This window comes from Vombatus ursinus, unplaced genomic scaffold (assembly GCF_900497805.2).
Source record: "Vombatus ursinus unplaced genomic scaffold, bare-nosed wombat genome assembly UNPS02014794.1, whole genome shotgun sequence".
Taxonomy (NCBI): domain Eukaryota; kingdom Metazoa; phylum Chordata; class Mammalia; order Diprotodontia; family Vombatidae; genus Vombatus; species Vombatus ursinus.
In genome coordinates this window covers 18,081,799-18,150,599 of record NW_020954572.1, presented here as the reverse complement: position 1 = coordinate 18,150,599, position 68,801 = coordinate 18,081,799, and the positions used below count along the sequence as shown (strand labels likewise).

At 44.0% G+C, this 68,801-nt stretch overlaps 4 protein-coding genes across 13 annotated transcripts in view; 1 reads left to right on the top strand and 3 right to left on the bottom strand.

Annotated features, from left to right (window-relative positions):
* Positions 1–12,440, bottom strand: part of PPIP5K1 (diphosphoinositol pentakisphosphate kinase 1) — a 43,166-nt gene extending 30,726 nt beyond the window's left edge. For 5 of the 6 annotated variants that reach the window (XM_027869960.1, XM_027869962.1, XM_027869961.1 and 2 more), the window contains exons 1-22: positions 12,402–12,440; positions 8,537–8,711; positions 7,855–8,050; positions 7,387–7,477; positions 7,088–7,173; positions 6,666–6,820; positions 6,420–6,521; positions 5,631–5,792; positions 5,360–5,481; positions 5,094–5,195; positions 4,625–4,711; positions 4,454–4,529; positions 4,199–4,308; positions 4,017–4,099; positions 3,666–3,797; positions 3,363–3,484; positions 2,868–3,050; positions 1,684–1,825; positions 1,261–1,484; positions 799–926; positions 479–593; positions 181–288 (exon numbers count right to left, since the gene is read on the bottom strand). In XM_027869960.1, coding sequence (XP_027725761.1) covers positions 181–288; positions 479–593; positions 799–926; positions 1,261–1,484; positions 1,684–1,825; positions 2,868–3,050; positions 3,363–3,484; positions 3,666–3,797; positions 4,017–4,099; positions 4,199–4,308; positions 4,454–4,529; positions 4,625–4,711; positions 5,094–5,195; positions 5,360–5,481; positions 5,631–5,792; positions 6,420–6,521; positions 6,666–6,820; positions 7,088–7,173; positions 7,387–7,477; positions 7,855–8,050; positions 8,537–8,683 — 2,673 coding nt within the window. In that variant the 5' untranslated portion in view covers positions 8,684–8,711; positions 12,402–12,440. Of the gene's footprint in view, positions 1–180; positions 289–478; positions 594–798; positions 927–1,260; positions 1,485–1,683; positions 1,826–2,867; positions 3,051–3,362; positions 3,485–3,665; positions 3,798–4,016; positions 4,100–4,198; positions 4,309–4,453; positions 4,530–4,624; positions 4,712–5,093; positions 5,196–5,359; positions 5,482–5,630; positions 5,793–6,419; positions 6,522–6,665; positions 6,821–7,087; positions 7,174–7,386; positions 7,478–7,854; positions 8,051–8,536; positions 8,712–12,401 lie in introns of those variants that run through there. The other variant, XM_027869964.1, reaches the window with a different exon arrangement.
* Positions 12,441–15,861: 3,421 nt separating this feature from the next.
* LOC114048959 (creatine kinase U-type, mitochondrial) lies at positions 15,862–21,624 on the top strand. 2 transcript variants are annotated; one of them, XM_027870146.1, is made up of 10 exons: positions 15,862–16,161; positions 17,033–17,374; positions 18,012–18,210; positions 18,454–18,549; positions 19,003–19,224; positions 19,389–19,474; positions 19,596–19,719; positions 20,657–20,791; positions 20,986–21,111; positions 21,393–21,624. In XM_027870146.1, exons 2-10 carry the CDS (start codon positions 17,226–17,228, stop codon positions 21,507–21,509), a joined length of 1,254 nt encoding a protein of 417 aa, XP_027725947.1. In that variant the 5' UTR covers positions 15,862–16,161; positions 17,033–17,225; the 3' UTR covers positions 21,510–21,624. The 2 variants fall into 2 exon arrangements, with proteins under 2 accessions (XP_027725947.1, XP_027725948.1); XM_027870147.1 differs by lacking the exon at positions 17,033–17,374 and having other exon boundaries at positions 15,864–16,161.
* Positions 21,625–21,850: 226 nt separating this feature from the next.
* STRC (stereocilin) lies at positions 21,851–45,330 on the bottom strand. 4 transcript variants are annotated; one of them, XM_027870141.1, is made up of 30 exons: positions 44,804–45,330; positions 38,282–38,463; positions 37,154–37,936; positions 37,036–37,060; positions 35,294–36,548; positions 33,915–33,977; positions 33,633–33,743; positions 33,277–33,443; positions 32,610–32,796; positions 32,201–32,316; positions 30,968–31,100; positions 30,395–30,577; positions 29,947–29,985; positions 29,648–29,815; positions 29,423–29,488; positions 28,809–28,934; positions 28,461–28,519; positions 27,884–28,007; positions 27,643–27,755; positions 26,247–26,382; positions 25,646–25,842; positions 25,308–25,398; positions 24,921–25,077; positions 24,084–24,253; positions 23,707–23,862; positions 23,145–23,287; positions 22,819–22,967; positions 22,482–22,579; positions 22,229–22,376; positions 21,851–22,008 (listed from the first exon to the last, which is right to left on the bottom strand). In XM_027870141.1, the coding sequence occupies exons 2-30, from the start codon at positions 38,340–38,342 to the stop codon at positions 21,920–21,922; spliced, it is 5,313 nt and encodes a 1,770-aa protein (XP_027725942.1). In that variant the 5' UTR covers positions 38,343–38,463; positions 44,804–45,330; the 3' UTR covers positions 21,851–21,919. The 4 variants fall into 4 exon arrangements, with proteins under 4 accessions (XP_027725942.1, XP_027725943.1, XP_027725945.1 ...); XM_027870142.1 differs by lacking the exon at positions 44,804–45,330 and adding an exon at positions 40,036–40,098; XM_027870144.1 differs by lacking the exons at positions 33,915–33,977; positions 38,282–38,463; positions 44,804–45,330 and having other exon boundaries at positions 37,154–37,236.
* Positions 45,331–61,502: 16,172 nt separating this feature from the next.
* The window catches only part of CATSPER2 (cation channel sperm associated 2), a 15,525-nt gene continuing 8,226 nt past the window's right edge, over positions 61,503–68,801 (bottom strand). Inside the window, exons 5-13 of the mRNA XM_027869929.1 lie at positions 67,087–67,259; positions 66,609–66,764; positions 66,231–66,355; positions 64,212–64,390; positions 63,867–63,966; positions 63,459–63,506; positions 62,850–62,974; positions 62,448–62,633; positions 61,503–61,534 (exon numbers count right to left, since the gene is read on the bottom strand). Coding sequence (XP_027725730.1) covers positions 61,503–61,534; positions 62,448–62,633; positions 62,850–62,974; positions 63,459–63,506; positions 63,867–63,966; positions 64,212–64,390; positions 66,231–66,355; positions 66,609–66,764; positions 67,087–67,259 — 1,124 coding nt within the window. The remainder of the gene's footprint in view (positions 61,535–62,447; positions 62,634–62,849; positions 62,975–63,458; positions 63,507–63,866; positions 63,967–64,211; positions 64,391–66,230; positions 66,356–66,608; positions 66,765–67,086; positions 67,260–68,801) is intronic.

Sequence of the window (68,801 nt, the reverse complement as noted above, 5' to 3'; positions counted from 1 at the left end):
TTTTTCTGTTTACCAAGAAGCTCCTAACTAGCCTAGCTGATGCAGTACTCTGTAATCCAAATGATTTCCCACATTGTGGTCCACAAATCATGGGGATGGGCAAGGACTTCCTTCTCCGAGCAATGGCTGGGAGCAGAGAGGGTAGATCTTAACCCTGATCCTACCCTGACATCTCCTCACCTGGGTGTTGTCTTCATATAACATGATGACAATCTGAGTCATGTAGTTGAGCTCGGAGATGGCGCTGAGATAAGCCAGAGCCCTCTGCCACTGTGCATCCTGAGATTCCTACCAAATGGGAGGAAAAGCATCTTAGGGCTTGAGATAAGAGAGGTCAGAGAATGAACGGGGTGGTGGGCCTGAGGTTGGGACTGGGGGAGGGCCAAGAAACACAAAGAAAGGCTTGCTTGGAGACCAAGGAGAACTAAAGAAAGGAGCTTCCCAGGAGGACAGGCAGGTGGAAACAGAGGGTCCTTACATCAAGAAGCCCTCCATAGCGGAAGACACTGAGCAGGGAATGGACGTGGCTCTCACTGGTGAAGTAGAGACGGGTGCGGACATGGCGACCTGGGGAGAGCACTCCTCTGGAGTACCTGAGAAAGTTGCCTTGTCATTCATAAGTCTATAGTCATAACACCACCCCTCCACCATCTCTTTCTTTCATCCCTAAAGAGGACTTCTCCCTCATATTCAGTAGTCCTCCTGTGGCCAAGCCTCTCTAACTGTTCCAGTTCTGACCTCCCCAAGAGCCCTTTACATGCCCTATCCCCATTCAATACCCCCTTAACCCTCCCTCACAGGGGGTGCAGCTTGTTGACAGATTCATCCTCATGGGTTCGCTGTAGGTCAAGCTGAATCTTCCTCAGCAATGGGAGACAAAAGCCCACAGCAATCTCCAGTTTCTCCTCCCGGCTGATCCCATACTCCTAGAGAACCAGAGGCTAAGTAAGCACTCAGTGGAGCCTGTGTTCCTTTTGCCTCTGCCTACTCCCACTGCCCCCCCAAACCTGACACTATCCTCTTGTCTTTCTATCATTCCCAGGTCTCTCTTCAAACCCACTATTACTCCCACTCCACGTGTTACCAGGATTCTCTACTTAGGTCAGTGACCTTTGCTCTTACTCACAGTCCAAGGGCACCTATCAAGCGTAGTTGGTCATCAGAAGAGAGTTAGAGCAGTTCAACTAATCCCACTCTGCCTCTATGCTTCCTGTCTCCTGCCCTTCCAGACTCCAGCCATGAACCATTTCCAAAACCAACCTGAGGAATGACCACATCGGCCAGTGCCTTGGAGAGTCGTAGCAGTTCTGCTGTCCCCTGAAGCCCCAGGCTCCCATTGTGCTGCACATCATACTTGACACAATCGTAGATGTCAGGGATTTTGCTGATATCAAAGCGTCCATTTTTTTGCCTAAAGTCACGTTCCAGCTTGCTCCAGCGCTGCAGCATCAACTCCAGAGTCTCACTGTGGTACAACTGTAGGTCTGAAGGTAACAGGGAAAAGTCATATTAGGCAGAGCCCTAACATGAGTTAAGGACCACTATCACTATCCTAGAGAGGAAACAGATTCCAAATATGCAGGGTCTGAGAGGGAAGATAAGGATCCCCCCCAGTCACCCAGAGGAAGAGACAATAGAACCTTGATAATACCCTGGGGGAGAGATGGCAGTGCTCTTACCCACCTGTCAACTTGGGGTCCTGCAGCCGTTGCCGGATCTGGTGAGTGAGGTTCTCAATCAGGGCAAATACCTGGTTACAGATCTCCACAGGATTCTGAATTATGGCCATTGAGTTGAGCAAGGAGAGACTGCCAGTAGGGGCCAACTGGGAGAAACAAAGAGAGAAAGAATATCATAAGCTCAGGGCCCCTCACCAGATCCCTGGATCTGGATAATCACAAAGCAAATGCATGCTAGCTCCCTATGATGAACACGTTATATCTATTAATGTCTATAGATAACTTGTATCTAGAGACACTAGCCTGAGTTCTCCATCACCTGAGACAATTCTGGACAGTAAAGGGGGCAGGGGATGAAGGGAAGGGCCTTAGGTCAGCATAAGTGAAGAAGGATTTGTCAGTGAAGTCGACTGTTCTTGGTCATGTAAATGAGCCCTACAAGGGTATGGAGATAATTCACACAACCTAGAATCTTACATGTCCACCTTATAATAAGTGGTAGAGGATGGAAAAAGAGATAAAGGGTCAACTCCATCCAACTGGGTACTTAGCAAGGTGCAGAGAAGTGGGTGGGGCCTCATTACATCCTGACCAAGAGAAGAGGAAGTGGAGTCACTGATCCCTCCTTACACCAACCCAGAAAAAGTATCCAGCTATCCAGTCCATTCAAGTTCCCCAAAGAATGACAAAAACAGGAATAGTAAGGGGAAATGGAGAGATGTTGTTAAACCTCAATTTGGCAAATGGTCTCCTTCTTACCAAGGCCTACGCTAACCCTGGAAATCAGATTGTCTCAGGGAAAGAGTGACTCTAAACTAACCCTGAATTTCAGAATGAAACTCAGATAGGAAACTCCTTTAAGAGGCTGGGTTTAGAATAGCTCCTTACACGTAACACCAAGGCAAAGCAGGTCTCCTGCCTTGGTTCCAATCTATAACACAAATGTAATCTGAGTCCACCAGAATGGGTTCCATTTCAAGACCCTGAGGCATCCACGCAGGGCCACTGGGGAAGGGGAAGCAGTGCCTTAAGGAATCCCGAGGATTCCACAAATACCCAAAGATGAGGAGAGGACACCTAACCATCTAAAGGCAGTTACTGTGTGATTAGCAGAAAGGGGTGTGCACAGTACTATTTATGGGATCCAGAATGAGATATTTGAAGTGAAGGGCACAAAGAAGCTCAGACCTGCTCATAGTCTCCAGGGCCAAAGGGTGTATCCTGTTGTAGAATGTGATGTAGTCGTGCCTTCACACGGTGTTGGCAGCTGCTCAATGAGTCACCATCACTGTCCAGAAGCCCATTCATGTTGGCACTCTTCACCATTTGCACCAGGATGGGTGTCAGCTCCCCCTCCAGTGCCAGTAATCCCTATGACAGGAGCCATGGGGAGTGGGGACGTTGTTAATCCCCTTTCTGGGCCAGCAGCCCTGGTGGTGGAGGGGTGGAATGGGCCTAAGGGGCTATGGAGAAGACACAGAGCTGGCTTGGTGGGGGCAGGGGTGCCCCTACCTCCCACCTCCTATTCCCAGAAGAGCAGAAAGGGGTCAGATACAGTCATCCAGCCACCAACCTATCCTTTTGAGATGAGCACCCAAAATCCCTGCATTGCATTAACCCTCCATCTAAATTAGCAGCTTTTCCAACTGCCAATGTCCATGAATTTGGGGTTAGGGTGGACACCTTGGCAAAGGCTGCAGCCGTCATCTGTACACGACCCTCATCTGAAGCATAGATCTTGAGGTCATGGCGGTAAGTGCTATGGAGACGTAGAAGCCCACAACCAGGGAAGCCAGCATAGTCCCCTGGGAGTGAAGAGGACCACAAACAGACACCTGTCAGGATCCTAGGGCAGGGAAGAAGGAATTTATTTCTCCCCTACTTCAACTTTTCCTTGCCATAGTGATTTTTTTCCTTTATTCCCCCACTCACCCCATATTTATCTTGTTCCAAACCCATAATACATTTACTCCTCAACACACTCACCCTGGCCCCCTGGGTACATGCAGCGGAAAGCTCGTCCCAGCTCCTCAGCCTGGACCCGGCCATCAGGAGTCAGCTCCCCACCCCACTTTAACACCAGCAGCAGAGATGGGGCCAGGGTCTCCCGCTGTTGATCTAAGGATAGTAGAAAGCTGTGAATTGGGCCTGGGTAACATTCTGAGAACATCTACGCAGTACAGAGTGGAGGTCTGGATGTTATCCTCAACAATTCTGAAAGGGAAGAAGCTGGGGGATGAAACTAGAAAAGCAGGAAGAAGGTAGGGCAAAGAATGGGTGTTCTATAGGTCTAGGGGGCTAGAGATTCAGAGAGCTAGAGTGAGTTGTGTATCTCACCTTGCTCCTCATTAGAGACCCTGGTTCCATGGGGGTAGTAAGTCAGCTGTACCTTTCTATTGATGCCTGAGAAATGACCATACCTGCCAAGAACAGAGTCCACTGTCCATTCCAACCCCAAGACACAGACTCCATGGTTGACAGCCCATATTAGGCTCCCTTATTCTCACCCCACTCCTTACATCTCCAACACAGTCTTTAGCTGCTCCAGCTTTCCTGTTTTCTCTTCAATCTCACCACCAGGGTCCTTCTCCAGTTCTCCCAACAACAGCCGAGTGATGTCCAGCACCTCCTGAGGAGAGGGGAATAATGGGATGTATTCACAACTCTTGACCAGTCATCTATCTTAGGATCACTTTACATTTTTCCCAGACAGATTTCCCAAACTCATATCCTTTCCTCCTACAGTGACTGTTCTCCCCAATCAGGTTACCCACCTGCAGCTGCTCTGGCCTTTTCAGTTTCAGTTTCCCAGTTTTGTAGCCACCATGTTTCTCAAACAGTGCAAAAAACCTGGGTAGGAGGGGGTGAAGGAAAACACAAGTGGGAGAGTCAAGAACTGTGAGAGCAATTTACTTCTTCATTCAGTATATGGACCCTCTCCTTACCTGGGGTGTGTAACTTCCATCTTCATTTTCTGTTTGGGAGTACGGTCCCCATGACGGATGATGGCAATGACACAACGGAGTTCCATCCTGGGAAGAAGGCATATGTTAGAGCAACCTTAGTCAGCAAACCTTTTCATGAGTGCCTTAGACGGAAAAGAGTACTATCTGAAATAAGGAAAGGGGGTGTGCCTAAGAAAACTTGATGAAAGGGATCCCCTTGTCAGTCTAGGGAGAGGTGGTAGGTGCTTATCAGTCAGTCCTGGGAAGCCCAAGCCCCAGATATCTCTGTGGGTAAATAACTACTGCCTCTGGGACAGCTAGGTGGCGCACCAGCCGTGGAGTCAGGAGGATCTGAGTTCAAATCTGGCTTCAGACACGTGACACTTACTAGCTGTGTGACCCTGGACAAGTCACTTAACCCCACTGACTAGTCAAAAAAAAAATTAACTACAGCTTCACTCTCTCTTACATGGTGCCAGATGTGGTAGGGACAATGGGAATGTCTTCAGCTTCTGTGGGAATGGACCATGGAATCTGAAACTGGGGGGCAAGCTCCCGCATTATGGTATTCCTAGAAAGAAGAAGACATAGAAAAATAATAGAATAATCTTCCTCGTAATGGTTAAAAAAAAAAAAAACTGCAAAAGAGAAGACCTCTGTTAAACAGGAAAAAAAGGATAACCTCATTCCTAGACTGGCTTCCCCTCACCCAAACCAATGTCTCCCATACCATACCCCAAGATCTTGGCACAGTCGTCATAGTATTTCATTGAGTTCTTGACAAAGCTGAAGCCATTGACATCGCAGACAAAAGAGTGACCATTGGCACGGAGAAGGTCAAACCCACAGACCGTTTGCTGTGGGACAGAAAGTGAAGGATAAAACCAGGTTGGAGAAATAATTTCTTCCCAAATTCCTCATGCCTTTTCCTCTTCCCCACCATCCCATTTATCCTATATTTCCCCTCACCAAAAGCACCATCCCACCAACTTGGATCTTCCTCTACCTTGAAAGCAACACAGACTTTCCTGGCCACTAGCTTCTCCATGGCAGTCAGCATGACTGGGTATCGAATCTCCTTCCCTTCACTGTCCCTTTCCACCTTTCCATCTAATGCTGGAGACTTTCGGGCTTCAGCATGGGCATAATCTGGCCCCACTGTATACACCTACAAAAATATATCATTCCTGAGAGAATCCATGTCACACAGTTCCCTCAGGCCAATCACGACACATATACTTGAAGAGATTATGGAAAATAAATCATTTTAAAAGGAGAGATTTTGGGCATTATGTTTAGGCTTGTTTAGAATAAAGATCCTGGGCCTGAGAAAATCAACATTCATCCAACTAAGACTATAGAAGCATAAGTATGAAGACTGCTCCACCAGTACCCCAAATTTATCCTCCATTTTCTATTTAAACCCCCCCCCACCGCAGTATATCAAATGCCTTCATAGCCCTACTTTACAAATGTCATAAATGTTTCAAATCCAATATCTCTACTCCTTACCGTGTAATTTCAGTACATTACCAAATCCACACTCAGCTTTTACCTTGTATGCCCCCTCCTTATACTTCCAAACTCCCCCACCCCCCACAATAACATCTTAACTGTGTGACTTTGGACAATTCATTTAAATTCTCAAAGCCTCATTTTCCCCATATATAAAGAAAAGGAAATGGATCTCTAAAATGAGAGGACCGAACTACATGACCTCCAAGGTCCCTTCTGCCTCTAAAATGGTATGATTTGTGTAACCTGTATACCCACACCCCCTTCCCTTCCCTGAAACCTTGACATCAGTGCCATCTGTGGGCATGAATTCCTCATAAATGTAAGATCCAGTCTTTCGGACACTGCTCTCAGGGGAGTACACACTGCTTCGGCTGCCAATCTACAAAATGGAGAGAGATTAAAAAACATGTGAGTCCATCCTCCCTCGCCATTTTGTTCCTGAATCCTTCAGCTTTTACCCCACAACTCCATCCCTATCCTTCCATCTCTCTGCCCCTCCCCATATCCCTGACTGCCCCCACACCTTACGAAAGAGGCGCTGGCTCCCCCCACCAGCTGTGCTGGGATAGTAGATGTAGACGTTGTGATCCTCAGCACTCACTGGCTTCTCCACAAATGGTTTGGGAAACACAGCTCCATTCACCTCCACCTGGTCCTCACCCTCTATCAGGTTGCACTCTGAGAGGTAGAATATGGTCAGTTCTGGGGGCCTTGGGCACACCTCTTCTACCACTGGAATCCCCCAGCGCCTCAGTCTCTGTAACCTTCAAATTCACAAGCCTTGCATCCTAGGAACCACCCCAGAAGACCTATCCCAAGATTCCTAACCCTCCCATCTACACAACAACCAAAGCCCTACTTAGATGGTAATAGCAGAAAATCTGAAGGACACTGAACTAGGTTGAAGCCCAGGGGGCTGGGCAAAGGATAGGGCTGGATACTCACCGTCTGGCCGGGCAGGGTCACGATTAAGCACAGCATATCGAGGCAGATCAATGCCCTCCTCTTGCAGGATTCGGTATACTTCCCGCCTGCAACCCCAAAACTATTAGCTAGAGGAAGCCTGAGGGGAAGGGTGGGGGTGGGGTGAAGATGAGGGTATCAGGATCAGTGTGAGAGACAACCAAGTTTCTGGTTTTGTCCTTCCCCTAAATGGGCTCCCCAAATACTGGAGGCTAAGTCTGTGGGCAAGAATGAAGGGAGACTCAGTCCCACATATTTAACTGGCCAGTAGGAAGCCATACCTGTCCTGGATATAATACTGCATTGTCAGATCATTGATGAGGAAGGGATTTCGAAGCTTGGCATAAGCAACAGCTTTGTCCAGGGGGAAGCCTAGCAGAAAGAAAGAATCCAAGACATAAACATCATAAAAATGAGAATTGTCAGTTTCCACTGAACTCTTCAACATACTAACCCGCCACTACCCCTCACTCATTTCCCAAACATCTAAAAGATCCCTTGGAATTATTTCCAAGATCCCAGACCTTCTGATGGTTGCAAAAGCTGTGGAACTGTCCTAAGATCTGGAGTGTATAGCCCCTGCACCCAAAGATGGCATTTGTTTTTTCAAATGTGTCAAGAGGAAGGAATAAGCAGCCCCATTCACTGTTACTCTCCCAATGAGATGAAATGGTGAAGGACAAATCTAAACTCCTAAGCCCCACAATTCCCAATCCCATTCTACTCTCTTTTCTCCCCGAGGTCCTCACCTTTGGAGTGGAAAGAGATGAGGCAGTGGCAAGATGGCCAGTTCTCCACAGGCTCATTAAGGATAACATCCTCACCCAGAATAATCACAGTTAGGTAGTCAAAGCGGCATAGTCGTTCTAGGATCTGGGTCATTGGCTTGGACTTGGACTTCTTGGTCATGGCACAAATGCCAACAATAATCTGCCGTTCAAGGGGCTAGAGTGCGGAAGATGTCGTCAGAAAGCTTCCATACAAGGTAACAGGACTTCCAAGGGACACAAAGCCTCCCCTTTTGCCAGGACATTGGATTCCCCTATATACAAGCTACAGGATACAGTCAAACAGTACTCCTATTCATAGGCATACCCCTCCTCCCACCCCAAGACAAATTTAGGAACTCCTGCTACCCATGGAATAATGTCTTCTCCATAGGAGCGCAACAGGGTAATTTTGTGACCAGGCATCAGGTTCCCCAGATGGCTACCAACCCCTCAGATTCTAATGAGTTCACTGAAGCAAAGGTTCTACAAATGAAGTAGTTTGTTTTATTACTCTGCCATCTCTTACATCAGAAAAGAGCCAGGTGCCAATAGAAGGCAAGTAGATCAGGCCTTTCTAGAGGGTGGAGAAGTGGCCACCACTGAATACTGCTCTTAGTAATAGTGGCTTCACCATTATACCTTTTATACCTCATGTACTCACCACTTCATCTTCTTCATCTTCAAGAAGCTCACTCTCACTCTCTTCCACACTCATGCCTGCTCCCTGGGTGCCCAGCCCCTCATCCCCAGCTCCAACAAAGAAGCGGGGTGTGGCACTCTCAATCTCACTGGCCGTCAGCGACCACATTCCCACCAGGAGACCCACTCATCCCGATCTGCAGAAGACAGCACTCCATCAGCCCCAATGATGGATGGAGGATATAGAATATAGCCAATACAGAATATTGCAGAGAGAACCACATGGAGCACGAGGGGAAGCAGGGAAACTAGACTGAAGAGATTACACTGAGACTATAGTGAATCAGTAGGTGCAAAATGATGAGAAGTAGGGAAGAAAGAAGGAAGATGCCAGGTGAAAGAAATGGAAACACTTAAAGGTCAGAAAAGTGGACAAAAGGGAACAGCCAAAGGTTATCCAGGAATGAAACTATTTCCAGAGTCAGGGAGTTAACCCTTAGGAGGCTGACATTTCCTCAGTTCTTCCAGTGGAAAAGAGTCTTCAGCAAAAAGTGGGAGGAGCAGCTCCTCATAAGAAGGGCTATGGGGGGAGGGGTTCTTTGCTGAGAGAGAGGGCTGACACTGACATTCTAGACTTAGAATTTAATTTGGAATTTTCTTAGTCCTCTCTCATTCTCCTCACAGTGCTAAGCTTGGGGATCCTAACAAAAGTTGAATGATGCCAGTTGTCATTGCCTGAGATAATTATCCTCAATTCAACCCAGAAGTATACTGCAGTGTCAACTGCCCCAAAGCCTCTCACAACCTAGCCTCCATCTAACCCACAGTTTTTCCAACTCAAAGACATGTACAAAAGACTAGATGTCAAAACAAAGACCATAAAACTATTAGGAAGATTGGACTAAAGGAAGTCACATTTCTACCAATATACTATCAGACTGAGAGCTGAGTGCTCCACAAACATTTCTCTCATCAAGGATCCTAAGCTTCAGGTATCACAGGACAGGATTCTACCTTGGACAACAGCAAGCAAAAACTCTCAAAAATAACCACTTGAAAGTTCTACATAATGACATAATGGAAAAGAATACCAAACTTAGGATCAGAAGACCTGGGTTCAAATCCAGACTCTGCCACTTTCTAATGTGACCCTAAGCAAGCCACTTATTTCATCTGAGACTCAGTTTCTTCATTGCAAAATAAGAATACTCCTACTTGCACTCCCTGTCCCACAGGGTTATCATAAATAAAGAGCTTTGGAAAATACTATATAAGTGTTTACTTTAGCTTGGGAAAAAAGGTATGTATTTAAATTCATCCAACCTTTTAAAAATATTCTTCAGTCATTTGTTTTGATTTTATACCTTCCCAGTATAGGTGGTATTTTCTCTAATGATGTAATTATAACTACTTGTTCCCACAGAGACCTCTATCTTTTCAGTCTTCCATGTCCTTTTCCTATCCCCCAATCATTATTCAAGGAACTGCATTTTCCTTGGTCCCTTTCTAGGCCTTAAAAACATTTTCCTTTTTACTTCTGTGTATCTTGTAGAATGCCTCTGTGCCTATATCATTTTGTTATGACTGTGGACTCAATGACCTGGCCTGATTTTCATGCCTTACAAGCACTCCCAAGTCTCTGTACAGTTCTGAGTTTAAGCAGCTTAGATTTTTTTCTGTCCTCCCTATTCTTCCTCTGCAACAGACTTTCCTCTCATGTTTAGGATTCTTCTGATCCTGTGCACTTCCACCCATGGAGTTCCTTCTGGTTTTGCTCTAAGTTCACAACAGTTGTCTTCTTCACTTCACATTTCACCCCAATAACAGACAATGGCTGTTGGGTTAAAGTATTCAGAATAAGAAGCTCCATAAACATCAATAAGGCTGGGTTTGCTATTGATAAGGCTTGTGTGAGGGGATAAGCATACACCTTGATTATGTCAGGGTTTACTTAACAAATGAGAAAAGGTTTTTTATAACCATGGTTAAAGAAGAGTTGATGGGTATTAACTCTCAAACAGCTAGCCCAAAGAGAAGCCTGAGAAGAACAGGCAAAGAAGAGGACCCCTTACACTCTCAAATGTGTCTGTAAAAAGCAAGATGCTCTTATTTAAGGTATAGAAAAAGGGTAAACAAGGTAACAAAACCAGGTAAATGACAGGTGGAGTCATTATTAATTAAGGGAAACGACTTCTTAAGATCAGGAAAGAATTACCACAGGCTAGTGCTCTGAAATTTTAGAGCAAGGGTTCTTAATCTGGTCCATGGATAGATTTCAGGAGGTATGCAAACTTGGATAGGAAAAGTAACAAATTTGTATTCAACTAACATCTAATTGAAGTTTAGCATTTCTTTCGATTATGAATGTAAGCAAACTTTATTCTGAGGAGTTCACAGGTTTCACCAGACTGTCAAAAATCGGTCCATGATACAAAAAAAAAGGTTAAGAACCCTTGCCTTAGATGACATCAAGAAGGGTAGAAGAGAAAATGTCCACAGCAATGATATGCCTAGGCTTACTACGAAGGAGGCTTGTGTGAGAGAACAGGCATATACTTTGATTACAGTAAGACTTACTTCTATGTATCTTTTCAAGAAGCTGGGGTCAGTTTCCATTCTCTCCCTCCTCCTCCCCCCAATATATAATGGTAACAAAGACTAGATCCTCAGATTCTGCTCTAAGCTAAATGGTAGCCACTATGGACTGAATCAACAGAGAAAAAGGAAAGCAGTCTCCTCTCTAGGGACTTCTGCTTTGGATCAGGAATGGAGGGGGGGAAGAGCAGAGGGTGAAGCAGCAGGAAAAAACCTTGAGATGAAGGCAAAACTGGGGCAAGGCGAAGCAAAGTTACAAATATATTGAGGATCACAACGAAGGGTACTTTTAATATTGATTTTTATAAATGCACACATTTTTTTTTGCCAGAAAGTTCCATTCTCCATGGTACACAAGTATTTATTTTGTGATAAGATGCATTGCTACAAGGAAGGTTCAAAGCCTCCCATTGAAAGTGGGAGTAGGAGGAAGGAGGGTTTGGGAAGGAAAGGGAGTACGGGGGTAGGGGAGAGTGATAGAAGGAAGGGAGGTAGTGGGGGGGGTCGAGGGGAGTAGAATGGAAAGGCTAACAAAGGGCAGAGGGAATGCAACGGGGTGGGGGGGTTTAGTCAAGATGAGGGAAGCAACATTTTCAAAACCTTGCCTAAGGCACCCAAATTCCTTATCGCATCCCTGAATCAAAAGCATTTCGGGATCCCTCTACATGCAACAGTTCCTGGTTAAAACATTTCATGGGGGTTTTCGTGGATGGGAAGGAGAAGAACGAGTTTAGGCTCCAGGCAGAATTCTCCCCGCCCCCAAAACAAGAAGCATCCCACGTCTTCCAACACTCTTTTCACCCCTAAGAGGGATTCCCCCCACCCCCTTCCCGACCCTAACCTTCCCCAGTTCCTTGCCTGTCTCCAGAACGCTCCTCACACTCACCCCCCCAACCTTCTTTCCCTCCCTCCCTCAACCCCCCCTTCCCTTCTCTTCCACCTCTCCCTCCCCCCCCCCGTTCCAGAGAACAAGCAGTGATTTGCACCCGCGGGGCTCCAAACTAACCCCTGACAATGACCCTCGGATGACCCCGCCCCCTAAGGACTCCCCCCTCTCCAGAGAGCTCTCCCCCTCCCCCATTGCCCCCAACATTGACCGCCCCCCCACTGCGCCCGGGTCACACAGACTACGCTGACACGGACGGGTCTCCCCAGAGCCCCTTCCAACCCCGGAGGTCGCACCTATTGACCGCGACCCCCCAGCCCAGGCGGCCTGGGGCTTGCGACCCCCTTAGATACCGCCCCCGACCCCAGCCCCCAGCCACTCCCCCATTGCCGGGGCCCTCACTCACCCGCCTCTCTCAGCCGGCGCAGCCGAACCTGCCGGCAGCGGGCACCTGACAGGGACCCAATCAGAGCGCGACTTCCCCTCCCCCGCGCCGCCAATCAGAGGCGGGCGCGCTCCGGGACGAGCGTCAGGCTGCGTTGGCCGGTGCTCTAGGAGGAAGCGCGCCCCCTGGTGTCGGGTTGGGGGAAAGGGCAGCCTAGCTCTCTCCTTGTGGTGGTCACTGCCACCACTACGAAGATTCTTAAATCCTTTGCACCTCGTCGCATTCTGCAACTCTTAACACCCGGATTAAAGACAAAGACAGAGACCAGATAAAGAGAATGTGACTGGCAGATGGACACTTAAAGGAGATTTAAAGGAGAGAGGAGAGAAAAACAACAACAACACAACATATGGAGCTATGTATCCCCTGAAGAGCAAAGGCCATATCTTCCAGTGTTTTGTAACTGCTAATAATTCAGTTTGAAGTACTGTACATTGCACACGTGGATACAGAATAAGTGACTGAAAATGTTTACAAAAAAAATAGGTCACAGACAAAGACAGAGAGAATGTAGAGACTGGAGAGTACCAAAATAAAGCAAAGACAGAAATAGAACAAAAAGACAAAAAGGTGGAAGTGCAAACAATCAACAAGCACTTATTAAGCATCTACTGCATACCAAGCATGGTGATAGTCTCAGGGAATACAAAGACCAAAATGAAAGACTTCATTTGATAGTACATAAGCATAGACATAAGCATACCTATTCACAAAAATAAATTCAAAGTTGTTTTTTGTGTGTGTGTGTGGAATTTTGGTAGCAACTAAGCTGAGCTTTGAAAGGAAACTAGGGATTCTAAGAAGCAGAAGTAAAAAAGGTGGGCATTCTAGGAATGCATAAGAGCAGTTGCAAAAGAATGGAGATAGGAAATGGAATGTTTTTATGTGATGAACAGCAAGAAGCCCACTTTAACTAAAATGAAGAGAGACTGAAGGTTAAAACAGTGCTTGGTTGTGAAGGCTGTTAAATATCAAATGGAGAAGTTCATATTCAATCCTAGAGATAAAAAGGAGTTTATTAATCAGGGAAGTGACACGGCCAGGTCGTTGCTTTAAGAAAATCACTTTGACATTTGTATAACATATTGGTTTGGGGAAAGATTTGAGTCTGGGAGACCAATTAGCTTATTGTTGTTGTTCAGTCTTGTCGACTATTTGTGACCCCATTTGGCATTTTCTTGGCAAAAATACAGGAGTGGTTTGCCATTTAATTTTCCAGCTAATTTTAGAGATGAGGAAACTGAGGCAAATAGGGTTAAGTGACTTGCCCAGGGTCACACAGGTCATATTTGAATTTAGGAAAATGAGTTTTCCTGACTCCAGGCTGGGTGTTCTATCTACTGTGCCCCAAAGGACCTGAACTAAAGTGACCTTGTGAGCAGAAGTGATGCAAGCCTTTAAATGTTCAGCAGGAGCATTTGTCCCTCAGAAATCCTTCAATTTCTACAAATTAAGGCTTGATTTATTGTTTTGTTGTTTGTCTAGACACTTAAGATTGTCTAAACACTTAAGAAAATACTTATAATGCAGATTGAACTTAAGCATGAGTGAATACATTATTTCTGGCCCCCTCCCAGCCCAGTTGTCAAATATTTACCTGAACATTTCCATATTGCTCTATAAACATTACTTGAGCTCAGTGGACGTGCAGTAGAAGACTCAGAGAATGAAGTCACCAGACTAGAGGTGTGGTGACTATAGGTTGGTAATAATACCATAATACTTATTATTACTATTGACATCAATATAGTGCTTTAAGGTTTGCAAAATGCTTTACATCTATTATCTCATTTGAGCCCTCACAACATCCTAGGATCCAAGAGATGTCCTGGAGGTAGATTTCACAAGACTTGACAGCAAATTTGTAATTTAGAGTGAGGAAGAACAACAAATAGAGGGTGATTCCCAGATTGTGAAACTGGATGACTAGAAAGATGATGAGTCCCTTGACAGAAAAAGAAAAGTTAAGAAGAAGGTAAATTTTAGGGAAAGATAATGATTTCAGGTTTGGATGTATTGATTTAATTTGCCTATGGAACATACAGGTGGAAATGTCCAGTAAGCAGCTGGTGATTCAGGACTGGAGTTCAAGGGAGAAACTAGAACTGCATATATGCATAGGTCAGGGACACTACAGAGAAAATTAATGCAAGTTGAAGACCAGAGAGGTGGAAAGATGTCTAAGTGGAAAGGTTTTTAGAGAGGAAAAATGCCAGTGTTCCCCCTACTTCACTCAACCTAATCTCTACCAACCCATTCTCTATTGGAGGTTTCCATAAGGGCAGTCCCCTCTTTCCCCCCCACCCCCATTCTTGGCTTCCTCTCCTTTCTTCTGGAACTACTGGGAAGTTGATCTCTTCCTCAGAAGTTGTTGGATTCCTGACACTTTATTACACCATTTTTATCAGACTCCACACTCTGCTAACCTAAAGGCCTAAAGAATGATGGCAATGACTCCAAAGACTGACCCCATAGACATTCTAGGCACTTTCCCTACAATCTCTTTATTTGAGTAAATACCCCTCTGACTGCATATTGTGCCCTCATCCTGATAATTATATTCCTTTGACCATGTATACTCCAAATGGGGTAATTATCCTAATTTGAGTAACTACCCTGTTAATCTAGGCAATTTCTCTGCTCCCCAGGCAAGTCCCTACCCTCCCACACATGTAGTCCTTCCTTCCACCCTTTACTTTCACCCCCTAATTCTCATAACTACCCACACTCTGACGTAAAACTCTCTTGCTACACTTGATTAACTCCTCCCTCCCTTACCTGAGCAATTATATTCACTTCCAGGGAACTTTATCCCTCTCCCCTTCTATCTGAATTACAATCCCACAAACACAAGTCATATTCATCCTCTTCAGAGGAGTAATTTCACCTACATTTTAGCCATTACTTCACCTCAGGAAGGATTGTTAAGATCACTGGAACTGGAAAGAGGTATTTATCTTGTGGTTTCTGAAGGTATCTCACTTTAAGGGAAGTTTTGCCCAATGGGGAGAGGAAGACAATAGGATCCTGAAGAGAATGAAAGTGTTAAGATTTTAGCAGTAGGAAAGAAAGTTATTACGGGGTGGGAACACTTCTTTCTCAATTAATTCTCCCCAAAGATTTCCATACAGACATGCAAATGTGGTTTTCTGGTAAGGAAAAGAAATCACTGGACTGCTTCTCTTGCTAATCTGCCCCACCCTTTCCTTTCTCTACACTCCTCCCTTTTGGTTTCTCTCGATCTTTCCTGATACAACAGGCTAGGTTTGAAGGTCAAGACACACCTGGGGCCACACCTATAACTCCTGGGGCCAAGCCAGCTATTCATTCAATGTCACTCAAGAGAAGAGGGAGGAGAAAAGACAGGGTTGGATGATGTTGTGTTGAAGGCGGACCAGATCCCCTGATGACCCTATGCCCTTGTGCCTGAGTAGACCTTAAAAGCAGGATTAATTAGCATTAAAGATCCAAGAGAGGAAACGATTATGTTGGGTTGAAAGGCCAAGAGTTCTATGCCTGCCAGTCCTATCCCCATATACCCAATCTCCTAACCACACCTCTACTCTTTACTCCACCCTTCATTCACTCCCCTCCAGCCCCCAGACTGGGGAAAAGGAAGAGCCGAGAGAGGAAGAGAATTCCCTGGCAAACCAACTTCCACGATCCACAAAGTCAGACAGAGAAGCTGACCGGAAGCCTGTGACTCCAGCCAAGTGATCAGGTTCAGGGTTGAGAAAAGGAAAAATGGGAGGCAGTAGGGTGGAGGGAAAGATGGGCTGAGGAGTGGGGACTGGGAGATTCTGGGAGACCAGGGCATCAGCTTTGTACCATGGGGCAGGTGTCTGGGTGCACAGTGTAATTGGAGGCAGAAGTTGAATCCCTTTTCCCATTGGGGTGAAAAAGGCCCTTCTGAATCTCCCCTAACCTTGTGAAAAGCACGCACAGGGCTGGTAGCCAGACACCTGAATCTTCTTCCTGTTTCTAAGGAAAGGGTGACCTTGAACAAGTGGATGCCTCGCCCAGGCTCCACTTGCCTCTTTCTGTCTCTCTGTGTATCCATATGGCTGTTTGTTTGCATGAGTCTATGTCGACCTCAGTCTCTGAACCTTTTCTTCTCCTTTTGGTGTCTGAATGGGTTCCCCCTTTTCTCTCGGTTTCTAAGGCGCCGCCTCTCCCAAAGAGATGGTGGTAAGGCAAACTCAGTAAAGAGGAAAAGTCGGGGGTGTCAGGCAATGTCACCCTTTCACATCCACGTCGTAGACTTCTCCGGTTACAAATTAAACTGGGCGTTCCAGGGGCTGGCAGGTATCCGGGTGTCGCACCTCCCATGAGCGCTGTCCGCTATTTGGTGCTGAAATTGGGAAGAAGAGAGCCCCAGGATTGCTGTGGGCGTTGCTTAGACTAAGGGGCCCCTCCTTCTTCCCTCTCAATTGCCTGCTCCTAGATGACACAACACCCTCCCCCCTTACAGCGGGGTAGGGGTAGAAGGCGGGGCCTCCGTGAAACCCTCCCCTAGGGACTGCGGCTCCAGCCTCTCCCCCCACCCTTTCTGTGCCGCATATCCCTCTAGCACACTGCGCTTCTCCACGCAGCTCGAGTGCCAGCCCTTGCTCTGGCTCCAATTTCCAGCCGGTCTCCAACCACTTCGCCTTCTGCTCCAGCATCGGTTCTGGCCCAGCTCCGGCCCCCTTCCAGCTCCAGATCTAGCTTTCGGCCTCTGGTTCGGTTCGCTTTGGGCCCCTGCTCCAGCTCTAACTCCCAGATCGAGTAACCGGCCCCCACGCCATGGCTAGTTCCTTCTCCCGATTACTCTCTGCCCGCCCGGGACTCAGACTTCTGGCTGTGGCCGGCACAGGGTCTCTGGTTGCTGGGTACCTGCTCCGTCCCGACCCACTACGAGCCGCTGGCGAGCGAAGAAGGCTGTACCCACCCAGGTATCAGTGCCTGAGGAATGGGGTGCCTAGGGCGATGATGGGAAGAGGATGGAGATTGGGAACCAGGGTTCGAATAGCGACTATATTAATATTGACACTAGAGCAGGGAGGCTGTCACTGGAAGGTCAGGGATGGGAATGCTAGCTGGAGCCATGGGACACATTCCTGGAGACCTGTTAACAAATGCCCCGCCCCCAAAGCCCCATACTGGCCTTGAGAATTCTGGTCACTCTCGATCTGCTCAGGCAGGTTGAGGGCTCTCTGATCTATTCCTGCCATTTATAATCCTTTCGCCAAGCATCCTCTGCTATCTCATTCAGATTCCTCTCTTCCTTCAGTCTTACTTTTGTATTCCTGGGAGAATAGCACGGAGCAGGTTTGGGAAAACTGAACTGTCTAGGCTAAGGATTGTGTATGACTGACGTAGGGAGGACAGGCCAGAAGGATCCCAAAATTGATTACTACAGCACCTCTCTCAAATCCCTCTCTTCTCCACACTGCATATTTTCCCATTGTGGGGGGGGGGGGGGGAAGACAACAGGAGGTCACACAAATGAGCTTAAGTTTCTGGGCAGATCCCAATATTTGGTTCCTATCCCCTAGTCTCCCCTATGGTCACTCCTGTACCCCTCCTCAGTGCAGAGTACCCTGACCTTCGAAAACATAACAACTGCATGGCTAGTCACCTGACTCCAGCTGTTTATGCCCGGCTCTGCGACAAGACCACGCCTAGAGGGTGGACACTAGACCAGTGTATCCAGACTGGTGTGGACAATCCTGGTCATCCTTTCATCAAGACTGTGGGCATGGTAGCCGGAGATGAAGAGACCTATGAGGTGGGTGGACCCCTGAGCTTCTCCAAATGACCCTCACTCCTCTTTCCCAGTGTTCTCCGCCCCTTCTCACAGAATCCTAGCTCTTTCTTTCCAGTGACCTTAAACCTTTCCCTCTGACCCTATATTCTCCTGTTCTCAAGTTTTCTGTCTCAATGAAATCAATTTAAGACTGAATTCTTGGAAGAAAACATAGAGAAATTTGTCTTTCTTCATTGGTGACCCTTCTGCCCATAATTTCCCCAGGTATTTGCTGAGCTTTTTGACCCTGTGATCCAAGAAAGACATAATGGCTATGATCCCCGAACAATGAAGCATACCACAGACTTGGATGCCAGCAAGGTGAACATTGAATACCCAAAATCAGATTCTAAGCCATTTAAATTGTGCCATTTTTGTCTCATGATCCCCCTGAATTTTTGGTGTTCAATTCCCTTGACTTTTCTGATTTCTTGACCTCCACAACCTCATATGAGAATTTGGTCTCTGGATCCTCATCTTGATGTGAGGAATGAAGCATCTTAAAGGAAAGAAAATTCAGGAAGAACAAGATAGCTCCTGTGGTAGAGTTAACCATGTCACATAGAGGGATGTTTCAAAGGAATTTCCATATTTGGAGAAATGACTTATGGGGCATCCTACATGCATCTTACTTCCTCATGCATATATAGGATAGAGCTACTAGGATGCCCCTAGTCCCTAGACTTTCTCTCCCCACCCCCACCCCCAGGACCTCCTAGGTCCACCTAATGTATCATGCTTTGGTGTCCTTAACTAATTTTCCAAATTCTCTAGATCCGGGCTGGCCACTTTGATGAGAGGTATGTATTATCCTCAAGAGTCCGAACTGGCCGAAGCATCAGGGGACTCAGTCTACCCCCTGCGTGTACAAGGGCTGAGCGACGGGAGGTGGAACGAGTTGTGGTGGATGCACTGAGTGGCCTTCAGGGTGACCTGGCTGGACGATATTACCGGCTCAGTGAGATGACTGAGGCTGAGCAACAGCAGCTTATTGATGTGAGGGGCTCTATGGAGGAGTACTGGGAATGGGGGGGGAGATGAGAAACAAGTGTTGGGAGAGGCTGAATGAGATGTGACTGATGGAGCTGGGACAGGCCCAGAGGCTAAAGTGATGGAGGACCTCCAAAGATGTTTATACCATGTCCCTTAACTCCCCCCAGGACCACTTCCTATTTGACAAGCCTGTGTCTCCCTTGCTGACCGCAGCAGGAATGGCCCGAGACTGGCCAGATGCTCGAGGAATCTGGTATGGAACGTGCACTATTTCTTCTTCAATCCTTTGCCTTCTGTTCTTACATTTTTCCATGACCCTTCACTCAACCCTCACCCTATTCCTGCCTCCTGATCCTATACCTCCACTCCCTCAGGCACAACAATGAAAAAAGCTTCTTGATCTGGGTGAATGAGGAAGATCACACACGGGTCATCTCAATGGAAAAGGGTGGCAACATGAAAAGAGTGTTCGAGAGATTCTGCCGGGGGCTCAAGGAGGTTGGAGGGGAGTGGGCAGAGGAATTGCTTGGGAGGGTAAATGGGAAACAGAAGACAAAGATATGAAGGGAAGTATGTGGGGACCTTGGGAGATCAGTGGTGGGAAGGAGTGAATGATCTGGATTAGAATGACAAAGCCTTCTGGGGAGGCAATAAGTGAGAATGGGTAGAATATGAGTCATGTCCCTAGTTTCACCCCAAGGGAAACCCACAATTCTATATAGGGAAAGGGGATGAGTGTGTTCATGATCATAGTAGGAAATACTCCATCTTTCTAGTTCTAACACAAGGTAAGCCTAGCTTCTAGACCCTTTTATTTCTTATTATGGTTCCATGTCTATGGCTTTAGCAAATGAGTGGGATGGCTGAGGTTCCAATTGGCTAAGTAGCCATTGAAATCATTCTAGGGGTGTAGGAAAGTCTTCAAAGTTCTAGAGAAGGAAGAAGTCCCCAGTTCTATTTGGAACTGAGTTTCCATGTTAAGTTCTAACTTAAGTATCCCCTCTATTTCAAATTCTATCTGCAAGTTTCCATATATCTAATTCTAGCTAAGAGTTTCAGAAGAAGAGAAGAGAATTCCTGTGTTTCAGTTTCTAGATCAACAATTCACACAGCTTCTAGCACATATGAGGGAGTATTCCCAAGGCAATGGGAAAATTTATTGTTTCTCTAGTTCTTCAGGTAATCTTCATGTCAATGAGTTAAGGACCTTGCCTCTCTGTTTCTAACTGAAGGAAATGGTTCTAACTATGACCCTAAGTGAGGGGTCTCTCCTATCCTAGGTTCTAGTCCCTAAGATATCTTTATCTTTAAGGTTCTAGCTAGAGAAAGTGTTCTTACTTTCCTAATTCTAACTAGAGATTCTTGAATCTATTATTCTGATTAAAAGATGATTGATGTGCCCATGATTTTAGCTAAGAGGGTCTATGTGTCTCAGGTGGAACGTCTAATCCAAGAACGTGGCTGGGAGTTCATGTGGAATGAGCGTTTGGGTTACATCCTGACTTGCCCTTCTAATTTGGGAACTGGACTTCGAGCAGGCGTGCATGTCAAACTGCCCCTGTTAAGCAAGGTGAAAGAGCTAAGGGAGGGGAAGAGTGGAATAGTGTTGGGGTAGGCACATGTTGGTGCCAAAGGGAAAGTGGGGGGATAATGGGAGAATTCTGAGTAAGGAGAAGAGTTCTAATAGAACACTCAGCTCCAGGCCCTGGAGTACCTGCCTCCCTTTTTCCTGACTCTGTCTCCCATGCTCCGTTTCCCCTCTAGGACAGCCGATTCTCCAAGATCTTAGAGAACCTAAGGCTACAAAAACGTGGAACTGGTGGGGTGGACACAGCAGCCACAGGCAGCACCTTTGACATTTCCAACTTGGATCGGCTAGGAAAATCAGAGGTGAGAACCCATAGGAGGAGATTTTGGTATTAAGAGACAGGGGTTAAGAATGGTGGATCCTAGGAATGCTAGAAGGATAAGTCCAAATGAAATCCAAGAAGATGGTGCAAATCTAAATTGAAACTTGGGGTCAGGGAAGTCATTGGGAATGAAATGTTGGGGGCTGGTTAGTAGGAGGGAGGTGAAAATCAGGAAAGAAGCTCCAGGGAGTGTGGAAACAAGATCTGAGTCTTTTCTCAGAGTGCATGTTAGGAGAACCAAAACCAGTCAATGCCTTCCAGGTGGAGCTGGTGCAGCTTGTCATTGATGGAGTCAACTACCTGATTGACTGTGAGCGGCGACTAGAGAGAGGACAGGATATTCGTGTGCCTGCACCCATTGTCAACACCAAGAATTAGCATTCCAACCACCCCAAGACCTTTCCAAGCTCTCAGCCAATTACTCAGACAATACCCTCTCCTGCCAAATCTGAATCTGACCCTTGACCCAGTAAAACCCACTTGTTATGCTCTAGTTGTCTGTAATTTCTGATGCTATATAGAGTGACAGGAAATTAATCCCAGAAAAAAGAAAAGAGGAAAAGGTCTGAAAGAGGTAGTAAGTTGGTGGAGATGGACACAAGATCCTGGGGGCCAGGCTATGCTAAACCTCAAGGAGATGGGAAGTAGCAGCATTTTCCTTTTATAGCCCTTGTTATATATTACAAATAAAAATAACAACTAGGTACACTTCCATTTATACTTTACTAAACATGACCATAGGCCCTTCTTCCATCAACCTCCCTTCTTGGCTACCCAGGCCCTCAGCTTCAAGGTAAGCAGCCAAGTAGGAAGATAATCAGTGTTGGGATCCAGAAAGAAACTGTCTGTTCCTGGAGGCCCCAAGCTGTGTTACGCCCTGCAGAGGGATAGGGGGGAAAAAAAGATTGATTTCTACTTCTCAGAGATCTACTTGGAATCCAGTTCCTCTGTCTATGGACCCTTCACCCCAGGTACTATCTAGACTAGTATCATGAGGGGCAAAGAATCATATATCACAGGAGAATAGGGGTCAGATCCTGGGAGTCAAGAACAGGCTATGGAGATGGGAAAATCAAATTGTGAAACTGGTCACTCACCCAGCTGTTCTAGATTCTCCTTTCCCTCATGCTGAGCCCAAATGACTGCTTGACGCTGCTCAGGGCTCAGGAAGGCCATTTGCTCAGGTGTCATAGCCAGAGCCTGAGCACTGGTGAAGCCAGAAAGCTGGACAGGACTGAATACCACCTGAGGGTGTTCAGTGAATCCATATTATTCTCCCCCAATCCCAACTCTCTTCATGCCCACTTCAGGTCTTACTTTCCTGTACCCAACCCCACTGTTGGTACTCACAGCAAACTTGGGTGCTGGCATGACAGCAATGGCTAGTGGAGTCAGGCCCCTGATCTGTCCTCCAAGCAGTGCTGAGAGCGCCAGGTCTGGGAGCCCAGCTAGAGAGCCAGTTGGAGTGAGGCACTTAGGTCCTACTATGGACTGTATCCATTAATCTTCTATTCACAGACTCCCCCCAAATCATCCCCAAGTCTTTCATCTAGATCCCTTACTCCATTCTTCACCTTGAGAATCCCATCAGTCTCTTAGAAAGGTATCTTCCCTCACCACTCAAACCAGAGATCCTTTGCCTGTTACTTTTGCCCTCCCCTACCTCCAACACATCCTGTCTTCCTACCTGCAACTGAGCCAACTTCAGTAAAGATCTCAGGTCCCCAATTACTGACTAGTCCAAAGCCTCCAGGCAAAACAAGCAGGTGAGCCAGGGCCTCTAGCTGTTCCTCAGAGCACTGGAGGGGCAGGGAGCCCAGAAAGAGAACGACCTTGCTGTGGACAATTGAAACCAGGGCATGGTCATAGGGTAGAAAGGAGCTACTTTGACAAGTGAAGTCTAGCCTCTGAACTGGGATTTTCTTTATTTGCCCACACTTTCGTAAGGACTTCTTTTTAATGATCTTTGCCAATGAACCCACCCTTCCCCTCATCATCCACACCACAAAGGACCTGAACTCCCGACTGTTGATATGCTGTATCTCATCTGGCCGAAGGCCACAGATTGCATGGCCGAGGGCAGTTAGGTGAATAAAATCCAGATTCCTCACATGTCGGCCACTCTGACGTAAGAAGCTGGAGACAATGACTTGGAGCTGGAAAGTACAGGAGACGTGGGAACCAAGGGGGAGATAATAGAGCAGAAGTTGTCATGGTCATAGAAGTTTAATACTGAATGGATCCTTAAAAAAATTATCCAGTTTTAAGAAGATAGATAGGTGCCACATAAGAGATTCCTTTCAGCTCTGTGATTCTCTGTACAGCCATTGAGGTCATGGAGCCTCGGGGGAAGGCTAAGTCTCCAGGGTTGAGGTCTGAGAACATATGAAAAGTTGAAGGGAATATAAGGAGTAGTCAAAGGAGACCCTGTAGCACAGAGAACATGGCATCCATGGGGTTGTAGGGACAATGGGGGAATTCAAAAGAGAAGGTGTAGGGTGGTTGGGAAACAGAAATCTAAGAGCTTGGACACACCTAGGAGTCTGAGACCCCTGAGTCCTTCAGAAGTAGTCACCTGATTTTTGCTCCAGCCTTCCAACTGTCCCAAGGCTCCCAGCACTGCCCAGTCAATCAGAGTCAATTCCTGGAGTTCACGCTCTCCTAGCCCTATTAACAGCCGACCCAGCTGGAGGATCTGCTCCGGGTGAAATCCTTGAGGGGGACCCCACAACTAGGAGGAAAGGAGTTTGAGACTCAGATTGAGAGTCTCAGTTTGAAACTCTAGGAGAACATAGCAAACTCTATTCTTTTTGTCCACTTGCTCAAGAAGGGGTTCTGTCTGGCCCCTTTTTCCATCCCCTTTTCCCTCTTCATTCTCAAATATCGTTGTATTCACATTCCTACACTGATCATTTCCATTGGCTTCTATATACCCCCAGCCCTCTGCTTGACCTCTTTCGCCTTGCCCATTGCCGCTCGTAATTCCTCAGGCCCAAGACCAGGATCTTTTGCAAACAATCCCAGGCAGTCCTCGAAGTCAGGGAGCCCCATTTCTGCAATCTGTGTTGCTGACCAAGCTGCTGGGAATGTCCCCCGAACATCTGCGCAGGTGGGCACAGGATCTGAGGGACAAGTTAGGGCCAGAGAGAGGCAATGCAAAACTAAAAGCCTGGCCCCTTTGGGGCTCCTCTGAAAGCAATAATCCCTACATTTTTTGGGGGGGTGGGGCAATCGGGGTTAAGTGACTTGTCCAGGGTCACACAGCTAGTAAGTGTTATGTGTCTGAGGCCGGAATTGAACTCAGGTCCTCCTGACTCCAGGGTTGGTGCTCTCTCCACTGCACCACCTAGCTACCCCCCTATCCCTACATTTTTTATGAGTGGAGAAGGGCATCACAGTCTGCCATTTTGATGGTTGCCATATCTGGATCAGAGATAATGATGCAGTTAGACTGACTGGGGAGAGGCAAAGTGGGGCAGAAGGCATTGGGGAGAGGTGAGATGTGGCAGAAGGCTGAGCTAAGAGAGTCCAGGGAGCAGCAGAACAGTTATGGAGAGTTATGGAATCACACCATGGTAAGAGCTGGAGAGGACTTTAAATCTCCTATTTACAAGTAAAGCCTGAGTCCCCAAAAGATGAAGTTACTTGCTCAAAGTCATAAAGCAAGTTATAGTTACTTGTTCAAAGTCATAAAGCAAGTTAGTGGTTAGAATTAGAATTTGTCTCCACTCCCTGTGCATCCTTCTTATTGTATCACATTGAAAGTCTAAGAAGTTGGGGGGCTCTCACCTGGTTCATCTTCAGCTTCTGCATGGACAACCCCAGTCACCAGTGCTGCTTTTCTGAGGCCCAACTCTGGAACCCCACACAGTTGGCCCGCCCTGCTCTGTTCCCAGCTCTGTTGCCTCTCTAGAAGTCGCTCTAGGGTCTCAGGCCCCAAGGCCTCCTGGTAACAGAGGTTGGAAAGCATGGAGCCAGCCAAAGCCAGATGTCTCAGTTCTAACCCCTAAAGCCTTTTCCCTCTCTATGACCCTCTTCATACATGCCTAATGCCACTCTCCTTTTTGTCCCCTCCCTCTATGATTCTTCATGACCCACTAAGTTATGTGTCAATTATCTACTTTTTAGTGGACGGAATTCCATGCCCTCCCCACCTGTTCCCCCTCCCCACCTCACCCTGGGCAGTAGGAGAATGGCCTGAGAGGATAGAGTCAATACTAGGCGTCCAGCCTGCTCCACTTCATCTCGGCTCCAGAGTTCTGGCCGCCTGGGGGGATTTGTGGTGAAGTCAGTGCCGGCACCCTGGAGTGAGGCACTAGAGCAAGGCTGACTAAGGAAAGGGCAGAAGAGGGGATTTACATCAAGAGAAAAACCAGGAACCTGGGGGAAGGAGAACTGGAGAAGACTAAGGACTGAGAAGCAGTATTATAAGTGAGGACTTAGGAGTTGGGTAGAGTTAGGATTCAAGGATTCTGAGCAGGGAAATGGAGTTCTAGACTCCTGAAAGTCCATACCCAAATGCAGACTCATGCAACAGCAAGCATCCCAACTCTGTGGCAAATGGTTCTCCCAGGCAGAAGTTCTGCAACCGATTGAGGTGGGCCAGCAGAGTCTGTGGAAGGATTCTGCCTACACTCTCTGTCCGCAGGGATCCAACCAGAGGACCCAATGCCTCCAGCACTTCCCCTGAGAGTGGGGTGTCCTGTGGAGCCTGAGGGAAGCAGCAAGCCCAGAGCACTTTGACCTCTGTCTCAGAACACCATAATTACTAACCAATGTTCCAAAACCTCTGACCTTCCCTGACCCTGTGATTCTGTGATTCTCCATTCAACTCTGGCCCTCAAGATATCCTTGAACAATGAGCTCAGCTAAGAAAAGTTAGGCCCGGGAGACTGGGAGGTATTTCCTGAGATTCTTCTGGATCTGGACCCTAAAGGGATAGAACCTGGGGGCAAGTGAGAACTAGGATTTGTGGGTAGGTCTAGGAAATAGTCTAGGGAGGCCCTAGGAAAGAGTCTAATGCCTAAGGGAATCTGAGATCCTGAAGGATAAGGAAAACTCAGGTAGTTCAGGGGTGCAACATTTTTTAAGGTCTTGGAAGGGGAAGGCCCTTACCAGGCTGCGTAGTGCCCTCTCTGCCAGGGCTTCTCTTCGGAGGGGGGGCAGCATCAGGAATTGCTCGGGGTCACCCCGTATTAGCTCCAGCATCAAGAGAATGGAATCATTGGACAGCCTGTCAATCAGCTGGACTCTACAAGAGTTATACATCAGGGGTATTCTGGTAACTAAGTCCAGCCAGAATGTGACATCAGATAACCCCATAGTCCCAAGACAGCAAAGTGTCCTTGAATAGGCAGTGACATCAGATAGGCCACAGCCACAGTATGACACCAGCAGAACCCCTTATCCCTATTCCTGAACAGGAAATGAAATTAAATATCTCTGACTGTATTTCCCAAGATTGTACTTGAAGTGAGAGGAGAATGAAAGTGGGATGGTTTCAGGTCCTCCAAAAAGAAAATAGCACAGAGACATCCCTCCAGTTTAATCCACTTGATGCTGGCCCCAAAAGACTGTGACATAATAGAATGTACCAAATAGGAAGGGACAATAATGGAACCTATCATTTTTATAACACTTTGCAATTTTCAAGGTACTTCCATGTCCATTATCTAATTTGATCTTCACAACAATATTCTGAGGTAAGCAAGACAAAAATTAATTGTCCCATTTTACAAATTACAAAACTGGAGCCATGAGAGGTTGTCCAAAGCAACAGCACAAGGGGAAAGACAAAGCTAGGAACCAGATCTTCTGACATTTTCCCATTCTGCTAAAAAATTGGGGGAGGTCATAGTCTCTCAGAGAGGAAGTGAGATCATAGAACCCACATATCTTTGCTTGAAAATGACATTGGAAGTAGTCTTATTTCTCTGATATAGGAAATAACATTATCAAAGAGAACCAGAGATGACAACTTTGAAATTGGACCAGACAGTACAGTTAGTTATAGTGGAAAAACTGAAGTCTCTGGAGAGGCTGGAGAAAGGTTCAAGAATATGACATTAGAATTTACTTTTTATCACTGCTTCATTCCTAGGGAAGCCCTGAGATCATCCCCACTCACTTCCCCAAAATCTCCAGCATCACAGTTCAGATAGATGTTGCAATGGAATTAAGTATGAAGATAAGTATAAAGGCAACAGACTCCTTTACTCTTCCCACTCCTGGGGTGCCCTTTTGCGTTGCCAGCCAATAGAAGTAGTCAATTTAACCAGAATCCTAATCCTTACCTACTGATCCAGAAGTAATCTGAGTGACCTAATCCAATGCAACCCATTCTGTCCAACAAGCACTTATTAAACACTATGAAAGGCATTATGATCTAAGGCAGGAAATAACCACTTTTGACAGCATCACCTAATGGCAAAATTCCCATCTTCCTCACAATAGGCCTCCTGGAACTTTGAGCTATAACCCTCACCCCATGACATTGCATCCCAGTACCTACGGTAATTGGAAGAGTAGTTCCTGCTGCAGACCATTCAGGTCTGACCCCAGGCCTCCTAGCTCCAGCTCAGACATTTCCATCCTCCTCTGTAGTTCCTCCCAAATACAGGCCCTCTGTGGCTCGGGGTAAGGAAGTGTTTTCAGTAGCTCAAATTGGATATCTGATACCAATGCTGTGCCCTCCTCCCCTCAGTGTCTGGTATTGCTGTTTTCCCAATAATGCATGTAGTAAAGTCTCTCACCAGGCTCCCTCGAACCCCACCGGGAAGCTGATAGAGTAAGACCACCACTTTAAGGAAATCTGTCCTCCAGCTGAACTGTTGCAGCCACTCACAGGTCATGCCTCCTGCCAGGGTGCCCAAAGACCTAAGGGAAAAAAACTTGGGAGAGGCAATTAAGCCAGACAACAGCCTGCCACCTACCCCCCCCACACATACCCCAACCCCAAGATTGACACCTATAATGCCGTCAAAATTGTGTGTGTATGTGTGTATAAATGTATGTCCAGTATCTTTGCCAAGAAAACCCCAAATGGGGTCATGAAGGGGTGGATATGACTGAAACAACTCAACAACAACATAAATGTATGTATATATGTTTGTAGAAAGAGGTCGTCTATTAGTCTTAGATGATTTTGGCTAGAGTCCCTAGAGACATGTTGACTAGATCATACATGAGATCCCCAAACCTATATAAATGTCTCTTTAGTACTGCAAGGGTTAGGGTGGAAATGTCATGCATTGTATAAGAACAGAAGGAGGAAGGCTGCCTCAACAGGGGCAGAAGAGAAACTCCCTGCTTCTGACACAAGACACTCACTGCAAGTTTCTTAGGGTCAGGTTAGTGGTCATTGACATCTTCTTCCAGAGAAACTGGGCCTGCAAAGGAAGAGGGGCCTCTGTCTGTTAGAACACTGACCAAAGACTCAAGTTACCCAGAGTCCATTTCATCTACCGCCATAAGGGCCAGAACCATGGCTAGCTCCCACCTTCCCAAAGTTTCTACCTCTTCCTACATACTTTCTCCCCAGGAAAAGGGACATGAAGAAATGGAGAAGGGGTGGGGTGAAGAGCCAGTATTGGAGGGCTTATAGGTGTCAAGTTAGATGGGGTGTTGAAGTGAGAGAGAGAGAGAGGGAAGAGGAAAGTGCCGAGCAGGGAGTGTTACCTGCTGTTCAGACCAGGGCAGCTGGCGATAGGGACTGAGATTGGCCAGAAGAACTGGGGTGTCCAATTGTAGCAGCTTTAGGGGCAGCAAGGGAAGTAAACACGCTGGCCAGATAAGAGAGCCTGGCTGGTGGGGTTGGGGCAGAATTGAGAGGGGTAATGTTTAGCCCTTAGAAAAGAAAAAGGAACCACGGCAGTTGGGGGAAAGGGAAAAGGAGGAGGAGCCACAGTGTGGTCCATTTGGGCAGGGGTGGGGATAGAAATATTTCCCTACCATTTCAGGATTTCTCATTGTTGGGCCATTCCACTCCATTCTGTAACTCATAAGATAGACCTTAGGAGTCCTTAGGTTCCTACACAACCAGGTGCTCAGACACATGAAGCAACTCATGAGACACGCCTGGACCACACTTCTTTAACCTGGATCAGCTCCAAGATTCTGGAACCCCTCCCAAAGGATGAATAAAATCTGTTGCAGGTTAGGTCAGGGAATAGAACAGGTCCGACTTCTTGGAGACCATTGGAGTAGGGAAAGTCTCCCAAGTCAGCACCAGAAAAATGAAACTGCCCTGAGACCTGTGGAGCTACAGTGGAGTGAGAAAACTTCAGACATACCTGGTCAGCAGGGCACACAGTTGGATCTGCACCAATTGGTCCTGTGCTTTGAACTCCATCTTTCACCTGAACAAAAATTGCTGGCACTGCTTTTGTATCTCCATCATTTTGGGGTGCCATATTCACAAGAAGGGCAGAGGACAGAGCGAGCTGCATTTGCTACCCTCTCAATCATTAGTATTATTTATCCCCACTTCTTCTTCCTCCTTCCATCCATTTACATACCCGAAAAGCCTGCAACAATGCTGCTTTCTGAGCTGATGAAAGCCTAGATAGCATGGGCGACAAGCAGGGACAGGCTGCAGCCAGGACCTCTGTGGGGATGACTCTGAGGGACTGTGGGCTAAGGCCCGGCAGCAGAGGACGAAGAGCACAGAGCTCTTCCACTGACAGCTGAGGAGAAACCAGTACAGAAGGCCTGAGGAAGAGGAGAAGCTGAAGGGCTGGGTATGGTGAGTGTGGCAGTGAGGAAGAGGGTCAGTGATCTGCCGGGGAGACGTTTGGAGAGAGGATCTGCTACTTACACCTTCTTGTGGGAGGAGGCGTTCAAGCAACATGGTAGCCTGAAGTGAGAAAGAAGAAAAGGAACAAAGAACCAGCTCAGATCCAAGCCCCTAAAGCAAGGGCTTTTAACTTGATGTATGTGGACTTGTTGGGTTTTTCATATATATTTTGATCATTGTATTTCAGTATAATTGGGGTCCTTGATAATCCTGTGTATTTTAAAAACATCAATCTGAGGGGTCTATAGATTTCATCAGATTAGTCCATGTGACACAAAAAGATTAAGAACCCCTCTCTTAAAACCTCCTGGCTCTACCCTTAGACTCCCCCTACTCAATGCTCATTATTTCTGTCAGTTTGACTCATAGCCTAATCATATCACAGGGTAAGGCACAGTGCCAATAGGGGAAGATTTCTTTGGGGAATAGGAGCAAAGAAGGCTTCTTAGGGGATCAGGGATGTTCTTACCTGGCCAAGTGTGAGGTCGGTTCTTTGCAAGGCAGGGAGAATGGTTCTGAGTTGGGGCTCTGAGAGCTCTTCCAGGAAGTTGAGTCCAAGCTGAGAGAAGAGGGGGCCCCAGGCCTGCAGCTCCTGGGGACTCAACTCTGCCCCCCGAGTTGAACGAAGCACCCGTAGCAACTCATGTGCCACCTGCAAAACATAAGGATAATAAGCAGGAAATGGGAGACATACACCTGGATACCAGCCTCTTAACTTCATCTTCAATCATTTGGGGGTGTTTAGGCCCTGGCCTGGGACCAAAATGTGGAGGGTTAAGGAGAAGGAAGAAGAGGAGGGACAGGAATGGTGTGGGCCAAGGTGGGATGAAGTGGTGTTGGTAGTAGTAGTGGAAGTATTATAAACCAGGGGAAGACAGGGTTAGGAACAGGTAGTAGCAGGGGGCCATACATAGGGACAAGAAGGGAGGAGGGAGCCTTGCACCACCCTACAAAGGCCTAGTTGGGTCAGATGAGTAAGAATTATCTACATGGGCACAGCAAGGGAGCCCTGGAGCTAGGGCTCTTCTGTCAAGCAGCTCACCCGTCCTTCAGGGCTGAGGGTTCCATTGGCTACACATTCAAGCAGTCCTCGCTCTACTGACCCCATGGGGTCACTCAAAGGCACAAGACTGTGAAGCTCCTCAGTAGTTAGGAAGCAGGCAAGGGACCCTAACCTGAGAAATCACAGAGCCAATTTCTATGTGGGTACTAATACGGGCATGAAGGGAGGAATCTTATAGAAGATACTAAGCAGGGCTCTATATTGGCATTATAGGTACTGAAATAGAACATGCAGGTACTCTCTGGTACCAAGCATGGCCTTGTATGGGCATCACTTGAGTTTTATATTACTTGAGGGCCCTTCTCTCTTCCTCCCCAGATTCCAACAATTTCATTTTAGCCCTTTCTTGCTCCACTGGCTCTGCCAATGGCTAGTCCTGTTTCTCCTTTTCTGGAAATTAAATATTTTATTAGAAACTTAATATTAAGCACCAGTACAAACAATTAAACTTGCTTAGTACTTATTTACATTTAAATCAATTAATTTCAGCACCTAAAGCATCACAACATTTTTTCATTCCCTCCCTCTAAATCCCCATAAGGATTCTTTCTCCATTCATTCTCATTCACTTTTCCTCTTATGATCTCAATCTTTTTCTTCACTTTTCATTATTTCATAAAGTTCTTTCTAAATTTTTAAAATTCCTTACACTTGTCAATCTCAGTGACTTATGATAGTTCATCATAATATGTACCACATTTTATCAAATCACTCCCCTATGGTTGTGTGGTGTATGTATGCTCCTCTATCTGAGCAACAGATTTTATTCATCCTTTGGGAGGGGTTCCAGAATCTTGGAGCTGATCCAGGTTAAAGAAGTGTGGTCCAGGCGTGTCTCATGAGTTGCTTCATGTGTCTGAGCACCTGGTTGTGTAGGAACCTAAGGACTCCCAAGGCCTATCTTATGAGTTACAGAATGTAGTGGAATGGCCCAACAATGAGAAAATGTTTTCCATTTTTTTTTTCTAAATTATGTAATGCTGCTCTGAAAATCTTTGAACACATCTTTTGTTTACTTTCAGATGACACTTTCAGGGGATATTCCTAACAATTGAATTATTGGGTTGAAGGTTCTGGTTATTTGTGTATCTTTTATTGTGTTTTGCCAGGTTGCTCTCCAAAAAGATTTTACAAATATGAAATTCCAGTTGGTACTATCCATTTCTAGCTCTGCCTACATGGACCTTATCCCTTAACTCCGTGACCACTCACTTTCGAACCTGTTCTTCACCACCTGGGACACTCTGGTTCACCAAACTGCGTAGTACATGCCGGGCCTGTCCTGGTCCCAGTCCTGCTGCTGGCCAGCTGTCCTCCAGAGCCTGGATCTAAAATGGAGAGGTTTGATTCATTGTTTGATCAAGTGGGTCTTGGTGGGAATTACTGTAGGGGTCACAATTGGGCCTAACCTTGTTCCAACATGTTGCAAGAAAGCCCTCTTTCAGCCTCTTGGGGAGGGAGGGAGAAAGGAAAGAGAGAACATAGACCTGACTAATCCTGACCACTAGTTCCCATCTCATTCAACAGGGGCACAGCAGGGCTGCTATAGAAACCAGTCAAGGTCAAGGATCAAGGTTAAGAGAAGAAACTTTTTCACATTCATAGGAAGAACGTTCAGTACCTGGTGGGGACTAAGTTGCAGGAAGTGCTCCAAAGGGAGGTGGGGCAGCAAGGGTAATGCAGCCCACAGAAGCTCCTGAGACCAGGCAGGCACTTCCCCAAACAGCTCAGGTGCCAGCAGCAGCTGGGCCAGGGCCTCCTTCTGCTCAGGTCTCATGGCTGGACTACGATCACGGATGGTGGCCAGCCTTGGGGAGGGAGATGAGCATCAACCCCTAGCCCTGTTCCAGACCCAACTGAGAGAGGCCACCCAGGATTTATCTTGGCATGCTTGGCCATATGGGATAGTGAAAAGTGTGCTGGATTAGAAGTCAGATGACCCACGTTCAAATTGTCACTCTGCTACTCACTACCTGTGTGACCGCAGGCAAATTACTACCTCTCTCAATCTCATTTCCTCATTTGTAAAATGAGACGGTTGGATTTAATGGCCTCTAAGGTCTCTTCCAGCTCTAAATCTGTGATCCTATGAGTGAATGGTAGGTTGAGACCTCAGAATTCGGTGGGAAGCAAGTAGGGAAATGAGTAAGACCAGGGTGAGAAGGAGGGGGAGAAGGATGAGAAGTGAGGCCTTGGTGAGATAGGGTTAGGTCCAGGGCAAGGGTGGTAGTGGAGAAAGAGGAAGGGCCAGGGAAGAGGGCAGCTCATGGCAAAAGCAAGTAACTCACACGCTCTCATTAGCCAACAAGGAAGGTGGGAAGCGAAGCAGATCATTTACGGCCAGGAAGGGGATGAGTGGTGACAGATCAATAAAGAGCTGAGGGGTGAGTCGAGGGAATCGCTGGAGCAAGAGAGCAGTCAGTCGGCCAAGGGCCCGCTCCTCTGATGGGGGCACCTGACAGAAACATAATAATGATCGGTGATTTCGTGCTGACCACACTCCTCTTCCTACTGATTAAGACCCTCCCAAGTCATCCATGCTTCTTCCTGTGCATGGATCTCTAATCCAAAGCATCCCTTGCTTCTATTCTCTAGGTTCCCTCTTATGTCTCAATCTGGACCAATGACTCCCTTGGCTTCCCACCTTTAACTGGGCCCATGAGTGATGGATGAGTGCCAAGAAACCCTGAGCTGCCTCACTCTCTGCTGTTAACACCAGTTGCTGGAGATTCTCTGGGGGCATGTGCAGGTACTCCTGGAAGATGGTAGAGGGAGAAGGTAGTGAGGTAAGAACAATGGGTGGTGACATTGTGGTGAGCATACTCTCAAAGCCTTGACAGGGACCTGAGGGTCTCCTGACTCGTGAAATCCAAGTTTTATGGGCCACAGTCTCCCACCCCTGTTCTGCTCCTCCCTGGACCTTTACCTGAACAAGGATCTGAAGGACCCAAGCATTCTTCTCCCTCTGAAGCAATTCCCACAGTAAAGGCTGCCATTGGGAAAGGGAACACATCAAGAAGAGGCAACCCTCCTCACCAGCCAGTTCCATAGATTCCCCAGGTACTCCACCTACTTTGGAATTGGCCTTAATCCCATACTAATTCATGCTGCTATTTATAATTGTAGGTGTGGGTTGTCTCCTCAACTACTCTGTGTTATACGGTAAGCTCCTTGTGGGTAGGGACCATATTTATTTCTGAATCCCCTTGATCAATGAGCCTAATATTGGTTAGTTGTAGTTGACAATAAGTATTTGTAATTTATTGGTTATTGCCAACCAAACCACCTCCACTTGCCATCACCTGGGGTTTAATAAGTAGGGTGATATAAATCACAAAATTTTGAAATTGAGGGGATTTTTGATGTCATCCAGTATAACGTCTTAATTTTATAGATGAGAAAACTGGAGAAAATAAAGTGGCATGCCCAAGGTCAGAAAGATAATTATTGGCAGAGTTGGGCCCAGAACAAAGGTTTTTTGACTGATTCTAGCCATTCTACTTTGAGGTTTGATTTATTCATTTATTCATTCATTTCTTTAATGACTTATTGAATGCCCTTGATGTGAAAAGCTCAGTACTAGACTCTGTAAGTGATATGATAAATAAGATATGGTGCCTGTCCTCAGGAGCTTATAGTCTAGTAAGAGAGATAAAACATAGATATGGTTAGGACACAAAATATGGTGAGATAAGTACATAAGATACAAATGAAGTGCTATGAAAGTTCACAGATCAGACTGATCACTTCTGGGTGATAAGGAAGGCTTCATGGAGAAAGTGGCATTTGAGGTATCATTTCATAATTCTTGGACATCCAGACACCATTTAGGAGAATAAATTAACCTATGATTTCACTGAAATATGGAACTTCCTAGTGAAGAAATTTCCTTTACTAATGGAGGTATGTACTTTCTCTGTAAATTATAGTCTTAGAGAATTACCTAGAATGCTGAGAGTGAATGTTGTGAGTGTGAGAAGGTGAGAATTGCCTAGAATGCTTAAATGCTTTGCCCGAAGTCATACAGCGAGTATGTGTCAGAGGTGTGTCCCCAGGTCTTTCTGGTTTAAAGACCAGAAACCATTTTAGATGCTTTTAGATATTCTCACTTCAAACACTACCCTAGCTCCACAGACCTTTCTAGGCCCCCAATTCCCTCCACCTTCAACCCCAAAGACCAAACCCATCTCTCCACCCTACCTTACAAAAGAGGTATAAGGGGGGGAGAGGGTAGCAGTGGCAAAAAGAACAGTCTTTCAGTGCCTCACCAGGTTCCCAACTCCTCTGACAAGCCAGAGCACTCACACTGTAGCAAGCCAGTAGCTCCCTCTTGCCAAGATCGTGGATAGGGCCATCAGGAGGGCCAGGACCAGGTGGGGTCAATCTCTGCTCCTGCTTCAGGTATTCACCCACCGACCGTAGCATGCTACTCCGGCCCCAAGGGTTGAAGGAGTCCCAGAAGGAGCAGTTGTCAGGAAGACTGGAGAGTAGCAGAGCCTGGCCCAGCAGCCTCTGGGCCTCTATACCCCCAGCCCCTGGGCCCAAGAGGAATGCCAGGAGGCGAAGAAAATAGTGTAGGCGGGTAGGGTGGGAGAGGGCAGGAACTGCAGCCTGACATCGGGGCAGCTGGGACAGCATGCCAAGGAGGAAGGGACCTGGAGCTAGGCAAAGGGGAGAGGGCCCCAGAGGAGGCAACGGGGGCAGCAGAGGGCTAAGCAGTCCCTCCAGGAAGCACGTATCATTACCCCCACGGCTAATTCTACACTGCCCCTCCAACCAGGGCCAGAAGGGTACAAGGGAGTCATAAAGAGTATCATTGACACACACCATCTCCAGGAAACTGCCCCCATTTGGGCAACGCTCCCCACAGGGCCCAACATGACAGGGTGGGAAGGCACTTGCATCAGGGGTCGGACCCTGGCACACATGATGCACCCATGCCTGGTTCTGTGGGGGCACTGCCTCTAGGCTCTCTTCCACACACATTCGCTCCACCCACAGTGTCTGATTCTCCAAGAAACAACCCCAGAAGAGCTCTGGGGTGAGGGGAATGGGAGGCAGGCCTTCTCGGCAACTGGTGGGTGGGGGGAGGAGGCTGGCACAGAGCCGCCTCACCAGGCCTCTGTTGGGTCTGGGCAGTGATATCAGGGAGAAATTACTGCAGATGACCTCCAGGAACTGTTCCGGGTACTGATCATGGCATGCCTGCAACCAAAACTGGGCGCTCACCTCTAGAGAGGTCACATACCACGCAGCTGTCTCACAGGTCACAGCCATGCTGGAAGGTGGGCGGGGAGTGGAGGGTTTGGCATGTTGACAGTACAGGTGGATGGAGAAATTGGAGATGCTGAAGGGTAAGTCAGAGTCTGATTCGTTGTAGCAGATTGTATCCATGGAGAAAGCTCGAGGCTCTCGAGAGCTGCTTCGGGCTGAATGCTGGGAGGCCCGGGGCAGTGGTACCCCAGTGCTCAAGCAGTGCAGGAGGGCAGGGGGTGGAGGTGGCATCCCAGACAGGAATCCCAAGGCCTGGGCATCCCAGGATACATTATGTAGTACACCCCTGAGTACAGAAGGAGGATGTAAGTTAGGATCAGGCAGTTCAGAGCCTCTAACCCTGCATCCAGAGTCATGTACTGAGTTGGGAGTGAGGGGGAGGTAAATATGGACTTTGGCACAGGCTTAGTCCTCTGAGAGTCCAGGTATTACTGAGAATGGTCCACAGGGGGCAGGCAGGTAGGGATGGGGCACAGTACTAAAAAAAAAAATCCTATCACAATCTGAAGGAAATTGAGGCACAGCCTTCTCTGGATCTTTCCTGCCCACCTAGGCCAGGTTCTAGATAACTCAAAGACTGCCCAGGGAAGGACTCATATAAAGCAATCAGCCTAGCAATGAGTGATGTCATCAGGCCTTTGGAGTGGGGGTGGGGTGGGAAGGGGGCAATCGGTCCCATTGCTGTACCATCCCTCTACACTATAGCCCTCAAGGCCCTGCTCCCCCAGCTTGTCTCCCTTAATCTCTCTCAGATCTGGTCTTTGGTTACTCACCAGAGGAGCAGCTGTCTCAAGTTACCTAGGATGGATAAAGAAATGGAGATGACCCCACTACAACCCAAACCCCTCTCTTCCCACTACTGCCAATTCCTTCCCCACAAGCACTACTTACCCCCCATGCACTGCCCACTGGCATCAAGTTCTGGTTGCCCCAGAGTGGCAAAAACCTCATCCTTCAGGGAGTGAGTGACACGCAACAGCCCTCCCTGGAAGGCAGCATAGAGGGGAGCCCCCACTGTACGAAGCAGGCCTACCCAAAGGGGTCCTTCAGCACCTGGTTCTCCAGGTGGTGGTATTAGGCCCAGGAGGCCCTGCAAAAGGCGGGGTGGTGGCTCTCCCCAGCCAGCGTCTGTGAAGTTGGTGTCAGCCACAGGAATCATCTGCAACAATGCCTGCCAACGAGTGCCCTCCAGCAACAGGAGAAGTGAAGGTAACCAATCAGCGGCCAGATCACAGTCAGGGGGTCCATCTCGAGTACAGGGGTGCCGAGGAGGCACTGTGGACTCCTCAGGAAGCATGACATTCAGTAGCACCTCTGCCAGCCCACTGAGGGTGCCTGCCTGGTGACCCAGAAAGTCCCGAGGTGTCTGCTCATGTCCCAACAGCGCTAGGGTGTCCCCTAGTAGCTTGATCAGGGGTTCCCAGTCCCGGCTGCCCCTCAAGGTCACCAGGAAATCATGAAGCCGTAGTGCAGGGGGTCTTAGAGTTGGGGGTTCCTCTCCCCCCATATCTCTAGGCTCTAAGCCTTCCAGAGTAGAAGAAACATTGTCTAGGAAGGCAGAGAACTGTGAACGACTGAAGAAGTTTGGTGGGACCATATCCAGGGCCCCTAAAAATGACCCCAGAAGAGAAATTACAGGGTCTGGGTCCTGGGACTCCACAGGGGCTGGGGTCACTGTGGAGGAAGAAGTCAGAGGTCACTGTGGCAGAAATGACTGGAGCCCAAGCTTGGGTCCAGCTTCAGCTGTCCCTATTCTCTCTGCTCAGAAAGGTAGAGTGGGGAAGATGGGGAAGTTATATTCTATCCTTGGCCCATAGGCACGACTGGTCCGACTTCTGATCCTTCCTGTTCTCCCATTGATGGCTCCTCTCTCCCTTATCCCTGGTTTATCTGTTCTCTCCCCTTTCACCTTCAACCCTTCGAATTAATTCAACAAACATGTATTAAGTTCCATCGATAGTCCCTCCCCACAGGCTTTCCCCATCCACTCCCCACGTTATCCTCTAGCCCCTCCCTCACCTGCATGGGGAAGGAGCCACAGCAGCAGCAGGAACAGCAAGGGCCAGAGGCTCAGAGCCATGTTTCAAGCTGATCATTAAGATGTTAGGAGGTAAATACTGGGTAGATGCTTTTCCAACTCAGGAGTTGAATGGGGACAGGATACAGTAGCCATGGACTCCAGCTATCAATACCACCCAAGCCTGCAGGAAAGAAGATCCGTAACCTAACAGATGGGTAACCTAACATGGTGTCGTCACCTGAGCCTCTGATCACCTGATTCTGTGGTCATAAGGAAAGGTGGAAAAGGGGAGGTAGGCAGAGTGATAGGGAAGTCCGGAGGATCTTAGGACGGGGCTAAAGGTAGAGCTGGAGGGAGAGAGGGTCAGAGAGGTAGAAGGTAAGCAAGGGAGAGAGGGAGGTAGTCATGCAGTAGAGAAATAATATAGTGAGAGGTAGCCAAGGGATAAGGAGCTGCAGAACCAGAGGTGGGAGCCCAATTGGAAAGGAGGAAGTGAGATGAGTAGGAGAGAAGCTTGGAGACTTTAGGGAAAAAAAGGAACTGGGGTGTGAAGGAGCTACAGGAGATGGGAGATAGGGAGCCAGGGAGCAGAGGCAAGGAAAATGGGGTTATGGGAGAAAGAGATGTGCATCCAGAGAATATTAGCAGGGAGCCTCCTAATCAATCAATCAATAAAATTTTATTAAGTGTTTACTATATGCCTGGCACTCTGCTAAGCAATAGGCATACAAAAAGAGGTAAAAAACAGTCCCTGCCCTCAAGGAACTTATGATCTAATGGAGAGACAAGATACAAACAAATATATACAAAGGAATCTATGTACAGGATAAATAGAAAGTTGAGAATGGGGCATTTCAGGAAGTTAGGAACAATACGGCAAAAGCCCAGACAGTACTTGCCAAGAAATGTGCAGGGAATTGTGAGATCTGACAAGCTACCCTTCCACCTCCCTGTGCCTCTGACTCACAGCCAGGACTAGAAGTGAATAGGCAGTCACTTAGGGTCCAACGAAGGGAGGGGAGGGGACTAGAAAAGGGAGGTATATTAATTAGTACATAGCAGGTGTTTAAAAATTCATATTGACTGATCAAAGGGATATTTCTTAAAATGACTATAGACTGAATGGGATACTGCTCCCAGATATCTCTGAACTGATCTTTGTAGCAGCTGCCATTGCTGAATGATTCCAGGACAGCCTCTATGCTCATATATCATAGGATTGACCACCTGGGCTGGCACAAACTCCTGTGAATTTTCAGGAGTAAGAAATACTAAGGTTAAAACACAGAGAGAAAAGAAGATGGAAGTGACCAGGGCAGAAGGGGTGGGGATGGGGGGAGAAAAGAAGGTGGGAGGGATTGGACTTTTTTTTTTTAAGAAGATAGGGAAGCAATTAGGTAGTGCAATAGACAGAGCACCAGCCCTGAAGTTAGGAGGACCTGAGTTCAAATCCAACCTCAGAAACTTAAGAGCTGTGTGATCTGGACAAGTCACTTAACTCCTATTTTCTCACGCCCCACCCCCCAAAAAAAAGAAGATGGAAGTAGTGATGCCACTATGTCACTATCTGACATGTCTCTACAGAAGGGATACCATTTCACCTACATCTCATCCTTTGGGAGTGTTATTGTTATTGACATTTTCCCATTCCTGCCAATGATAGACTTGATGGGCCTGTGCTTATGGCCAACCAATGAAACCTTTCCCACACTTGCTAATGCCAACCCAAAGCCCGAATGTAGTCACAAAGTACCTGACAATTCCCCCTTTCCAGTGGGATGCTGTGGCTGCTGGGATTTGCAGAACTCATCATCTAGTGGCTAGCCTGGGAATCAAGATGGAGCTCCTTCTGTGGCCATCAGTGAGAAGTCCTCCTATAGGAGGTAGTTGTAACTACCCCTGCCCCAAAGACTGATAGTGGTTCTAGCACAGCAACTCAAACCAAGACTCACTGGGACTTGAGGTCCTATTATCAAGTGCTAGGACTCAGCAGCTCAAGGGGTAGTGGTTTAGGATGGTGAATATGTGCAGCATTTAATACTGTTTGTCATTTGATGCTTTTTCTTAAAATTAAATTTTATTTTTTTCAGTTAGCAAACATCTGCCCTCACCCCTCTCCTGTCCCACTCTTTATTGCCCAACTTGAAAACGAAAGAAAAAGAAAATCTTCCTATTAACACATATGATAAAGCAAAACAAAATTCCATGTTGGCCATAGCTAAAATTAAAATATGTGTGTGTATATACATATACATGTATATACATATATATGTGTGCATGTATACATATACATGTATATACACATATATGTATGCATATACACATACACGCATGCACACAAACACAAACAAATGTATGTATCTAAAGAGAGCTCTGGGCTTGGATTCAGGAAGACTTGATTTCATTTTTGGCTTCTGATACTTACTAGCTGTGTGATCCTGGGCAACACATTTAACCTCTGTTTGCCTCAGCATCCTCAACTGTAAAATGGGAATAATAATGGAACCTATCTCCCATGGTGGTTGTAAGGATCAAAAGGGATATCTGCAAAACACTGAGCACAGTGTACAGCACATAGTAGGCACTTAATAAATGCTTGTTTCCTTCTTTCTTTTCTTCCTTCCTTCTTTACTTTCTTCATTACAATGCAAGCAGTTATTATTTTTTGTTCATGTTTACATTTTTATAGTTCTCTTAACTCTTGTGTTTGAGCTTCAACATTTCTACTCAACTCTGGTCTTTTCATCAGGAATACTTATTGTTGTTCAGTAGTTTCAGTCATATCTGACTCTTTGTGACTCCATTTGGGGTTTCCTTGGCAAAGATACTAGAGCAGGTTGCCCTTTCCTTCTCCAGCTCATTTTACAAATGGAACTGAGGCAAACAGGGTGAAGTGACTTGCCCAAGGTCATACAGCTAGTAATTGTCTGAGGCCAGATTTGAACTCATGAAGATGAGTCTTCCTAACTTCAGAGCTGGTACTTTGTGCGTTACGGCGCCACTTAGCTGCTCCACAAATGCATAGAAGTCCTTTATTTCAGTAAAAATCTCGTTTCCGCTATAGGATAACACTCAGTTTTTCTGAGTAAGCTATTCTTGACTATAAACCTATATCCTTTGCCTTTTGCAATATATTCTAAGCTCTCTACCCCTTTAGAGTGGTGGCTGCTAAATTATCTGCAATCCTGACTGTGGCTCCTTAGTAATTGAACTCTTTCTTTCTGTTTGCAGTATTTTTTCTTTGACCTGGAAGCCTGGATTTAGGCTATAATGTCTCTGGGAGTTTTTATTTTGGAGTTTCAGGAGGTGACTGGAGGATACTTCCTATTTCTACTTTGCACTCTGGTTCTAAGAGGTCAGTTTTCTTTTAAGATTTCTTGAAATGTGATGTATAGGCTCTTTTTCTGTCTGTTTTGTCTTTTTTTTTTTTAGTCCTGGCTTTCAGGTAGTCCAATGATTCTTAATTTTTTCCTCCTCGATATGCTTTCTAAGTCAGTTATTTTACATTTGCTTTTATTTCTCCAGTCTTTCGACTTAAGTGACTAGGCAACAATTTTTTATTGTCTCAGAGAGTCATTGGCAAAGTGCATAGAGCATTGAGTTCAGAGACAGGAAGACCTGAATTCAAATCCATGACTCTATGCAAGATACTTAACCTCTGTTTGCCTCAGCTTCCTCAGCTGTAAAATGGGGATAATAATAGCACCTGCTTCACATGGTTATTACAGGGTTCAAATGAAATTATATTGTAAAGTGCTTAGCATAATACCTGGCACATAGTAGATGCTATATAAATGCTAGTTATTGTTGTTATTGTTTTCTGATCCTTTCTAATTTTCAGGAAATTTATTGATTGGGCAAGGTTTTGTACCTCTTATGCCAAACTTTTAATTCCCTTTCAAATTCTTTCTTCCACAGCTCTCATTTCTTTTCCAATTTTTTCCTCTGGTGTTCTCATTTTATCCCCCCCCCCCCAATTAATAGTATTTTATTTTTTCCAATTGCATGCAAAGATAGTTTTCAACATTCACTTTTATAAGATTTGGAGTTCCAAATTTTTTTCTCCCCCCTCCCCAAGACAGAAGCAATCTGATATAAGTTCTCATTTTATTTATTAAAAAAAATTTTTTTTAACTCTCCTTTTAAACTCTTGCTTTATCTCTTCCAAGAATTCTAATCGAATCTGTGCCCAAGCTATGTTTTTATTTGAGACTGCTTGTAGATGTTTTGGAGCCATTCTCTCCTTCTGGGTTTGTGTCTTGAAAGCTCCTGTCAATCGCTTTTTATGGTGGGCTGTTTGTTTGTTGTTGCTGTTGTTGTTTGTTTACTCATTATTTCAGCCTACTTTCTAACTTTGGACTTGATATTAGGGCTAGCCACGGGTGGTTGGGGAGTGGCCCAGCCTCCCGTGCCCACAACAAAGAACAGTCTCATCATTCTCTGATCCTGATCCCCAGAGGGTAATCTGAGACTGGGACACAGGGACCATGATGCTCTTGCTTTTTATAGGATAGAGGATCTCAGAGCCAAACCCAACAAAGAACAGGGCCAAAGTACTATTACTCTGCCTGCAGGAGCAAGACAGCAAACAAAGCAGCCAGAATTACACAAAGCCCCAATATTCCTTCTTCTAGAGTATACAGAACCTTGTTGTTGTTGTTGTTTGTCCTTCATTGTCAAAGAGGACCACGACATCATGGAGGTGATGCTATGACATGCGAGTGAATTGGATTTAAGTAGGGGAGGGCTGTACAAAGTCACCAGCCTCACTTTCTCCTACGGAGCCATCTGGGTCCAGTGGCCAGATACACGTCCGGACGACTAGAGGTGGCCATACAGAGCTTAGCCTCAACACAAAGTCCCAATCCAGGCAGGAAAGCTGGAAGTACGAGTAAACAATATCAACAACAAATAAAGAGTTGTTATGATGCCACCAATGCCCAAGTCACAAAGCCAAAAGAGGAGAATAACTCCAAAACACTCACGAGCAAACACTCTAAGAAATATACAGCTTGACCACAAAATCAGTATGAATTCCTAGAGAAAAATGATCTGAGGTTTTTTTAAGAGTTTAAAATTATATTATAAATGAAATGAGTGATAGAGGAAAGAATTGGAAAAGAAATGAAAACTGTGGAGGAGAGACATAGAAAGAGAATTAACAGTGTAGCACGGGGTATAAACCTTACCCAAGAAACAGACTCACTAAAAATTATAATGGATCAAAAAGAAGATAATGACTACACGAGAGAACAAGAAATATTAAAGCAAGGCCAAAAGACTGAAAAAGAAGAAAATGTAAGGTATTTCATATTTTTAAAAAACTGACCTGGAAAACAGATCAAAGAGGTTATTTAAGGATCACTGAAAACCATAAACAAAAAAAGAGCCTGGATATCACATTTCAAGAAATCATGAAGGAAAAGTGCCCAGACGCATTAAAACAAGAAAACAAAGTGAAAATAGAATGAATTCGCCAATCATCTCCCAAAAGAAACCCCAATAACCCCAGGAATATCATAGTCAAAATCCAGAGCTTCCAGAACAAAGGAAAAAAATACTGCAAGTGACAGTAAAGAAAAAATTCAAGTACTGAGGAATCACAGTCAATATCACACAGAATTTAACAACTACAATAAAAAGGAATAGAGAGCACAGAATTCCAAATTCCAAAAGGTAAATGATATATAGGTCTATAGCCGAAAATAACTTACATAGAAAAACTGAATATAATTATACAAGGGGAAAAAATGGACCTTCAATAAAGAAGACTTCCAAGTATTCTTGATGCAAAGACTAGAACTGAGTAGAAACTTTGAAATACAAATGTGGGAGTTAAGAGAAACATTAAAAGGTTATTAATAATAATAATAGCATTCATATAATGCTTTAAGGTTTGCAAAGCACTTTATAAACCTCTCATTTAATACAACGACCCTGAGAAGGATTGGGAGCATTATATTGTTATTTGTATGTATGAAAATATATAAATCTTTGGCTGATTTGATTTAAAAGATAGAGAAAAAACAAATTGCCAGTATTAAAAATTTAAAAAGAGAATTCGTATTAAATGAAGAAGAAATAGGAGATCTAAAAAAAAATAAAAATTTAAAAATTAAAAAAAAGAAATAGGAGATCTTAGTACAAACATTTTGACCAACTCTATGCCAATAAAATCAACAACTTAAATGAAATAATGTGCTTCTTTCAAGAGGCAATCAGTGGATTCTTTCTCTTTACTTTGCCTGCTGATCCTAAAAGATCTGGGCACTTTTCATTTATGATTTCTTGAAATGTAGCATCCAGGCTTTTTTTTAATCATGGTTTTCAAGGATCTTAGTGATTCTTTTTTTTTTTTTTTTTTTAGGTAATTGGGGTTAAGTGACTTGCCCGGGGTCACACAGCTAAGAAGTATCAAGTGTTCGCTCTGAGGCCAGATTTGAACTCAGGTCCTCCTGACTTCAGGGCCGGTGCTCTATCCACTGCACCACCCAGCTGCCCCCTAGAGATTCTTAAATTACCTCTCTGTGGCCATTGTCGATGTCGTCTTCTTCTTCTTCTCTTTTGATTGTGTTCTAATATTTCTCGCTGTCTTATAGACTCATTAATTTCTGTTTGGTCCGTTCTAGTCTTCTTGGATTCTCTTTCTTGAGTAAGATTTACCACTTCCTTTTCTAAGCTGCTTATTTTCTTTCCAGTTTTTTCCCCTAGAGCTTCATTTCTTCTAGTTATTCATTCTAATCTTTACGGAAAATCCTTTGAATCTCTGCTTATAATTGAACTTCCAGCTTTTGAGAGATCTCTAGATCTGCAATAATTTTTTTAAAATCCTGGTTGATGTTTTGTTTCATTTACTTATCTCTTCAGCCTTAGTTTCTGAAATGGCACTTTGTGTGAGGGTCAGGCTCTATACCCTGATGTGCCTTTGAGGAGAGTGGTAGGTTCTGCATAACTTTGCCCTGGATCTTCTAACTCTCAGGATTAAATCCCCTTGGATCAGAGTTTCAGAGTGATGTATCTTCAAGGCACTCTCCAGGGTCTTAAGACCTTGGACCTTAGCCGTCCTGGTCTGAGAACTGTGGCACCACATTGGTTGTTACTTGCTTCAACTTTCACTCCAAATCCCTGGGGCTTCCAACTCTGGGAAGCACCCACTCTGGGTACTTTTTCAGGGGATCTTTCCACTCTTGCTTTGAAAAGAAAGCGCTTGTAGACTCTACATATCATGTCTAGGATCATATATGAAGATGCTGAAACTCGTTTTGCTGGGTTGGGAAAGGGACTTTCCTATTGCCCATGTTGGCTGACTTTTTGTATCATTTTGGGGTGGAAAAAAATTCCAAGAAATGGTTTCTTGACCATTATTTCATTTAGTGTGAACTTTAAGGTTAAGTTTTAGTAAGTATGTTTTAGCCGAGTGGTTTGCCTCCCACTAAGGAAGCCATATTGGCCCGAGTCTAAATGCTTCTGTAACTTTTTTAGAGACAGACAATTTTGCTCCCCATAGCACAGAGATATTTATTTTGTGGTAAGTCGAATGTGTTGCATTAAGGTCTCAAAGTCTTTGTTGAACAATAATAACATAGGGGACACACTTTTCAAGTCAGATGTATGTGGAATAGGTGGAATGCAATTTTCAAACTTTTCCTGGCTTGAAGAAATACCTTGCAAATACCTTGCTTTGGTCTGATTCCTTCTAAAATTTTCATTTTACATTCCCACCCCAGCTTCAAAGAGGGCGAAGCTTTTCACCTTCACTTCCTTTTTGAAACACCAGGTCACTTTACCCCATTCTTTTATCCTTTTCAGAATGGTGAAACTAGCTCCAAACTACTCACAAAACTACACAACTCATTGAACTCTGGTATTAGCTGGGTCAAGAACTTTGGTGTCCACAGCAAGCACAAAATAGAGAATGTCCATGGGTTCCATAAATAATGCCAGTGTTTCTAACCATGAAAAAAAGAAACTTTTCTCTATTTTCACCTGACCTTTTGGCTAACCTAAACTTTTGTCTAAATACTTAGTAAATGTGTTATAAATAGCAAAGATTTTCTTTTTTATTTTTAAAATAATTTTTATCAGTGTTTTCTGCTTCTTACATCACTATAGTATCCCATGTATTCCTCCCCTACCCTCTCCCTGAGAGTCAGCCCATATGAAAGTGGGGTTTTTTTAGAGAGGAAAAAAAAGCCAGCACAACTGATTGATACATTGAGAAAGTCCAAAACCATGTGGAATGTGTAATATTTGTGGACCTCCCACCTCCACAAAGAGGTAAGTTGGGGGTATCTTTTCATATCTTTTAATTCAAATCCCATTTAATCTTTATAATTTTGTTACATTTACTTTTGATTTTTTTGGCATGTCATTTTCTTCCATTTACAATGTTGTAGTCACTGTGTATATTGTTTTCTTCACTGTTTACTCTGCATCAGTTCATATAGATTTTTTCATGCTTCTCTGTATTCATCATATGCATCATTTCTTATAGTACAGTAGTAGTCCACTATATTCACGTATCAAAATTTGTTTAGCCATTCCCTAATAGATGGACACCTACTCTGTTTTAAATTCTTAACTATCACAAAAAATGCTGCTATAAATATTTTGGGGGATTTTAGGGGACTTTTTTTCTTATCCATGGCTTCCTTAAGGGTATAATCCCAATAATGGAGACCCTTGTTCAAAGGGTATAGACACTTTCATCACTTTATTTCTATGATTCCAAATTGCTTTCCAAAATGATTGTATCATTTCACAACTCCATCAATGTATCAATGTGCTTATCTTCCTACAACCTCTCTAGCATTGACTGTCACCATTTTTTGGTCATTTTTACCAATTTTCAGGGTGTGAAATGAAACCTCAGAGCTGTTTTGAATTGCATTTCTCTTATTATTAGTGATTTGGAGTGTTTTTTTTTTTCACATGGTTATGAATACTTTGCAGTTCTTTTAAGAACTATTTGTTCATATCCTTTGGAGATTTATTTATTGGGAATGACTATTAGTCTTATATATTAACTTGTTTACATATCTTAGATACAAATCTTTATTAGAAAAATCTGATCCAAAAATTTTTCCCATTCAACTATTTCCCTTCTTATCTTAGATATATTAATGTTTTCTGTATAGAAGCTTTTCAGCTTCAAATAAACAATATTTTCTATTTTATCTTGTGTAATTGCCTCTATCTCATTTGGTTAGGAAAACATCTTTTACCCACAGCTATGAGAGGTACATGATCTGTTTCTCTTCTAACTTTTTATAGTGTGATCTTTAACATTAAGGTCATGTATCCATTTAGAATGTATTATGGAGTGTGGTATAAATCTAATTTCTGCCAGACTGCTTTTTAGTTTTCCCAATAGTTTTCATCAAATAGAGAATTTTCCCCTCGATAACTTAATGTTTTCTACTTCATCAAACACTGGGTTATTTAGTTCTATTGTTTCTTAATATCCCTTGTCTAGTCTGTTCCATTAATCTCTCAATTTTTTAAACAATACTAAATGGTTTTGTTGACTGTTGCTTTATAATATAGTTTGAGATCTGGAAGTGCTATCTTCCCTTCATTTTTACTTCTTTTCATCATTTCTCTTGATATTCTAGAACTTTTGTTTTTCCAAATGTACTTCATTATTTTATCAAGCTCTGTAAAGTATCTTCTTGGTAATTTGATTAGTATACCATTAAAAACATACATTAATTTTGGTAGAAAGGTCATTTTAACTATATTGGCAAGGCCTATCCACGAGCCACTTAACTACTCAGTGGATAGGGCATTAGGCTTGCAATCAGTAAGATTCATATTCCTGAGTTCAAATTCAGCCTCAGACACTTACTAGTTGTGTGACCCTGGGCAAGTCACTTAACCCTGTTTGTCTCAATTTGTCATCTGTAAAATGAGCTGGAGAAGGAAATGGCAAACCACTCTGGTATCTTTGTCAACAAAACCCCAAACAGGGACATGAAGAGTAGGTCATGACTGAAATAGAATGAACAACAACGTCCATGAGCACTGAATATTTCTCTAGCTATTTAAGTTGTTCTTTAAGAAGTGCTGTGTAATTGAATTTATACAAGTCTTTTGTGTGTTTGGAGAGGTTTAGCCCCAGAAATTTATGCATTTTGTAGTTATTTAGAAAGAGATTTTACATTTCTAGTATTGATTCTTGTGTTTTGTTATTATTATATAGAAATGCTATTAATTTTTAAGGGTTTATTTTGTAGTCTGCAACTTTGCTGAAGCTATGTTTTCTCAATCTTTGTGGATATCCTGTGATTGTCCAAGTAAACCATATCATCAGCAAACAGGGATAGTTTTATTTCCATTTTACCTATTTTTATTCCTCTAATTCCCTTCTCTTTTCTTATTGCTATTGCATTTCCAGAAAAATGTATCAAATTACATACCAATATGAAATAATAGTGGACATCAGGAAACAGCAAAGATTTTATATACCTAAAGCTGAGCACCAAACCAAGGAGTTTTGCCCTTGTCGTTGTGCATGATAAAGACAGGAATGAGAACCAGTAGGTGGAGGACAGTGACCCTAGTTTATCTTTTGTTTTAGTTCAAACCATTTGCATGCTAAATCTCGAGAAGGTGTTGGGAATGCTTTACTCCAAATTACATAGTTATCTGGAGCCTCCTCCTACACCTAGGAATTACTTGATCATAGACTGGGGCCCAGTGACTTGCCCAGGGTCACACAGCTAGTGTCTGAAGTCACATTTGAACTCAGGTCTTCTTGATTCCAGGCCCAGCTCTCTATCCATTGTACCACCTAGCTGCCCCATTCCTTAATAGGAAGAGGATTTAGTAACAAATACCACAGAAGACTGAGGTGGCCATTGGTTGGTTGTGAAGAAATAAACCCTAAATCTGGTGGCTGGAAGCAATGCCTCCCAGGAAAAACTTCAACAGCCACTACAGGAGGCCATCCAAGACCAGTGTAACAACACACAACAGTAGCACACCCAGCAACCCCCAAGATCATTGGAGCAATGCCCAGGTGAAAATATGTGGGCATCAATCACTGGCAATTGATATGCCCGACAGTGAGCAGGATTGGTAAAAACAGTGAGATTACTTCATCAGAAGACATCTGTGGTAGGGACCACAAATGTTCCCCACCTATATGATTCCTCTAAATTCCTACTCTTGCCTCTGATGGTATGTGTACTTGTGGCAGAATTTTCTCTGTTTTTATAGGGGGAATGTTCTATTGCAACTTTTCTTGGTATGTTGTTTCAATAAATGCCTTTGCTTTGAACTAATTGTGTCCTCGAGCAGACGAGAGTAAAAAAACAAACACACAGATGGGGTCTTTCGAGTAGATTGAATCTGAGGTAACTTTTCTGGGGGCCTCATGGGTAAGAGAAGGGCATTATATTCTAAAATACCTACTGAATGAAGATTGAGCAGAAACATATGCTTGGGTTCCCCCTGTGGGTCAACTTAGGTGTCTTCATAAAGTCAATGTAAAGAGTTCTAGTCAAGATCAGAGGAGCTGCATTTGGAGCATGCGGCTCTGGGTAAAACACTGAAAGGGGAGCACCTACAGGGAATGATGGTGAGATGGGGGAAGGGGCAGAAAGTAATGAGTAAGGCAGCTAAGCCAGAGGAGCAAAGGAGAAGAGGAATGGACTCAGAGATTCCTTTGAATTTCCAGGTCCGGGGTGTTTCAAATCAGCAAGATTTCTGGAGAACAGAGAAACTGCCCTACCCATTAGAATCGTTTTCCTTACTCTGCTCACATAGCTGTCCTCCAGTTAGGCACCTCCAAAAGCTTCTCCTGATAAATTACTGCTTCTTCGAGCAGTTTGTGTTCCAGAAGTGTGTTTATAAGAGGGCTATTTGGATAGCAAAGCACATTTTCCTAGAGAAACAATGTTAAAGTGTTTAGATTCCCAGGTCAGCTCATAATAGACTATTTAATTCCTAATGTACTTGAAGCATAGTAAAAATAATAATAGTTGATATTCATGGTTTACAGAAGAGAAAAAGGAGGCACAAAGAACTTAAGTAACTAGTCCATGGTCATGTTGAGGTTTAGGGGTTCAGGGTGCTGGGACCCCAAAATATCAAGAGCAAGAGACTCGGGTCCTGCCCAAAAGAATTCAACCCAAGCCTTCTTTCAGCCAGAGACAAGGTTTGCTACAACATCCATCATATTGGGCAGACCCTTAAGGAATCTGAACATTTGTGAGCTATTGGCTAGGTTCTTTTGACTCGACTCTTAAAAATCTGTGCAATGGCTAGATTTTAAGAATCTGAGCACTTTAATGGAGACAAGATAGACCTTATATACAGAAAGACTGTAGGAGGGATCTAGGAGTGGCCAAGTAGTTTGGGGTAACTGGAGGAGGTGTCTCAGGAAGATCTGGATGAGAGTGGTCAGTTAGCTGGGATGAACAGAACACCTGGGACCCTGACCATGTGGCCAAGGGAGAATGGAGTCTAGATAGGATTAAGGGTGGGAAGTGTTTTGGGGCCATCTGGAGGTAATAGACAATGGAGGGCTAGGTAACAGAATTGGGAGATTGGGTTTAGGCCATAATGAAACGCCAGTTGAGTTATAGCCTCAGGCGAACTCCAGAGATTTAGCTATGTGGGAAAGTCCATCAGTCATACAACCAGTAATGCCCAAAGCTAAGATTTGAACCTAAGTCTTCCCATACTTTCAAGAAATCTAGGGCTCTTCCCAATGTACCACATTTACCTCTAATTAATACTATACTGAAATGCTTACATGTTTTCTTAGGTAGTATGTGTAGAATATGTGCTTTCCATGTTGGTTATATGTGTACATGGGTTATATAAAATGGCAGTTTCAGGAAAGAATTGATAAATATCTCTGGAATCTTGCCCATCCCTCTTCAAAGGAGACTTTGAGGTCTGCCTGGAGGGGAGAAAGATAAGAAGTCAAGAGGTTATCTACTCTGTTCTTCAAGAGAAAAGGATGCTAGACTGCAGTTGTACCTGATCCCTCCCCCCCCCCCAAATATTGCTGGTCTAGGAGAGGTTTTTTTTTAGGTTTAAGCTGTTTTTCTAATTTAAAGGCAAAGGGATAACCCCAAGCTTACATACATAATCATTTGACTTCTTCCCATTAAATGCTGGTTACACAAAAAACACAAAGAGTCAACAAGGAGTAAACCCATTTATTTAAACAAATAACAAACAGATGAGTTCTACAGATTAGAATATAGTAGAAAAAAACATAGATGAGATGAGCACTCACACTGGGAGCTCAGCTGAACTATTGATGAGAGTGGCCTGCATCTCACTCACCCAGGAAAATTCCCTGAAGTCTCTAGGTAGGCAAGCTAGAAACAGGGATGTGTTGAGTGGCTGGCTTGCCTATCGGCCTGCTATTTCTCAGTCTCTTTTTTCCTCTCTCTACAGGGCTTTGCCCAAAGGGAGTTTGAAACCATATTTGTCTCTGTCAAAGAAGGAATGAAGTAGCTATTTCTTCTCCAAAGCTTTAGTGCCAACTTTGCCCCTCATGCAGGCATTCAGTGAGTCACACCTACCTGGCAGCACACAAATTCCCTGGGTGTTTTGAAACTCAGATCACACACACATACACACACACACACACACACACACACATCCTTGTGTGTGTTATATATATATAGATATATGTATATATACATACATATATGTATAGATATATGTATATATATATAGTCCTAACCACTATTCATAGCAATGTTTCCATGGGAAAATGCATTCAGAATTCTAATTTGGGATTCCAGAAACACATTCTCTGTCCCAAGTCCTGCCTAACTGCCCCAACTGGAGAATACTCACTCCAACCCCTCCTCACCTGGGAGCAGGGACTCCTCCAGTTTGAAGTACAACAATAGGTGGACAATAAATATTAATTAAATTAATAAATGCACTCTCTTTAGGGATGAGTCACCAAAAAAAAAACACTACAAAGTAATGAATGAATCAAAAAGCATTTTTCAGTAGTGTCCAACTCTTTGCGACCCCATTTGGGGTTTTCTTGGCAAAGATATTGGACTAGTTTGCCATTTTCTTCCCATTTCCAAGGCAGTTAGCACAAAGGAATTATAGTCAGGAATACCTGAGTTCAAATCTGACCTCAGACACTTAATACCTGTGTGATCCTGGGAAAGTCACTTAACCTCTCTCAGCCTCAGTTTCCTCATCAGTAAAATGGGGATAGGAATAACACCCACCTCACGTGGTTGTTGTAAGGATCAAATACCATATGCAAAGCGCTTTGCAAATCTTAAAGTTCAATAAAAATGTTATTATTTGATATGCCAGGCACTGTGCTGATACAAACACAAACAAGCAAGAGAGCCAATAGCCTTCAAAGAGCTTACATTCTAACACAGGAAGACAACAAAGGTAGGTAAATGTACAAGCAACATGGTGTGAAGGTGACCTAGAGGAGGATGATAATGCTGACTCAGGGTTAGATACTACTAATGGCCACCTATCAGAACCCCAGACTTTCAGGACAGACCATGGACTGCAGGTTGGTAGAGAATAGAGGATGGCAGGGAAGAACTGCAGAGAAGTAACAAAAAAATAAGAAAAATGAGCTGTCCTTCCCCCCACTTCTATGACCTAGTTGGGATTAAAAACAAGAAAAATTAGCCAATGTTAAAATGGTTCTCATTTTTATCTTACAAAGATTTTATAGTGGGCCCACCCTAACCACATGAATCTATGGCTCTTTTCCCATACTTGCTCACCCACCCACAAAGGTATAAAGACATAAGAACTTCATTCACAGTGATAAACTTGCTGCTTTCCACCCAGATAATGACTTTTAAGTACTCACTGGCCTCTAAATCATCTGGCTAGGATGAATGTAGACATTTTTATTAGCTCTAACTATATTACATTAATTACATTATATTTATTATATCACATCATATCATGTTTATTATATTAAAGTAACTATTTTTTTGAGCCTTAAAAAATCTGCAGGTAATAAGCTTAGGAGAAATAGTTAGCACAGTGGATGACAGAGTTAGGATCCCCCCAAAAAGGCCTTCAGTCAGCCAGTCAATAAGTATTTATTAAGCTCCTACTATGTGCCAGGCACTGTGCTAACCACCAGGGATACAATGTCAGGCAAAAGACAGTCCCTGCTCTCAAGGAGTTTACAGTCTAATGAGGCAGAAAATAGGCAAACAACTATAAACAAGACATATAGAGGGCAAGTTGGAGATAATAAACAGAAGGGAAGGCTCTAGAATTAAGGGGGATAGAGAAAGGCATCCTGTAGAAGGTGGGATTTTAGCTGAGACTTGAAGTCAAAGAAGCTTGAGATGGAGATGAGGAGGGAAAGAATTCCAGGCATGGGAGACAATGAAAATGTTTGGAGTCGAGAAATGATGGAGTGTCACATTTAAGGAACAACAAGGAGGCCAGCATTATTAGACCACAGTTAAGGGAAGGAGGTGTAAGGTATAAGACTACTGGAAAGGTGGAAAGGAATCAGGTAATGGAGGGTTTTATAAACCAAGCAAAGGATGTTATATTTGATCATGGAGGCAATAAGGTACCACTGTGGTTGATTAAATAGGGGGAGAGAGTAGCATAGTCAGACTTGTGTTTTAGGTAGATCAGATTGAGAGCTGCATACTCGATTGTAGTGGGGAAGAAACTTGAGGCAAGGCCAAACTGCTGGCTATTGCAATAGTTCAGGCATGAGGTGATAACAGCTTGGTTCGGGTGGTGGCGGCATCAGAGGAGAGAAAGGGGAATATGCAACAGATATTAAGTTAGAAATGACAAGGCTTGGTGACTGATTGGATATTTGGGGAGAGGGGGGAAGGAAATGAGGAGTTGAGGATGTCACCTAGGTTCTGAGCCTGGGTGACTGGAAGGATACTCTGGACAATAATAGGGAAGTTAGAGGGCAGGATTTCAAGAGGAAAGATGAGTTCAGTTCTGGACATGTTGAATTTAAGATGGCAGCTGGAGATGTGAGACTGGAGATCAGAAGGACTAGACAAAAAGATCTGAGAATCATCTGCATATAAATGATAGTTGCATCCATAAGAATTAATGAGATTGCCAAATGAAATAGCTTACAAGTAGAAGACCGAGACAGAGCCTTAAGGGACACTCATGGTTAGTGGGATTGATCTAAATGAAAACCTAGAAAATGAAAATGAGGGGAGCAGCTAGGTGGTGCAGTAGATAGAGCACTGACCCTGGATTCAGGAGGACCTGAGTTCAAATCCAGCCTCAGACATATAACACTAGCAGTGTGACCGTAGGCAAGTCACTTAACCCCATTGCCTAACCAAAAAAAAAAAAAAAAGAAAATGAAAATGAAGAGTGGCTGGATAGGTAGGAGGAGAACCAGGAGAAAGCAGTGTCATGAAATATAGAGGGAGAAGAGGGCCCAGGACAAAGTGCTGTCATTTTGATCTTTAACTTGTAGGCTAAATGTTACAAATACACCTTTATTACTATTTTTCAAATATTTAGAAATGTATTAATACAAAATCATTTAAAAGCATTAGTGAATTATAATACACGGACCAAGGGACTTCTCTACTCATGTTGATGATCTTATGGGTTGGTGAATCTTTGTTTGGGACTTCTGAAGTTACCTTCCTGAAGAGGGCTGGGACATACCCATTGGCACCTTGTTGAAAAGACTGAAATCAACAAGTATTTACTAATAGCTCATTATGTGCCCAGTATAGTTAAGTGTTGGGGATAGAAAGAAGGGAAAAAACACCCCCTGCCCTCAAGGAGCTCATATTCCTCTTTTTTTAAAATTATTATTTTTATTTTTCAACATTCACTTCCACAAGATTTTGAGTTCCAAATTTTCTCCCAATATCTCCCCCAAGATGGCATGCAATTTGATATAGACTCTACATATACATTCATATTGAACCTATATTCACATTAGTCCTGTTGTAAAGAAGAATTAGAAGCAAGGGTGGGAAATCATGAGAAGGAAGAAACAAACAAAAAAAAGAAAAAAAGGAGAGAGCAAATAATATGCCTCAATCTGCATTTAGATTCCATAGATATTTTTCTAGATGTGGACATCATTTTCCATCATGAATTCTTCGGAATTATCTTGTATCCTTGCATTGCTAAGAAGAGATACATCTATCAAAGTTAGTCATCACACACTGTGGCTGTTATCGTGTACAATGTTCTCCTGGTTCTGCTCACTTCACTCAGCATCAGTTCATATATGTCCTTCCAGGTTTTTCTAAAGTCTGCCTGCTCATCTTTTCTTATAGCACAATAGTATTCCATTACATTCTTATACCACAGCTTGTTCAGCCATTCCCCCATTGATGGGCATCCCCTCAATTTCCAATTCTTGGCCACCACAAAACGAGCCACTATATTTTTATATATGTGGGTCCTTTCCCCATTTGTATGATCTCTTTGGGATACAGACCTAGAAGTGGTATTGAAGGAGCTCATATTCTAATAGGGAAAGTAAAATACAAATAACTATGTTCCCGCAATGGAAGGTAATCTTAGAGGGAAGACATTGGGAGTGGGGCTAAGGGCCCGTACAGAAAGAAGGGGCAGTATTGATGTTTGAGCTGTTTTTAAGGAAATCAAGAAAGTCACAAATATGATTGTTAGTGTCTTGGGGCTGCCCAGATGAACTGGCTAGCTTGGACTTTTAGGAGGATAGATTCACCAAGGAGGAGTCATTTCTATTTTTCTGGGGAATCAGACTGCTGAGAGACTTTCAGCCCCTTTTGGATTTTCCTCTTTCCCACTTTTATTCTAGAGAGATCCAGTAAGTATTTCAAGAACTATTAATAGAGGCTTTAGAGGAGGCACATGGTCAACTGCATGACCTGCATAATTTAAGTTGTCCCAAATCTCAGCTTTCTTTGGGAGTTCTAGAGTGTTTCTTCTCTAGCAGGCCTGGCTTAGAGAATCCTAGAATTATAGCTCTAGCAAGAAGATATCCTGGGCAGCCTGATCCTAGAATCCATCTTTCTTGTCATAGTTGTTTCCCAGACAACACCAACCTCAGGGACTGGCTTTTGAGTTATCCCAATTGATTCAGCCTTCTTTTGAGAGAATTTCCTTCCTGTACTGTCTTTGAAAGAGAAGATTGCTGACGTGGCCTCCAGTGCTGAAGGGAACTGGATTTTACACTTTACCATTACTGTAGTTATTTGCATGGTGTGGATCTGGAAGGGAGGTTGCCTTTCTAGCAGGTGAGTTTTCTTTCTGCAGAGTCCAAGCCCTCAGATTAGTTCCATAAGGTTGGGTGTATCTGTATGAGTCTCTGTATGGTTATAAAGGGACTCATCAAAACATTAAGGTATTGCCTGCCTATAAGCCCAAAGCTGAACATCCATTTGAGGGGAGCCCAAACCACAGGATGAAGTCTAATGGACTTCAGAACTCTGTGGAAAACTGGGACCCATAAGAGGGGGAAGATGATGAGTTACAATGTGTCCTTTGTCTTTTTTGTATTATGAGTGCTAGTCCACCTTCTATGCATTCTGCAGAGTGAAATAAAGTCTGTACTCAACCCAATAAATGCATTTGTTAGCTTGAGTGGTTATACAGAAGCTGGAGACACCTTTACACCTTTTGCCCCTTGTGGAAGCTTAGACATAAGTGTGTTGAGATTTTCTTAAACTCTGGGTGTGGCATAATGTGCCAAAGATTTAGTGATGTTATTCAGACGTTCCAAGATTAAACCTACTCTTTGTAATCTCTGACCTTGGAAATTCCTGACCTCTTATCAAGTGGAACTCATCAACATTTAGTTTGGGAACCACTGCCCTAGACTTTAGCTTGGGCAATATCTAGTAATTCTCTCTCTCCTGGCAGATATTTCCTCTGCCCATGATATATACATATACTGAGTCAACATAGATATCAAATGACCACCACAATGTGTTTTGACACATGATATGATATTTCATATGTGTATGTCTTGTCTTCTCAAAAACACTCTAAACTCCTCCTTTAAGGGCAAGTATCTCCTTTTGTGCATCTCCCTTAAATTCCCTTCTTCCCCCTTTTACCCAAGTATCTAAAAAAATTAAACAAAAAATTCTAACAACTATGGTTGCCTAAAAATAGAATGGGTGATCTCATGAGCTGATTCACAAGAGGTATTCCAGCAAAGGCTATGTGACCAGAATTCCTGCATTGGGTAGGAGGTTAAAGTAAAGGATGTTTAAAGGTTCTTTTCAATTCTATTACATATTTGTTTAATATATTTCCTGAACTGAATCTTTTTATAGGCTTTGGACCACTACCCTAGAAATGGGTAGGAAGGCAGAAAAAAAGATACTTATCCTTTTTTTTTTTTTTTTAGGCAATTGAGGTTAAGTGATTTGCCCAGGGTCACATAGCTAGTAATCCACTGCACCAACTAGTTGCCCCAAAAGATACTTTTCTTTTGGATCACTAATAGTTACAGATGCTTATAAAGACTAGGACTACATAAAGGTAATAGCCCAGGACTTCCGGGAGCCAAGATGGCAGAGTAAGCAGTAAGTCTCTCCCACCCTCCCTTACTGACCTTGAAATACCAAAGAAATACCACCCCAGGAAAAATCCGGGAACAGTGGAGCCAGCAGAAGTTCAGGGGGCAGCAGTCTTTTAGCTTGTGAGGTCAGGGGGAGGGATTAATGGGAAAGTTCCTCCTTGCTATGACTAAAGGGGACCAGTACAGGATGGGAGGCTTCCCGGCAAATCCCACTTCAGCAAACCAGCAGGAGAGCCTGAGGCCTAGGGTGATGGAGTAGGCATAGCCAGGGGAACCGGCAGACGCCAGTGTGGAGAATCATGTGCACCGCTGGACAGTCATCCACCAGCCACTGAAACCACCCATGTTGTAGTGCAGCCCTGGGTGAGGCGACCTCCAGCAGCAAGACCACCCCCATACTGTGAGCTTCAGTGTAACTCCAGTGAAACGCAGAAAAATCCCACCCAGCCTTTGCACACATGAGCCACTAACATCAGCTCCAGCTCAGCACCAGGTAAGCTACCAGACACCTATAGCCTCTAGCTGCCAGCACTTGAGACCCCCGCACATAAAGCCAGTAACCAAGCTCCTAGCCCCCAGCACAAAAGGTGTGGGACGGTGGCCCCTGTGCCCCAGAAGCAGAGATTAACTTTAAAAGCCAGGAAAAGGGGCAGTTAGATTGTGAAGTAGATAGAGCTGGGCCTCGGAATCAGGAGGACCTGAGTTCAAATCTGCCCTCGGACCAAATACTTGACATTTACTAGCTGTGGGACCCTGGGCAAGTCACTTAACCCCAATTGCCTAAAAAAAAAAAAAAAAAAAAAACCCAGGAAAAAGACGAACACCATAAGCAAAAAGCAACAAAGAAAAACAAAGAATATGGATTCTTACTATGGGGATAGGGAAGATCAAAACACATATTCAGAAGATGATAGCATTGTCAATATACCCACATCCAAAACCTCAAAGGGGAATATGAAGTGGTCTCAAGCCTAAAAAACCTTCTTGGAAGAACTCAAGAAGGATTTTAAAAGTCAAATAAGAGAAGTAGAAAAAAAAATTGAACAATTCCTTTAAAAATACAATTGACAAAATGGAAAAAAGTACACTGAAGAAAACAACTCCTTATAGAATTGGCAAAATGGAAAAGGAGGTATAAAAGCTAACTGAAGAAAACAATTCATTAAAAATTAGAATTGGGCAATGACTCTGAGACAGCAAGAATCAGTCAAACAAAATCAAAAGAATGAAATAATAGAAGAAAATGCAAAGTACTTCATTGGAAAAACAACTGATCTTGAAAAATAGACCCAGGAGAGATAATTTAAGAAAAATTGAAAAAAAAAATTGTTGGTCTACCTGAAAGCCATGATCAGAAAAAGAGCCTGGACAGCATCTTTCAAGAAATCATCAAAAAAACTGCCCTGAGGTCCTAGAACCAGAGGGTAAAAAGTCATCAAAAGAATCCACCAATCACCTCCTGAAAGAGATCCCAAATTGAAAATGCCAAGGAGTATAGTAGCCAAATTCCAGAATTATCAGGTCAATGAGAAAATACTGCAAGCAACCAGAAAGAAACAATTCAAATATTGTGGAACCACTGTCAGGATTACGCAGGACCTTGCAGCTTTTACATTAAAAGATCAGAGGGCTTGGAATATGATATTCCATAAGGCAAAGGAGTTTGGATTATAACCATGGATCAACTATCCAGCGAAAATGAGCATAATCTTTCAGGGGAGGAGATGGACATTCAACAAAATAGGGGACTTCCAAACCTTCCTGATGAAAAGACCAGAGCTCAATGGAAAATTTGATCTTCAAACACAAGACTCAAGAGAGGCATAAAAAAAGGTAAACAGGAAAGAAAAAAAAAATGTTATTCAATAAGCGGAAACTGTTTACATCCCTGCATGGGAAGATGATACTTGTAACTTTTGGGAACTGTATCTTTATTATGACATTTAGAAGGGATATATATAAACAGAGGGTGTGGGTATGAAAAGGTAATAATCCAGGCATAGTATCTTCCATCTTTACTCTGAAATTACATATCAAAAGCCTAAGAGGAGCTTAGCAGCTTTCAGTGTTCCCACTTTAGAAGGTTATAAGTATTTTGAAGAGAAACAAGAAATAAGCGAGGAGACTGGGGCAAGAGAGCCAAGGGTTGAGACAGAAAATGATAATGGCTGAGACGTGGTCCTGATATCCGGTTCCAAGGTGGCTGTACAGGGAAGCAATAACACTCCCTACAATGCAATGAGTATCTTCTGCTGGCACTCTGTCTTGCTGTGAGTGCCACTGGCCGACAGTACTCTACAGAGAAATCCTGCATACCAACACTGCAGTTTCCAGTGCTACATTCACATCTTGCTGTGAATGAATTGATATATGTAGACCCTGGCACGTCGCAGAGGTGGCAGATTAAACCTACAATGGCTCATCAAAAACCAAGACCAGTGATTCTCCCCAGGAAACTCTCAGTAAGAGGGGTAGCCCTGGGAAATGAGTGGTGAGAGTGTTGTTGCTTAATTATTCATTATTTGCTGCGCATTCTAACTTTAAGTAAATGTCCTTTGCCTTACTATGATATCACACAATTTATTGTGACAGCAGAAATGAGGGCTTACGAGCTGTGGATGGAAATAGAAAATTTCCCCTTGAATACTATGGAACCATTTGTAGTCAACATTAGAGGGCCTGTGAGCTACAAATAGTTTTGGAACAGGGTTAGTAGTTTATGGACAAGTTATGTTCATCGAGCATACATTATGAGCAATGTCTCATATTCCTTCCCCAGCTTTCAATACATTATAGTGACAATAGGCACAATTTCCCCAGCTAAGCCTGTTCCTTTAAGGCAGTGGGGAGAGACTTGGCAAAGGGTTCCCTTACTTTGGTAGGGACAGGAATTTGGGAAGAGGCCTTTAGCAGGATAGGGAGAGTATAGTGAGAAGGAAAAGGTAGTGATGGGGTTGAGATCTGAGCCCCAGAAAGGAAAAACCCTGGACTTTCCCACATGGCCAAATCTCTGGTGTTGGCCTGAGGCTACAATCCCATCAACTAGCCTTTCATTGTGGACCTCTCTATGGCCCCAGGTCATTTCTCCATTCTCCCTTGGCCATGTGGTCCAGGTCCCTGGAATTCTATTGCCTCATAGACTACTTGGCCACTCCTAGGTCCCTCCTATAGTCTTTCTGTATATAAGATCCATCTTGTCTCCATTAAGATGCTTAGATTCTTATAATCTAGCCACTGCTCAGATTCCTAAAATCTATCCACTGCTTAGATCCTTATAATCTAGCCACTGCTTACTCATGTTCAGACTCCTTAAGAGTCTGCCCAAAATTACGGATGTTCTAATAAATCTTGTCTTTGGCTGAAAGAAGGCTTGGGTGAAATTCTTTCGGGCAGTGTTGTGATATTGGGGTCCCAGGACCCCCAAACTCCTCAATCGCATCAGTAGGATTTAGTTAGGACTAGGATTAGGAATACAAAGGCAGTTGACTCCGGTGTGTCCATACTAAATTCTTTTTTTTTTTCCTTCCTTACTAAATTCTTCAACTGACTCTGTGCTTTTTGGTGGCCATTTGACACAAAGAGGGGCAGAGGAGGAACTTTCAGATACATTTATTCAAACGTTTTTTGTCTGGCACCCTCCCCTTCCAACTAATGCTTTCTCCATCTTTCTCCTGGTCTCTGACATCATTGCAGCTATCAGTGGTTCTTTAGTTGTCCTTCAAGTTTATCAATGCCTTAACTACAAAAGAATAAATTGTGAGAATGGAGTTCTCTAGTCATCCCGAATAGCATAAGCCCTTAGTGAGGACTGCATTTGTTGGGTTTTTGGTCCCCATATCAAAGTTGCCTTAAGTTGTATGTATGTGTGGTTCCACATTTTTATGTTTCTCAACACAACTGAAGCTAATCCTGGATCCGGCTTTTAAAGTCTATCTCAAGTTAATATCCAGGAATTAGAGAGGCCAGTTTACTACCCCCTCTTCTCTCCAACAAATTATCCAAGTTCTTTAGAGCATGATAGAGCTAGAAGAGTTGTGGAAGAGTGGAGGCAAAATGGTACGCAAAACTTTGAAGTACTTAAAGTTTGGCAGCCTCTCATTGTGGGTGAATCCTTAGTCTTGGTGGGCCTGGTGTCCTTATGCAGTCTCTGGCATTATGATCTGCTCCTGCAGCCCCACAACTTCTCCATATTCTCTTGTTCTCCTTCGGGTTGTATAGAAACTAAATGACCTTGGTTCTCCCTCCCTACTTTACTGCTCAGAGCGTGGCCCAAATTCTCTACTATGTCCCAATATGGGCACTTTCCCTCTGAGGTTCTCCCATCTAGACTAAGCTGTCTTAGTGATATTCCCTCATATTCTCAAATCCTGTTATTCTCTTCCCTAACCCTGCTCTGGTCCCAACCTTGATCTGAGATTTTGCTTCTTGATTGCTGGAATGGAATCTGGAAAACTGAACTGCCAGAAGAGAGCCATTTTGTAAGCCATCAACTGAGCTCAGTTAATTTCTATACTTAGTCTTTGTATTGATTTCTGTGTAACATTCATCTGCTTTGAACCTAAAAAAATTTTTAGGTAACAGTGGTCCTTCAAACTATTTTCTTAAGCATCTCTTGGTCAGGCAATTGTTTCTGTCCCTCAGATGCTTCCTACCTGCAAATTCTTGCAGCTGTTTCCGTTCTTCTATGTTGTATTGAAGCTTTTCTAGCAATTCAAAGTATCGAAAGAGTGAATCTCGGGGCCAAACCACCCGCTCATCTTGGTCCATTTCCATCAGCCCATGGAGATTCTGGTGCACATGAGTCTCCCAGTCCACTAGGCCTGGGCTATCAGAGCTCACTGTGGGGAAGAGCTGTTTTTCAGAAGCATGTCTGGAGTCAGGGATGGGTTAAATATAAGAGGAGATAACCAAAAGTTGTTAGAGGGGAGAATGGGGGAATGTGAGAGGCAAAAGGGCATAACACTAAAGTGTCAGAGCCCACATGGGAAGATGGGAAAAACTCAGAAAGAAAGTGCTGGAATATTTGGGTCTGAATGGAAGACAGTTCAGCTCACATCGGTATTCTTGCGGAGTTGATAAGTCTTTTGGGACAGATGTCTTCACTAAGTTTTCAGATTGAGACATGTCACCTGTTAACGATGATGCTGAATGATAAGAAGTCTGGGGGGTGATGTGGCCACTACTGTGGAGAAAGGTGACTTTTATTTCTTTAGCTATGTCCAGAGAGTATGACTTCTGGTATATTTCAACTTCTTGAGCCCAGCTCTAGACCCTGTAGCTCAGGTTTTAGGCCATGGGTAGGGTAGGGTCCAAAATGTTCATAGAACTCAGGCCTGAGCACTTAGAATTTTAGTTGGTCAATATCAGCCTATATCTCAATTTCATAGTCATATCCTTGTCCCTCAGCCAGTGTATGCCTTCTAAACACATATCCATCCACACATCTACCATCCCCATTCATGTTCCCAAGTCTTGATCTCCCATCTCCACAGTCCTACCATTCCCCACTATCCCCACAAACATACTTTCTCCCCTGAACTCCATTTCTATTTTCCATTCCCCAATCTTGTTCCCTCTGCCCCAACGCTTAGCTTTGGCTGTCTACTGCCCCATTCTTTATCATTCTTTATCTCTGCCTCCACTCATTAATGCATACTCCTTACCTAGAACTTCTGACCTTGGCTTTTTCTCCATCTTTTTGGTTAAGTCTCCTGTTGATCAGAGAACAGAGAGTGAAGGGAATTGCACTGGAGTCTGTTAGAAAACCAAGAGGGCAGAAAGGAAAAAGAGAGGAATAGAACATGGAATTAAGGCCAGAAAATGGGAAGGGGGGGAAGATATGGGTAAAGATGGTAGGAAAGGAACAGAATAAGCTTAGGTGAAGAGCAGGGATGGATTCTGTGCCTAGGTACTTCTTATTGGAAAATCTGGGGATTGAGGATTGGGCAGGAGACAGTAGATCACGAGGAGGAGAAAAGGTGGCTTGACTTGAAGTTGGAAGAAGGAGGTAGGTCAGGGGATCCTTCAGAGGCCAAAGATGGCTTTGAGAACAGGGAGGGAAGGTGTTAGACCTTTTGATGATTTGGCGCTTGAATATGCTGGCTTTGTGCTGCATCTCTGAATGTGTTGCCTCCTCACTGAGCTCATTCCTGATTGCCTGGAAATTAGTAACTGCCACAAAGAGTCATGAAGGAATTGGGTTGGGTGAATGCTGAGACAGACTAAGAAAGGCCAGGGGACGCTGGAGGACCAAAGGAAACATTCCTTCCAGGCCTAGCTCCTACCTCCCACATCTAGTTTACTTATACTCTCAATCACACAACACTGATTCTATCCTTCTCTCCCTCCCAAGTTACTCTTTTCCCCATGCTTCTCTGACCTCATAGGTCCCCCACTCCACTCTAGCCCTTGCTCACCCATCATAGCTACTATGATGTTGCGGAAGATGATGGAGCCAAGCAATAGCCAGAGGATAACATATAGACTACTGAATGCTTTACTCAGGGCAGGAACTCTCCAGGCATCCTGAAGCAGTGCATACCAGTGATCCAGGGTGAAGAGGATGAACACTGTCACCAGGGAGTTGGGCACATCCCTACAGAAAAGAATAAAATGGGAAATAGAAAAGAATTGAATAAGGAATAGAGACAAGAAACTAGATTTCTCAAGAAAAAAGCCAGGTGCTGAGTCATGCTTACTATTGAAACAACATTTCTGACTCTTATTTGTGGTCTACTATGATTTTCACCTCCTTTTCTGTCCTATTTTAATTTACTTCTTTAATCATTCTTCAGTTTGTATTTGTATGGTTACACTTTCTCCTCTAAGTGAATAATCCAGCTCTCAGCCTATTTAACTTTATCTTATTCCTCTCACTTGCCAAATTGGCTTTTAATTGTAGTCTTATTCTCCACTGGTGGCGGTGGTTGTTTTTCAGTCGTTTCAGTTGTGTCCAACTCTTTGTGACCCAATTTGGGGGTTTTCTCGGCAAAAATACTGGAGTGGTTTGCCATTTCCTTCTCTAGCTCATCTGACAGATGAGGAACTGAGGTTAAATGACTTGTCCAGGGTCTAAGTAATGTTCTGAGGCCAGATTTGAACTAAGGAAGATAAGTCTTCCTGATTCTAAGCCCAGTGCTAAGCCCATTGGGCCACCCAGCAGTCCATTCTCAGTTGTGGACCCTATCTAATATACCACCTGCAAAAAAAACCTGCTTTCCCTTTATCTTCTCAGTATGTGAATAGATACGTATATCAAACACGTATCAGTAATAGGTCTATCATGTTTGCAAATAACCCCATCACTAAGAAGTTGCAAAAGGTCTCACAAATATGACTCTTCCCCATCTCATTTCCCTTTTGACTCTTTTTAACTTTCTGAAAATACTAACGCTGAATAAAATGAGACTTTGAATCTTAATGATAATAGGAACTGAGACCCATATAATGCTTTTAAAAGTTGCATTTTGCTTTACATGGACTATTTCATTTAAATATTAATTATTAATTATTGATTTATTAAATATATTTAAAGTTATTACTTAATAATTTAGAAAAGGGCAGCTGGTGATGCAGTGGATAGAGCGCTATGCCTGGAGTCAGGAAGACCCATCTTCCTAAGTTTAAATTTGGCCTCAGACCTTGTGTGACCCTGGGCAAGTCACTTAACCCTGTTTGCCTCAGTTTCCTCATCTGCAAAATAAACAGGAGAAGGAAATGGCAAACCACTCCAGTATCTTTGCCAAGAAAACCCTAAAAGGGATCATGGAGAGTTGGACACAACTGAAAAATGAATGAACAACAACTTAGAAGTAATTACTAGGGACACCAAGAAGAACCTTACTAGGAGCTTACTGGATCAAACCATGACTACTTTCTGACAAGCCTAATGTCTTATACATAACGCTGTAAATAATTAAAATCAAGATAACTTTCCCTGGATCTAAATGGAGCATCTATTGGCAATCAGGGAACATCTAAGCATCTTCACAGAGGATAACTGAATATAACTGAAGATGTCAAGAAGTTTGCTTGGTGCATTTTATGTGATATGTAATCCCTATATCTACAGAGTGAAAGTAATGATTAGAATTGTTTTTCTCTAGAAGCCTAGAAGTAGACCTTATGACAATGTTTGATAGCTATGGATGTCTGGGGAATATATACATGTATGCAACTTAACATCCTAGACTATACCTGGAGTGAATATTGTTCCCTAACCTTATAAAGAGGTCTTTGGGAGGTCTTTCTGTTCTCAAGATCACAATCAATACCATTTGTTATATTCTCCAATCTTCCCCTACCCACCTTATTATGTTCTCCAGGTTCTTATGACTATGATCCCAGACTTCACCTCAATTTTTATTTGAGTTCTGCTCCCTAGGCCCACACCAAGTTCCCTTTACCTCCTCCAGGTTTGCCCCAGTCCTGCCTACGTGAAGTACATCTGGTATTCCAAGTCCTGGATGTCTGAACGGCTGTAACTCTCAAAGAAGTAGACACCAGTCAGAGCGAAAATGTAGAAGAAAATAAGTAACAGCACCAGGAGGAAGGTCATGGTCTGGAGGCCATAATCAAAGGATAATTGAATTAGGCCAGACTGCTTTCTCTCAACAACCTAACCCAGTCTAGCCCAGGTATTTGACATTATAACCCTCACTCCCATTCATCCCCAAATTACTATAACCCAATCACCAATTCACTGCCATCCAATAAACTATTGGCCATTTGGGTTGTTCATCTCCTACACTTTCCTCTGCTTCATATTTGGCTCCAACTTCCCACCTTACCCTTTCCTTGATTGCTGCAGTTACCTTAAGAGCCCTGACGAGGGCGAGGATGATGACTCGAATTTGGCGGAACCGTGCAAAGAGTTTGAGTGACCTCAGCACCCGGCAGATACGTAACAACTGCAGCCACACTGATTCACCTGTGACCCCTACTAGCACCACTATCTCAGGAAGCAAAGACTGTGGGCACCACACAAAGTACTGATATTAGATAATCTTACCCATGTATTACCTTTCTGACTCTGTTCCCTCATCCTCATCCTCCCCACCCTTCCACCCCCAACCATTGACTGCCATTTCTAGGGCATGGCCTGCCCACCTCTCAGTTTTCAGAGGAGTAGGAAAGTTGAGAGAAGCAGCAAAGCTTCCAAGTTTCTTTTCTTTGTACATAACCTAAATATAACCTCATATAATCTGCCCCAATCCATCATCCACTCTAGATTCTTGTAGGCTGCTTCCTATATTCCTAGGCTCACCTTTGATCATCCCCTTTTAATCTTACCAGTGTGGTGACAAAGAAGTCAAAGAGATTCCAGGCACTTTTCCAGAAGAGGAAGAAATTGTACAACCAGAAGAGAACAATCTCCAGTATGAAGATAAACAAGATGAACCAAGATCCCACCTCTAGAGCCATCATTATTGGCAACATTCTGACATTTGTAGTATTCACTAACTCTATATGAAAGAGGCAAGTAGCAAGGGTCAAGGGGAAGGATGTAAAAAGGGTTTGTCAAATGACTTAAAGAATGCACAGATGTCATATAAACCAAACTTTTTGTCAATGTTGTCCCATTTTCCTTAGGCAGCTAGGTGGCACTGTGGATATAGTTGTTGGTGCTCTAACTAGCTCAGACACTAGCTATGACCTTGGAAAGTCACTTAAACTCTTTCAGCTTCAGGTTCCTCATCTATAAAATGGGGATGATAATAGTACCTACCTCCCAGGGCTGTTGTGAGGATCAAATGAGATAATTACAAAGCACTTAGTACAGTATCTGGCACATCGTAAGTGTTACATAAATGTTAGCTGTTATTATTACCCGCCCCCCCATTCTTCCAATTTGCAATATTGCTAGTGACACATTGACAGGGGAAGGCACAGATCACTGCCACTAGCTACTACCCCTTTCCTGATTGATAGACAGTTTTTAAAGATAAAAGGAAACTGAAGTCATCTAATTCAGCTTCATTTTATAGATGAGAAAATTGAAGCCTGGAGAAATTGATTGACTTGCCTAAGATTACATAGGGGAGGTAGTATGGTGCAAAAAAAAAAAAAGAAAAAACCCCCACCAGATTTGGGTTCAAGAATCTCTACTATTTGCTGTGTCATTAAATAAGTCATTTTATATTTCTGAGTCTCAGTTTTCTAATTTGTAAACTGAGGGGCTTGAAATCTTCGATATCTTCCAGTTCAACTCACTCATCTTATAGATAAGGAAACTGAGACTTAGAAAATCCCTTAACCTCATCTTATCTGTAAAATGATAATAATACTTGCATTAATGGGCTTGTTTTGAGGCAAAAGCTTGGAAAACTTTAAAGTATTATCAAAATGTAAACCATAATTCAGATATTGAAACATCAAATCTTGATCCAAAATCTTGGGAATTCTTCAGCTTAATTAGCAAGTCATAAAGACACTAGGTAATGAATACAGCTATGTTCTAGAAAAATCCACACTGAACTATAGATTAGAACACTTAGTAATCAGTGAAGTTTGAAAGTGAAGGTTGAAAGTTGTGTTTATGTTTGAAAGTTGGACTTTATTTAGGGGTAGTTATCTTGAGGAGTGAGTGGTAGAGTTAGACTACTTCCTTCTACTAAACAGGCCAGGTAGTTCATATGCTCTCAGACCATTAGAATTTCCAGGGATAGATGACTATCTCCTGCTCCCTTTCAATTTTAGAAAGTATAAAGAATTCAGATTATCTCACAGAACACTAAACAAATAATAGATTGGCTTCTAAGACTATCAGCTACTCAGTCAATAAGCATTTATGAAACACCTGCTATGTGCCAGCACTGTGTTAAGCTTTAAGGATACAAATAAAGGCAAAAGACAATCCCTGCCGTCAAGGAGCTCACAATCTAATGGAGTGACATGCAAACAACTATGTACAAACAAGCTATGTACAGGATTAATAGGAAATAATCTATAGAGGGAAAGCACTGAAATTAAGAGGGATTGGGGAATGCTTCCTGTAGGTGAAATTT

Bases quoted from the DNA above. Each gene is read 5' to 3' on its own strand.
- STRC (XM_027870141.1), bottom strand. From the start codon at position 38,342: ATGGCTCTGAGCCTCTGGCCCTTGCTGTTCCTGCTGCTGCTGTGGCTC. The intron at 32,317-32,609 runs GTACTGAACGTT...TCTCCATTTTAG, and splicing joins TGCAACTTAGTCCCCACCAG to ATCCAGGCTCTGGAGGACAG. The intron at 31,101-32,200 runs GTGAGTGGTCAC...GTGATTTCTCAG, and splicing joins GGTGAAGAACAGGTTCGAAA to GTTAGGGTCCCTTGCCTGCT.
- LOC114048959 (XM_027870146.1), top strand. From the start codon at position 17,226: ATGGCTAGTTCCTTCTCCCGATTACTCTCTGCCCGCCCGGGACTCAGA. The intron at 18,211-18,453 runs GTGGGTGGACCC...TAATTTCCCCAG, and splicing joins GAGATGAAGAGACCTATGAG to GTATTTGCTGAGCTTTTTGA. The intron at 20,792-20,985 runs GTGAAAGAGCTA...TTTCCCCTCTAG, and splicing joins AACTGCCCCTGTTAAGCAAG to GACAGCCGATTCTCCAAGAT.